The following is a 54,880-nucleotide window of genomic DNA, read 5'->3' on the forward strand; positions in this document are numbered from 1 at the left end:
ATCGCAGCCCAACAGACCAATTACGAGCCACAGAGCGATGGATGTCATCATGTTATCCAGTCGCGGACATGGCTGCATGTCATTGACAATGGATTTAATAGCTTCATGCATCTTGTTTGAGTCACAGCAATTCAAGATAAAAGATCAGGTAGCAGGCCATTAGGGTAAATGCTCTATGAACATCAGCATAGTAAGAGCTGCATGGTGCACATTTATTTATTTTACTTATTTATTTAATATCTTATTTAGGTGTAATTTACATGCACAGTGCAGATGCATTGTGAAGTGAACAAACGCACTGAATTAGTTGTACACTGCGTCTTTACCCAAGGCAAACAGCTCTGCATGGGAACCTTGTTTTCCCTCGCGTGCAACTCTCACTTAATATCACCCTTCACCCACCCATGGTTACCCTTTGTTTTTACCAGTCAGCATATCTGACAGTATTAATCAGCTAAGTTAACTGCAGCGAGATGCACTCGGCAATGACATTTTTCACATTAGTCATAAGAATGTAGATAACAGTAACAACTCCGGGTCCTGGGATGTTTATTTGTTTATTTATTTGGATCCCCATTAGCCTCGTCCATGGCAGTTTATCGTCTCTCTGGGGTCAACAATCCCAAAATACATCACAGAATCATATACGAACCCACATGAAAGCATCAAAACTGAACCGCAACCAAAGGTAAAACTAATAAAGGCATCGTCATTCTCAACACAATAGACCAAAAACAGGAGTAATCCGAGCTCCTTCAGATATGACCACTCATATAGTAAAGCTAAGATGTATTTTTATGTATCTCTTCAAGGTGGGAGCGCGACTTAATTCTCTCATTGTGTGTGTTCCATTTTGATGATGTTCTGGAAATAACAGAATCTACTGGGACCCAGAGCAGTCTGCTTTGCATTTCAGTAATGCTGGTATCTACATGCTATAACTATCCTGGTAGCTTTATTCTGGACTAGTTGATGTATATTAGGACCTTTTTTTTAGTAGCAGCAGACCACAGAACTGAAGAAAAGTCTAAATGAGATAACACTAATGAACTAATAATAGTTTTCATAACTAAAGGAGTGGCGAAAAGGAACATTTCCTGGCAACCTCATTTCTTTTTTTCCTTTCTTTCTGATATTATCAATATACTCAGACTACAAAAGATAGTGATCCAGTGTGATTCCCAGTAATTTGATTGACTTCCATCTTATTTGGGGCCCTGCACAGACAGATGCAGCTGGAGGATGTTTACTATCCGTAGTCTGCTCCAAATGATTATAAACTTTGACTTGGATGTATTTAAAGTCATGTTATTGTTATTCATTGGTGAATTTTCACCATAAGATGCAAAGCTAAACAAACAACAGAAGAAAAAAAAATACATGATTTTGTAACTTAATAGTTAGTGAGTAATGACTGTCCTCTGAAAGGTTCAACTGTGGCTGTGTTGTGAGCAATGGATATGAGCTGCACACTGGCTTAATGCAACAGTGATTCAATAAAATACAGCAGACAAAGCTCTGTGGCCTGGGGATGTCTCCATTTAAGGGTACAGGAGGAGAGACTGCAACATTATCTTGTATGCTACCTCTAAAGGAAAAAAAATCAAAAATTCCAAGCTGACTTTTTAAGCAAACTCTTTTCCCAGAGCAGTGCAAAACAACAGAACAGATCCAATCATCAAAGCGTTGGTCAATAAATCTGAATCTTGTGTTTTTACACCCTAATACACACACTTGCATCTCTACACAAGCTCCTAGGAAGTACAGGGGAAGGCTGCAAAATAACACACCAGTCAATGTTTACAAGCAAATAACTCCTGCGCCAAGTGGTTACTGATTAAATACATACAAATATGCACGTCATCTTGATATTGATGAAATATGAATGATTTCTGGATTTCGTGTTATGCACACTAATTCCCAGTTGGCCAGATGCTGGATGAGCTCAAGCTGAAACACTGGGACAGATGTTTCCAGAGTGGAAGTGCAGGTTTGCATTATGCATACATTCTAATTTTTTCGCCACCTGGAAGCACAGATTTAGCCAAAATTTGATGTCTCTGTTTTTCATGCACTCATTCATGGAAATCCCAGGGGGGAAGTGTTCATATATGTGTGTGTGTGTGAGACAGAGAGTATATGGGTTTTTCCTCAGTGCTGAGAGGATGGTACTGTAACTGCAGGACCATGGACAGCACCTCAGCCACCTCATGTTAATGAGAGCTTGACTTTTCTGGAAAGTTTTATGAACAGTATGTGTTCCTAAGTTATTAGAAACTTGCAAAACTACACAAACAATGCAGCTCATTAAATCAATAACTGTGACACAAATTCCCGGCATAAAAAGTGCACCAAGATAGTGAGAAACTACTGCAATCGGATGGAAGATACCGTGTTGTGAAATACGGTTGAATATACCAACATTGTACCTTTCATGCACTAGATTTTAAATGCCTTTTTCACAAGTCAGGAAGCAACCTAAAAACTTGCTTACCTGCACAGTAACCACATTTTGTAGCTTCTGGGTTTGCCTCTATGTGCATCCCACAGCACCTGCACATAAGTGTTTCCCCAGCTGTGCTGTGCTGCAGTCTCTAGTCTGAGAAGAAAAGTCTGTGCTTTTCCACTGCACTTTACACTAGGATTATGTCACACAGATAAAAAATCTATCTTTTTAGACTCTGGAATGCAAAAGTTTGCAATTGTGCAACCTCAATGGATTTAAAATCCATAATACAAAGAATAGTAATTTTCTTTTTTTGCAGAGGCATCATGTCAACAGTTTCACCAATGCCACTTTATACTGGACATATCTGGGGAATGTGCTTTTAGGAAACAGCAGATTTTTGTTACAGCAACACAAGTGAGCACTAAGATAAATTGGCAGCAAGGCTCAGTCGCAATGCTTTATTCAGCTCTCTAAATATATCCATGCTTCTCCTTTCACTTCAACAATTTTCATGTTAACCAGCAACAGTAAACACATCAGCCACACACAGTAGAGCTGGTGCATAATGAAGTAAACCCTACAACTTTCAGTAACTGTTGTGTAAACACATTTTTCACAAAAACAGCAGGTGTTTAAAGGTTTTCCCCTATGTGCCAAAACTACATCTAGTCTGGATTTCATGATCTGGATCACCTGAATTTACTTATCATCCTCTTCAGCACCAAGGACAGCAACAATAGCCCCAAAATCTCCCCAAAAAAGGTCACGTACCTCAACTAAACAAGACTTTAAACTACTCCAGCCAAACAAAACTCTTCTAAAATGAATTCACCAAAACATTGTGCATTAGGAATTTCTGAGGTGTAGTTTTGCAATTCCACCAAACTAACAGAGGGATCAGTAAACTGCAGGCTGTACAGAGCCACATAGTCTTGATAAAAGGTAAAATTAGCAGAAATGCTATATAAATCTATAAGTGCATATATATTTAGGGCATTTACCTGTGTTTCTAAAAGATGATATCATATAATAGTGGGAGTTTGACACAAGCAATGCTGCCTTCTGCACATTTCTGAACTTTTGTCACATCTGGCAGTTCTGTTACATAGCATGCATATCAACTATTCTGCAAATATTATTCATTCAGTGTATTCATTCCACCTGAGCTCGTGAGAAAATTGCTCTTTATTTTGAGAAATAAGTCTTACTTTCCTGCTAAGGGTTCATTCAATGCTAATCTATAGCAAGCTACACATTAGCTTAGCATTAGAGGGGCAAACAACTAGTGTGGCTCTGTTGGTAGTTGATCAAATTTGCCAATCAGCAGTGACAAACAAAGTCAAGCACATAACCTCAGCTGTAACCATAACTACAGTTGTCACACTTGCTTTATGAAATGTAATGAGAATTTCTGAGCTACCCAAGAATGGAAATAAGGATATTTTCCATACTTTTGTTCCACTAACTTACTAAAAAGCTTAAAATACATATTTAAATCAGTGGATGTATATAGAGTTATAGTAGTGTAATATCTCACACTGGTGACTCCCGGCTTCCAACCAGCTTTATTTTACATGCAATAACTTTCGGCACATTTGGAGACCTTTTCTGTGTGCTTAGTAATACTACAAGTAGTTGCTATTTTTAAAGGTTACCATGCAAAGGAAGGTTTTTTTTCCCCACGAGTGCAATGAAACAGCAAATATAGAATAAAGCTCGTATTGTGTAAAACTGCTGCACGTTTCGGTGTAACTCTCCACTAAAAGTGTGCATTCCGTATGGAGATGGAAAATGCCATTTTTTCACACGGGGCGGCATATTGTGCGCACATTCTGATGATGCTCAGTGGCGCTGCACAAGGCTGGGACTTATCCATACCCGAGGCAGAGGGAACTAAGCCCCCGGGGAGCAACGTCACTCCCCTTGGCATATTACCCACTGTCCACTGTATGCGCCCAACACACCGCGACAGAGGACGTCAGGATCGCAGCCATCCTCAACTCAACGCGAAATGCTCCGCGAAGTGACTCGAACTCCGGCAATCCTCCCCGATTCCGTGCGTCTCGGCGAGGAGGCATTCACATGTTCCGGCATACAAGCGGGATAAATAACTCCCCGGCGAAGTAGGAAGGTCATTTAAAGTGGAAAGAGTGCTCGCGTCGGGCACGGCGCGTTGGTAAATAGAAAAAAAGGAAAGGAGAGGAAACATCACAACGAAGCCAACATTTGTAACTTCGGGATTTACTTGTGAAAAAAAACAAAAAAATTTTAAAAAGCGCTTCTGTTGGAGATCGTGGAATATTTCTGAGTGTAAACATGCCTGTGAGAAGAGGTCACGTTGCGCCACAAAACACTTTCCTTGGAATAATTATTCGGAAATTCGAGGGTCAGAGTGAGTATCTTCTTATAGTATTAATTCTACTGCAAAAGAAAGTAAATGTTTTGACAAATTAACACTTGAGATAAAGATGATGAGTGAATAAATGTCATTTTATCTTATGATTAAGTTGTTCTTTCCCATAAAAGCAAACCTTTAGGATGACTGTCTTTCATAAAAGGACACATAAGACAAGCTGAAATGTTGTTAGCTCAAATAGATCAATATTTTTTATGCAATATGACTAAAAATGTTGTGAACTTAATCAACTAGATTGCTGGTGTTGCATCTGAGCCATCATGGTGTAACCTCTAGGATCAGCTGTGCCACACCAAGCAGTGCACATCAACCTCTACATATTTTCTCTGTCCATGCAGACCGGAAATTTGTGATAGCCAACGCCAGGGTGGAGAACTGTGCAATCATCTACTGCAATGATGGCTTCTGTGAGATGACAGGCTTCTCCAGACCGGACATCATGCAGAAGCCGTGCACCTGCGACTTCCTCCACGGCGACCTGACGGACAAAGAGGCCATCAGCCAGGTGGCACAGGCGGTGCTCGGCTCAGAGGAGCGCAAGGTGGAGATCACCTACTACCGCAAGGATGGTGAGTAACTGACCTGGCGCAGGAGTGCAGACTGTCACAGCAAGCCCCGTAAGCCGAGAGGCGTCTTTTGTGACGTGCTGCTCCTGAGAGATCACCCACTGCGGCTCCTCATTGTATCCACCTCATGATGTGGCCTGTCAGTTGGTTACGAACCAGCCAGAGTCAGTTACAAGATGTACAAGAGGGCAACAGCAAGGGCAGTCAGCTCTAAAATAACTCCGTCCTGTAACTTTATGCTGGAGTTATTCATGCGCCGCTGTGTAAAGGTAAACAGATAACTTTGATGCTCCGCAAGATCACAAGAACGGTCCACAAGAGTGTTCCTGTGAAGCAAGACAAAAACTCAGCCACACAGAATAGCTGCTTCGATAATACCCAAATTAAAATGATTAAACATTAGAACTATTGTCTTTTTGAGCTGCCTTTCTGCTTTTAGTGTTTGGGGGCACTGCAGAGTGAAAATAGTATTTCTCTTTGGGTGCATTCATGCAAGTATAATCGTCTATATGTGAGTAAAACAGTAGCTCTATGTGAGAACATATGGAATAAACAGTTGTAGAATTACAGCATGTGTAATTTTTGACATGTATATTATTCACAGCAAGTGCCTAAAATAGTCACTGTTTTGTATTTCACATGCATTGTGCAATAAGCTGCAGATGGAGGATGAAACAGGAGGTTCTATATCAGGTCATGGTGTGATACACAGTTTTTCTGCTTTGATGGGCTGAGAGAAACAATGTTGGAGACACGGCTCACCTGCTGCCCTATAACGTATGTTATGTTTTCTGACTCTACAATGCAATGAATGCTTGTTGTGTGTTACACATTTCAAATGCAAAACACTGGCTGTGGATTTGAGGCTCTGCAGTGTATTTAGTCTTTTTGCGTTTTTAGCACGGTTGCTTCGCAGACACTGGATCTAGTTGATGACCTGTATGAGTTGCTATACACGTGATAGGTTGCAGCTTAGCATGAAAGCGCTCCCCCTTCAATGGCAGACTGGTGTTTGTCATTCACTTTTCACCAATCCCAGTCCTGTTATGAATGGTGCACTGCAGAGACAGCAATCCTGAGTCAGAGAGAATTAATACGGTGTTACCACTCTGACATAAATCCGCAGATTGACCACCTCCTGCCATGCTCGCACATGAGCTTTTTATGGTCAGCATGATATAGCTGTCAGTGCAGTCTGAGAGCTGCAAGAACAGGCTTTTATTTTTGAAAATTTTGATCCAGCCAGAGACTTTTGTGTGTGTGTGATGCTGCTATTGTTTTGAACTCTTTACTTTGTGATAACTTCCGAGGCATGTACACACAGCAGTACTCTATATGAGAAATATAAGCTGGGGAAAAAAGAGGTGATATTTTATTTAATCATAAGGAGCAAGGACTTTAATTTTTAATTGTGAGTTTGATTAGATTCTAGGCCATGGATACATGTTTAATCTACCATCAGCAGCCATCAGCTTGCATTTCTTTTTTTTTTTCTGTGCTAATCATGTACATACCAAGAGCCAGCTGCTACGCTGCTAAAATAGATTGTTACAGAAACCTGCAAGACAATCACACAACACACTCCGGGGCCTGTTTTGCGGGAGCACAAACAGCAATGACAAGAAGGATTTTGAAGCAACTTCATTTACCATCCTCCCATTTTTACATACATGTTTTTTGTCCCCCATCTAAACCTCATGCGCCTGTAATATTCAAAGCGTGGCGGATGAAACCTTCCAACATAATCGTCGCTCCCAGTCTCCTCACAATCCTCCCTGGTGTGCATCACGGCTTCAAGACACAACTCTTAATACTCCTCAGAGGAATTTATAGTGAGCATGTGTGCTCATGAATAAAGATGTCAGGGCTGACAGTGCAGTGACTGGGAATGAGCAGCTTACAGAGTAAATGCATTAAACTGGTATGGAGGACAACTCACACGCTCCCACTGCTATGGGGAAATGAAAGATTCATGCCATCCTTGAGAGCAATAACCTTATTGATTCTAGATGCGCTACAAATTGAAGCTGATGGCTTGAAAGTGGTTGTATTCCATGTCTCCTCTCCTAACTGTATTTCAAGTTATCAGTCTTAATGCAAATCAGTTAATCCTTTGTATTAAAACCCTCTATTTTGCAAGCACCTACTGTATTCCACAAATCACAAAGTAAACCAGCCTCGGCTCAGACAGGTTACCAGGATTCTATTTCTACCTTGTTTTTTTCCACATTGGAGATTCAGTTACGTTAAATATATGCCTTAAATATCAGTGTTTAGATGAACTAAAATGTGACAGAGTGTGGGTTGTGGGAAATCTTTAAAAGTCAGATTTGGCTTTGAGAAAAGCCGTGCAACATTAGGAGCAACAAAGCTTTCACTCTTTTCACTGAAAAGGCAACAAAAAGTTAAGCTGTTTATGCGCACGCTTCAAAATTAAAAGTAGCGGAACAATGGCGACCGTGGGAGCACAGCAGCGGTCTTTGGCATGAGGTTATTTTCATTTAATTTTTGTGTTCCCTCTAATGTGAACAACCAAGACGGGTTGCGAGAGGAGATACCACACATGCAGTCTTCTTCCAGCTATGGTACATACTCAATGAGATAAATGCTTTCCCTTGATGGCTTTGTCAAGCTATCCTATTCCACGGGGTGTAATAATACTTTGTACCTGAATGAGTCTTAACAAAAGGAAGCTGACACCGTGGAGCAGAGAGAAGTTAAATGGATAATGGCTACATAACAGCGGCAGCTTAGCTAACCGTGCTGAATGATCTGAGACATGTGGTGTGCGTGGGTGCTGGGTTTCATAGGTGACTCCCCACCAAGGGGACTGAAGGGCCATCTACCCCTGCTGAGGGTTTAGTGGCAGGGGAGCGAGGGGACGCAGAGTGCCTACAGTACACAAGGTGTGCTGCAGAACACTTGGATGACTGCTCTCCAAAGAGCACATCCATTTTTCATGACACTCAGCCCTCTTTGGTGTCTCACAGTATGAGGTTAAAGTGAAATCAGATTGTCCAAGCAGATGTACCAAACTGTACTATGTATTAAGTACAATGAAAACTTGGTATTGCATGCTATAGCTTAGGATAACTTGAAACAGGTCAAATGAATATTTGCTCCACTGTTGGAAATATGGTGTCTTTGTTGAAATAGTGGATCATTTGCTAACATTTCTGCCTATATTTACAATGTGGAACCAGTTTATTGGTCACAAGGAGAAGCACGTTGAGCTCATTTATTGTTCAGTTACTGTATGTTCGCTTACAGTTTACCATCCAGCGCATTCAGTCCGTGAACATTTGTGCTAAATTAAACAGAATAAAAGATCGCCGAGCAAAATATCATGAATTGATAAACGTAAACACAAATAAAATGCACTTTGAGCTGGAGCTGCTAGTTATCCCTGATGGCTCTGAAGACACTGATTGAAGATGAAATTAGGCCAGGCTGCGTAGCTCACAGCACTCTCACTGAGGCGAGATATAGCCACAAGGCCCAAGGACTCTAAACAAAGGGTTAGCTTGCATGGCCTCTTCCTATGCCATAATCCTGACAGGCTATGCCCCAGTGATGTTGTGTATTGGCTTAAGCAGAATAGCCTTAAAAGAGAAACATGTCAGATTTCATTAGACAAGACGTACTATCAGGCAGTGGTCGCAGGGCTATGTTTAAGAGCTGCAGTTGTGGAAAGTACATTGGTAGGAAGATACAAAAGCAAAAATCAGCTTTCAACAATACTACTCGTCTTTCTTCCTAAACCAGATCAGCTTATGCAGATTAATATGGGGCCTTGATACATCAAAATCGAAAAGCACATGAGAAAAAGCTTCTCTTTTCTTTAATAAGATTTAAAAATGTATAGCGCTCCACTGTACAAATATAAACACAACTACGTGTTTATGTCTTTAAGGCATCTTACGGTTTCACTGCAACTCTGTTTGACCTGTGAGTCATCATGTAATAGTGCCCAAAGGATCTCTTGATTAAGCAGCAATGTTTTAAAAATTCATGATGGAAATAGAATCTTCAGTAATGAAATTTCCATCATGAAAAGGGAGCTAGTCTTAATACACTGTCCATTTATTCAAGCAGGTGTAAATAACATTTCTTGGCTCACAGGGAAACACTCTGTATAAAGGTCAGGGAATGAATGAACATTCACTCCCTCGGTGGTACAAACTGCTCTCTTGCAGCTATGGCCATGCTTGGATAGTACCTATTATGATGTGCTGAGTTGTGTGTTGGAGAAAAACAGGAAGGTCAAACTGCCGGAAACCTAAATAGTCAGCAGTCTTCAGTGGTTCACGTACTCCACACTATTGTTCACGTATATTTATATTTACCAGGGTCAGAAGTTAATCATGTCACATGTAAATATAAACATAAAGGAGAGAGCAGTTCAAAGCACTTGCTACAGGCAGAGACAGTTGAAAGCACTACAACTTAAGAAAACGCATGCAAATGGGAAATACTGAGGACAATAATGTGCAGTAAACATATAAAATGTATGCCAATTAAAAGATGCCTTCACCTCCTTCACCAGCATAAAAATAGAGCATTTTCCGACAGCACAAGCGGAAACGCTGTAAGTTGTAGCAGCTTCTGGAGACACTAAAAACAGACTACTCATACAGAACAATACAAAACTGAGCTGCAACACAAACTGAAATTCTTAAGGAAACTATTGAGCATGCTAGTAAATAGTAAAAGGCAAACACTACAGTATGCAGGTATACGCAGTATCTCTACTAACATCAAAACCACACAATCACATCACTGTCAAACTAAAGTATAGAACATTATGAGCTCAATATCCAAAATCACATCACATGTTCAGGCATATTATCTGTTTCACCTGATTCAAGTGTTATCAGGATTATTACATTATTCCCATACATATGGAGCAATAAGGACTTCCTAAACCTTCTTGTGTGCTCAGTGGGCGGATGACCATCCATTCTCATTACCGAACACAAAGTAAAGGTCAATCTGTGCTTTCCGCATGACTGGTGCTGGCTTTTAAAGTGGACAGTGGACCCCCATGTGGTTCTGTTCATACTGTACATATAGAATGCTATACAAAAACAGACAGGGCTCCCATGGACGTTTTTGAAAGGCTGGTTATGACTTTGCACTTTTTTACATCTAGCAGCAGCTATGTACAGATTGGGCTTTAAAACCGTGATTATTCGACACAGCACGGGATACCTTGAGAATTTAGAACATTCCACTGTGTTTAGGCACTGCCGATGGAAAGCATGTTTAAATCAAAGCATCTCCAAACTCCAGCAGCAACTACTTTAATTAGAACTCTTTTGGTGACCGAGAATCTTCTACTACAGCATCTCCTCATAACAAGCATTTGTTTTAAGCTCTACTTGTTGTCTGGGTTTAGGTCATAAATTTTGTGCTGCCACCAGCGCCCACAAATAAATTCATGCTGATTTGGCGGATGACGAAATTCGTGTCACATGTATCCCTGTGGACATGTAGAAATAAAAACCATGAACTGGCCTTAACCCTCATAACTTAATCAACCACTTGCTGTTGGTTAATTAAGTGGCATCGTTGCCCTGGACATGCACAAAATGGAGCTTTGTAATATGTTGCACAACAGGATGTGTGTGTGGTTTTTTTTTGTTTTTTTTTTTTTTTTTTAATGAAAAATATAATCCATATCCAAATCTAATCTATCATTTTGTGCTTTAACTTTACAAAACACCAACTGAAAGCACAAGAAACACCAAGTAAAAACAGAGATGGGACTCAAAGTTAATTCTTCTGGGTGAAAGTCTGTTGGCTTATAGCGATCAAATGTGAACTTTTTAAAGTTGATAACCTGTTTATGATAAGGCAGGGAGGATATGAAACATAAGAACAACAAGAGTGGTGTGGGAATGCAGATACCTTTTTGTTCTATGAATTGTGTACCTCATTAAGAAGCAAAATGAAAAAAACAACATTAAAAGTTAAAAATGCCCTGGCAGAGAAAACAGAGAAAAATGTTTTGACAAAATAAAACAGGCAGCGACGATAAGACTGTGAGTGTACTCCCTGTTAAGGGCTTAGGCCCACAGTACACATTGTTTTCAATGTCACATAAAGCTTCTTTCACAAGTGGAGTATAGGAATGAATTATATTTTTTTTTCAGAAAAAGTACTGTTATGTATTTCGCCAAAGCTTTCCCCATTCTGTGACTCTTTGCTCCTAATATAGAACACAGTGGTATCAAAATGGCTTACAAATAGGTCAAATTAGAAATCTAAAATCCTTCCTCAAAGATTCTGAAAAAAAAAACATCTCTTCTCATGAATCTGTCTGACAGTTTGTTTGTGGTGACACTTGGGGTGACAAGAGAATCTTATCATTTGAATTCAGTAAATATAAATATATAAATATATTCTATGGCTTGAGTTTAATTTAATGATTTTGATTTGATGTTTTCTTTTGTTATCTTGTAACATCAGATGAGGGCATTTTTACAAGGTCACACATTATCTATAAACAGTGTTTTTACACAAGTTTCATAGAATGCTTCTGGCAATATAAATTAGGGGATAACCCAAACATGCTTCTGTTGAAAGTATATTTAGAAAGAGCAACAAAATCAAGTGAGCTTTGTTTTTAAATTGCGTCACTGAAATTCCTTTATGTCTACCCTTTGCTGGAACTCAACAAGAAAGATGAATAACACAGTTGTTCTAAACCAGTGGCCATGACGCCTTTCTTCAGATCATGAGTGACTCTGCTGATCACATGGTACATTTCCAGTGAGTTAAGGTGAAGGAAAGAACAGCTCTCCTTGTTCTTCTTGCTGAAAGTTTTCGTTTACCAGATCCAGAGCACTGTACGTATATATTTAGGTTTACAAAATTTACGTGGTACTGATTAAAGTGTGGTATCAAATCAAATTTAGAGTCTCTGCAGTCTCTGCTGACTCAATTTACCAGTTAGAAGAAGCTTCCTTTTCATCCATTTTGGTAGAGGTGACATTCAGCAGGAGACCAGATGAGAAGGGACCCCCATGGCTTAGCCTTTAAGCATGACCATTGTTTCCCCTTCTGCTAAGGTAAACTCCTGGCCAGAAATATTTCTGCTGAATTTAACATCTTGGCTGCACACATCGCATTAGCTCTGTGTGATGTACATTAGATCTCCATTTTTATTAACAACTATTACTAATAAATATTCATATAAATCTTCGGTTTATTATTATTATTTTCTTATCATTATTATTATTTATGTTTTTCACAAACAGTACTGTCTATTGATAATGCAGTTACATCGGTCTTATTTGCATTGTGTGACATATTCCATAAAGAAAAACTTCCTTTAGAGCATGAAGACTGTATGTTTACATGTAAACACGCAAATATGTAGCAGGGAAACCCCGCTGTTGTGAAGACAGGCGTATTTTTAATTTATATGCTCACTGCTGCATTCAGCGAACTGAAGCAATTCATATTTAATGGACAGTTCATATTGCTACTCAGAAAGGCTTAGATAAGCGAGTGACCGGATGGCTGAGTGGTTAGGGCGCATACGACATGAGCGAAAATGCCCTGCACAGCTGAGTCCCTGGTTCGACTCGACCTTTGCTGCGTGTCATTCCCCTGCTCTCTGTCCACATGCTTCTTGTGGATCTGTACTGCAACTGCCTAATGAAGCCAAGACACAAAAAAACAAGACAACTCAACAACTAGCAAAATGTACATATGGGCATTCACGCCTGAACTATGGAGCAAAAGGGGTTTTGCATGTGTTTTCCCACTTAGAAAGAGCAATAGTGAGGAATGTTTTTCATTTCTACATATGAACAAAAAATCCAATACACAAGCCTGTCATTTCAAACACTTTTCAAACTAACATAGAAAATACCATCAATTTTCATAAAGTGTATTTTTTTCCAACAGCTCAATCCTAAAGTAGAGAATCAAGAATCTTGCATTCCTAGCAGTGCTTGGTCTTAGCTTTCTTTAATATATTCTGCACTCAGACCAAGATTTATGGAAAACAAAAGAAGCTATTTGCACATGTCCATCCCCATGCAGTGTATGTATGTGGTTAGAAATCTGATAATCTCACAAATATGTCATGCTGTTTTTAATAAATGTAGACATAAAACTGATAAAGCTTAACAACAAATAAGATTTTCTCCTAGTAAAGATACGTAACATATTCAGCAGCATGTTCACGGTGTTCCCGAGTTCATTCTGGCTAGAGAATGTTGTTGCACACGAGTCCTGTATTCTCTCCACTGTCTACTTTAGAATAAAGTCAACAAAATGCCTTAAAACATGAGTAAGAGTGCATTTTTTCTTTATAACTAAATATTTAAATTTATTCTGCATTTATCAGAAAAATACAGTCTGGATAACTCTTGTTCATTTGTCTGTCCCTTCTCTCTGAAAAATGTCCTTGGTGTTTAATCAAACAGATCAAAGTCTGTCCCAAAAATGTTCCCTTTTTACAGAAGGGACAATGTAGAATTAGGTGAAGGATTTCTGGGAAATGCAGGAAAGTGCTTTTTTTGAAAAGGGGATTTACTGCTTAGAGAGCAGTTTGCCTGCTCTCTAAGCACTGCTCTCCTACTTTGCAATGTAACACAACCAGGCACCCATGACACCAGAAAAGATGGGTGTGTAGTCCACACTTGCTGGTCTGATTATCCACATACTGCATGTGCATCTCTACGCAGCGCTATTTATTCCCATCAATTCACTTGATACCCTTGAAACTGAGAAAACTACCTATTCTCCAAAATCAGCTCGCATATTTTTGATGTTTTCCATTTTTATTAAAATCACATCATCATATTTTTACTGGTGACAATGCAATGTTACTTCGGGGAGTTTTGATGCAGAAATCCTTCCAACAGAACTCTGGCATGTTGAGGCACACCAAGCTTGTTATATTTAGTCAGACAGCAAGTCTACTGCTAATGAATGCTGCTGGCAGGGTGTCTGTGAGCCCTGAGGAGATTACAGTGAACACGGGTAATATATGTCCTCTGTGTGCAACACAACAAGCCACACAGAATGACGGACAGACCTACATGGAGAGACAATACGACAGCTTCACTACTTGACATTTTGATTTTATCGTTCATTTCCAAATGGTGCCACCTTTATTATAGTGTCTGTGTGTAATGTTATTCGTTACGTGCTGAAAACTGTAGTTTCAGAAGTAACAGTCAAGATAGCTTTTCCCCTAGCAGAGCTGTCATTGATAGTGTATGTCATCTTAGCTGTAAAGTAGCTATTGTGTTATTGTGCAGAGTCCAGTGGGTAGAGCGTTTTATTGGTGGGCAGTTATGCCTGCAGGCTTCAATAGCTTTTGCTAACACAGCTATTGTGATATTCCTGGGTTTCAGCTCCACTGCCTCACACCATGCTTATTTTTAGTGATTATTCCTATGCGCACATGGCAATCCCTTTAAATTGGCTGTAATCTGTCCTGCCTGTGTGGTCTGTTCTTCTAAACCATGCTGTCTAAACTATACTGCAGCGTCACTTTATGTTGACCCAGCGTCTGCCGGCTTACTCACTGCTATGCTGTTTATTTCTCATTAAAACACGCATGCAACATGGCAGAAGGAGGCATGCAACACACATGAAGACCCACATACATAAATTTTAACCTCTGGGCGTGCTTATTTCAAATTAATTTTTGTATTTGTTCTGACATGCAGGCATTGACCTTTAAATTGATTTAGCTTCTCCTCGGTTTGCCCAACAATCACATTGAAAGAGCCTGGTCGCGCTCCCAACTCGTCACATACTGACGCTTTGTCAGGACCCCGTTGGCGTTGCATTTGAACGCACTGGGTAACCTTTAGCGTCATTTTTCAAAGCGCACGGTAGTCTGATAGACTTTAAAAATATGAGAACTTCAGAAACAGATGCCATGGGTCCGCAGATAGACGTTCTCTGGTGGTACGGAACAGGGAATCTGCCTTGTTAAAGTTGTAAAAGGGTGCATTTTAACCCAAAGCACAATATTTTCCTTAACCTAACCAAGTAGTTTTGGTGCTTAAACCACAGTCGACAAAACGTAACCAAACAGCAAGTTAAAATGAGACATAGGTCACAAAAAACAACAAGAGTAAGTAAAAGTCCTGTGACTTTGAGGTTAAACTCTTAACTTCCATTGCCTCGACTCCTCCAGCATCTTTATGAAGCTATTTTAAACTGCAAAACTCCTATACATCTATCAGCATTAAATATCGTGCATATCTCTCAGACACCCTGGGAGTAACAACAGATTAGGTGACCCCAGAGGAAGGTGTTCATTCTTTTCACATTCCCTTTTAATTAACATTCTAAATAATGGCCACTGCAGTATCTTATCTGATTGTGATGGCTCTCGTTGATGAGCCTCCTTCATACAGACTATTAACCCTTCGAGAGATGATAAGCGGAAGGGCAATTTATGAGTCAGCTATTTTCCCACTGACTCTGTTTTCTCTTCCAGGGACCGACTTTCAGTGTAACATTCACGTGATCCCGGTGAAGAATGAAGAGGGCGTGGTGATGATGTTTATCTTAAATTTTGATTACGTGGTGGATGAGGGAAGTGACAACTCCACAGAGAAGATAAGCCCCACGTCCCCTACAAAGTCAGATCAAAGTAAGTATTAAATATGCCATTATATCATTGAGATATATGCCATTATGCACTTTCCTTATTGTAACAGTACCTTAAAAGCACTGCTTTTCTTTGAATATATTTGTCTTTTTAGTCTTAGCATTTTGTATTAGTTGAAATTTAATTTTCTTAATTTTCCTATTGAGTCAATCCACAACAGAATTTTAAAAAATAATTAAAAATCATGATATATTTATATATTTTTACGGTTTTCAAAAAAATACCTGTACGCACTGATACTATTCCCAATACAAAGACTCCCTCACTTCTTTACCAAAAGGCAGCATCATAAGTAGATGGCTGAAATTGAGATAACAGCCCTCTACATCTAGTAGACACTCATTAAGCCCTGGAGATTGTGTGGGCTCTCATGCACACTGTAACTTCCAAACATGCTGCCAGCTTCTGTTATTCTAAAAATGGTGCATTATTTAGCTTGCCTGTACAGTAGGGTTTACATGTACAGCAATACAATGCAGCATGTGCATCCAGAGAGGACATGGTCTGCTCACGTAACCCTATTTTCTTGAAAATATTTAATTATTTATGTCTGCTTTATGTCTTTTGGGAGAGCAGCATATAGCACATTTCTCATTCTTTCATTTGGATGTGTGTCAGGAGGTGTAAATGTCAGTGAGACATTCCTGCTTCTCTCTGATTGGAGGCACTCAGCATCTCTGCTCTGACCGGAGCTCAGCTATCCACTTCACTCAGTATGAATTCCTCTAAGGCACTGACATTCGGCTCGTGCTGTACTCTGTGTGTGTGTGTGTATGTGTGAGTGTGTTTGTGTGAATTTAACAGTGCGTATGCATGCATTTGTGTGTGCGTGTGCATTGCATGTGTGCCCCCTGTGTTTGTTGCTAACATTGCTAATCAGAGTTGATTGCTTGTGACGGTGCTACAGCGAGGGAACCTGTGGGTAAATGAGACAGATAAACACATGATGTGACTTTAGCTTAGAAGAGTCAAAGAGACAAAGAGTCTTGACAACACACACGCATCACGCTTAAGCATAACCTTACCATGCCTTTGTTTTTGGCTTAAGTAACAGCAGGGCATTAAAGTGACATTTGATGCTATACTTGGTTTGAATGAGGTGTAAAGATTGGTGCTAACCATTTTGTCCTAAACCAGCATGCTGTTGGACTTGATTATGTGCAGATCTTGGAAGAGAGAGAACTGTTGCAGATTTTTTTTTTTTTTAAAAAGGGAGCTGGCGCTTTTGCGAATAAAATCTCTTTCAGGTTATCACATTTTTAAAGCAAAATGACAGAACTATTACATTGCCAGAGCAAGAATTTTGACACGTCTCTGCTTTAAGACGAAATATTGTTTTTTGAAATGATCGAAGTCTAACATAGGGGGGCTAATTATGATCCGGTGTTGACAGCAGGTTATGTGCTGGCAGGCGTTAAATAGCACAATACTGAGCCTGGCAGAGTAATCCCTCTTTCCCCGAGCTGCCATCTTGAACATACCATAAACTAAAATTCAACATGCCTTTAAGGCCCAAAACCAGAGACGGAAATTACAGTTACAGCAGAGACACACTGCACACAGAGGCATCTTTGTACAGTTCAGTCTACAGCTGAATGTGTATCACACATTGGACAACACAATAATTTAGAAATTTATCCATCACTATGGTTACTCTTGTTGAACTCTTTTACCGATTACACGGTGAGTTACTCCAATTAATTATGTTTTAGTCAGTAACTGCACCATAGCAATAAGGAGGCAGATTCTAATAATGTACAAATAGATTTAAGCTGCAGAGCACATATAGTAATCTGAATGGTTTCCTGAAACTCACAATCTATGAAACTCCAAATAAAAGCCCATTCCAGCTGGCGCCTTCACTACAAAGGCGTAGCAGCTCCACTGCTCTCTCTAAATATTCAGACTCCCAGTCGTATCCATGCACCATGTAAATGAAACTGATGTTGGCTGCTTGTAACCACAATCTCATGTTCTGGAATATTTTCCACAGCTTGTGAGTATCGCTGAGAGCCGAAAACTCAGACATAAAAATCCCAGCTCAGCCCAACTTTTTCAACAGTTCAGTACATTGCCCACATCACTGCCACTGTTACACCGATCCTCCCGTCGATCTCACGCTCTATATCTTAATCTCACTTGTAAAGAAGACCTTGAGATGCTCCTTCACTTGAAGCATCGACTCACTCACAGCTCAAAGGGCACAATACAGTGTTTTCCAACCAAGTGCAATAGACTTGGTGGTGCTGTTTTTCATCCTATTGTCCATTCACATTCAGCATCAAAGCATCCCACTAACACAATTTGACATGCATTTTGGGGAGGACACATCAACACATTTCCCTCAGTATTTAAGAAATCCGCCTCACTTGTGAGACTTTCTCTGAATATTAGGATAATGGGTCATTTAGACTGACTGAATTGGAGGCAACTGGAGCTTCTGTTTTGGTTCTTAAAGACATTTTATCACTTAAGCAAAAGATTAAATCAGTCTTCTCACTAGTGTGAGGAGTCATGGGTAAGTAAAACTCTGTGGTCCATTCACACTTAAACGTCATATGAGAATCATTAAGGCCAAATATGAGTCATTTAAAATCATATGACAGTTATGCGTGAGTCAGAAAGTCCAACAGATTCAGGTGTGAAATGGTTTGAAATCACCTCTCAAGAGATTACATGACAGCACTGTGGGCTGAGCTTTTTCAGATAAGCTTTGAGACCCAATATAGCAGTAAGATCGAGTAAAAACTCCAGAGAAACACACCAAGAAGGAAAATAGAGTGGGTTTAATAACACATACAATCTATAAAAGAATAGAGTGTCCAAGAAAACAAGAGGTAGGTTTTATAAATACACTATCCCTAATGTACTTAAAACTCGACAACACACGTACAGATACTTATGAGGATAAAACCGAAAGCAAAAGCACAAGAATAATAACCTGCAATCTGATTCAAGCAAGGACTAAAGATGCATTAGCAAGACAGTAAACAATCCTAATACGGCTAAGAATGCTGAAGTCACGTTCTCAAAAATAATAAGGGATGTATTTTGGCAAAGTTTGAAAGGGAGACTATCTCTAAGCAAAAGAAGGTGCATGACCTCTTGTTCATAGTTTACAATGTTGTGACAATCGTTTCTGGGCTATGCTAGACTGCTTACTAGATGTAACTCTTATTATCATCTTTTAAGACTGTCATGTGGCCTTACTCACTCTCATGTGCTATCATGGTGTGAAAACAGCAGGTTTAAAAGCCTGGCAGGAGCCATAAATCAATAGAACCGATGAAGTCCACTGAATGAGTAGTGACATGTCTTTGCAACTGCTTCATGTCTAGTTTTAACTTCATCTAACATTCAGGAGGAAGAGTTTTGAGGGCACAGGGAAAGGGTTGACCATTTCTCTGGTGGTAGGCAGCAAGATGGTCCAAAGGTTCAGTAGCAGCAATGTGCCATGGGTGGATGAGATTCACAGAGATGTTCCAAGCTTTGGACATTTTAAGGCGGTCTTGGCTGGCACACCTTTCTGATGCTGCATTGAAGTCAGTGGTTCCCATATTCAACCAGGACCAGAGAGTATGTTCTAATTGTTGGGGGAATCACACCGCTCAGCCTCACTTAGAAGGTCTATTCCAGGGTGCTGGAACAGACAGTCCAGCCAATTGCCAGACGTACAGGCCAGTAGTGCTGTGGGAATCTGAGGTGTTGTTCCACTGCTTTGTGCCATTCACTCTCAGTCTGAGGAAAGCCATATTTGCATTTGATTAAGTGGACATGTACATGACAGCAGAAGTTGTGAATTCAACAAAGTGTTATGGTCAGAAAGTTTGCTTTATGGTTCAATTTAAAAATACTATTTGAATCAACGTTTTTGCAAAGGTTGTAGCTAACATTTAATCAGTGTTTAATTGATGTGCTCATTGCCAACTTCCCTGCCCAAATATTTTGAAATAAATAAGTACTGTGGAATGTTTAGGACAATGTGTGCCATAAAGAAAGTTCTTCTTTGCTGTAATAAATTCAACTTGTTTGATGTTACGTGGTTAGATGGCAAATAAATAAATTGTAAAACATTTTGGAGTCTTTATAGAAGAAATTCCATATTCATTTGCCACGACTTCATCAAATTCCTGAAGTTCTCGTCGTGTCTCACCAATGTGGAAATGGAGGTAAGTCAGATTTTTTTTTTTTTTTTTTAACTAAGAAAAACATGAGTTTAACTCACAGGTGCATTATTGTCTTGGTGAACTGGAATTAGGCAAATGTTAGCTAGTAATAGGTTTTCACATAACTACGCCCGACTGATGTAATGTTTAACAAGGCCCCATTTATACAAGAAATGCAGTATAAACATATGAGGGTTGATCAGAAAGTTACAAAATTGCACCTATAAAAACCTAATTTGGTGGCTATGCCCATCGAAGCAGACGCCTTGTGTGCTCCCAGCTGCTGCAATGCTTGAAATGCAGTGAACGCTGACCTCTTAAATTGTGTCCACCCTTCAACTTGAATTTCATTTTGGGGAAAACCAAGGAGTCACTGGGAGCCAAATCTTGCGAGTAACACGGATGGGTAATGACCAATGTGCTGTTGTGGCTGCAAAACCTAGGTTTAGTTGTGTGATGGGGTGCGTAACCCATTGGAGCAGCATTGCACCACAGTTCATTTGCACTGAACGGTCTCTCTCAGAAACCTTATGACATTACAGCAGAATTCTGCCTTGACAGCTGCACCTTGATGGAGTAATTCCCTGTGCACAACCACATGAATGTTGAAGAAAACAACAAACATGTTCCTCCTGACGTGATGCACCTTGTCCAGTTAGCTACAGACCAACTTCTCATCAAAAGTGATGATCTGTGATATAAAGATAAGTTTGTGTCAGGCTTTAATATGTCACAGAATGTGATGCTTTCTTCTGTGCTCAAGTCCACTAGCAAATATTTGGCCACAAAAACATCACTGAACTTTTTGATCATCCCTCATATGTTTTATAAATTAGCAGCATACTAAACCGTATTAAATTAAACTGCACTATTATTAAGCTAATGCAAGTTTTATTCACCTTTGTAGAAACTACAGATTATTCAGAAGTGTAAAAATTAAAAATAATTTTAAAAAATAGGACTCAAAGCACAATTACTGTTCAGTGCATGATATGAATAAGTAGTTCCAAAATAAAGTGCAGTGGAAAACAGAAAAGTCATGATTTAACAAAGCTGACGTTTAGGGCAAACCTCAAGTTTTTTGACAGTTTGTTCCAGGCATGTGGAGCATAAAAACTGAATGTTGCTCGTCCATGTTCAGTTCTGACTCTGGGGATGGTAGGCAGAGCTGTTCAGTCAATGAGAGATGTCTGGACAGTTTATAGCGGCATAACTAGTCGTAGAATTCCAGAAGAACGGGACCGAACACTTTCTCGTTCTTAATGAAAACGCAGTGGTTGCATTTGAATCAGCTTCAGCTGTCTGATTGACTAGTTAGACGTGTTAGAACTGCTTTACGTCTTGCTGAGGCAGACACACACATAATTCTTGGTATATTTTTGAGGTAATGGTAGGTTGATATTGTGATTGTCTTCTTGTCAGTGTTGAACTATAGACCCGAGCCTATGACTAGACCAAAATTTCCACTTGCTTTGTGGTCAAACACATGTGACTGAAGCAGAACACTGACTTGCAGTTGTTCTTATATCACCTCAATCTTTGCTTAATTGAAGAAAACTAAGCAGTAAACTTTCACAACTAATCATGAATTCGTGCCACCTCATAAATATGGTAAGATATTTTGTGGTTTTCTATGATCAGAGTCAGTTGGAGCTAATGTCAATTCAGCTTTTTTTTCTTCAACATCAGCTTTGGTTTTACATCAGTAATACTTTTATACATGCTCAGCAAGATACAAACGCACGATTGCCTGCCAAAAGAACATGAAAGGTTTATTTAGGTTGTTTGATTCAAAGTCCCTTTAAAGCAATAAAGTTATAAAAACATCATTTTACAGTCAACTTTTCAGTTTTAGGAAAACTTTCTGTGTACTCCTTACAAGATATATGCAACAGTATTTACAATTCAAGGATGCTGATGGTTTCTTTTCAACTGCTGAGTGCTTCCTGCATAATGTGCACCTTATTTAGGTCATAATGATACTGTGAAATGAGTTTGAATTGAAAATACATATTTCAGAGCTGCTAAAAATACTAGTTACTGTTACAATATTAGCTCTATGGTTGGTTTCATTCAGCTTAATGCAAAAACTGCAGTTTAACCACATCACTTATTAGACACAAGTTAGTTTCTGTTCAGCAGCTTTAGCTACTCCTACCAACCACTCTCCTTCTTTCCAGTTTGTCAAGGTTGAAATTCCAACATGTAAGCTGTCTTCTGCTGGTACAAGCCCGGTTTGGCTCGTGAAGATGACAGCAACGTAAAACTGCATGTTGTGAGTATGAACAACACAACAAAACACTGTAGACTGTGGATAACACGGATTCCTTGCCTCTTTCAGCAACATCCTTTCAATAAAGTATGTGGTAGTTATATTTTGTCTGATCCAACTTGTGTTGGCAAGAAAAGCCTGTTCTAATTTAGTGATGTAAGTAGATAGAATCACTCTATTCAATAATCTGAATGATGAGCCATTTCTTGTTTTGAATATTGGCTAAACTCTCTAAGTTTTTAAGGCTCATAATATTTAATAAACAAGGATGACAATGCATGAGGTAATCGCAATAATTGTTGTTTTTCACTCACTATTTAATTATACAAGATGTTCTAGTGTTATATATTTGATTTGCAAGTATAGTAATTTTAAGGTACTTTTAATAACTACATTTTACATATTCCTTAAATTGGCCTTGGTGTAAGATACTTAGTGGAAATATCTATGAGTTAATTTTTTTTATCTATATAATTTGTTTACATTTTATTTACGTGTTGAGAATAACATCATGTTGTAAAAATGTTGAATAAATAAAGATTCTTTTTGAAAAAGGTTTGGTTTTCTGTAGTTATTTTGTATGTCTCTGTTTCAAATTCAAGAGCATCAAAATCAATAGGCTGCATCCTCTGGGGACCATGAAGTCATTAAGAGCTGTTCAAATACCATGGTCTAGACCTTTCAGCTGACATACCAACAGAAGGACGTTACCATCTCTGGAGCCCTTCTGCTAGTGTGGCTAAAAATAAATGTCCTATCTCGGTTATTCCCTGTAAATGCTCTAAAAACTGAAATTGGCAAAGCAAAATATGGGTAATGTAAGTTTGTATACTACAGTATGATGTCAAATTCATTTATTCTGGTTCATTCCTTTCTGAAACAATAATATATTTAAAGGGACTATGATTTTGTATAAATATATTTATGGGACTGGTGTCTTTATACAACGCCAGACTTAAATTTAAATGACCTTTTCATGACTAAAACATGTAGGTGTTATATAAGCATTCAGCCATAGCAATAGTTGAGAGTACTTTACAGAACAGATGACAGAGGTTCCCTGCAGAGAAGAGACGGTAAGGTTGTCCATATCTCCTCGCTCACGTTGTCATTAGGTTCCTCTCCAGGAACCTTGTTGAGTGTCATGCCTCTATTGTAAGCGGCTGTAGTTGTAACATCAGCACATTTGGCCAGGGAATGGAAACAGATGGCAATGATGTTATGTGAGGAGGGCGCTGAGGGATGGGTGCTTCATGACTGAGACCGGGTTCACTTTCACCCTCCTTCCATTGTTAATGAGTCAAAACTTTCATTCTGTCCTAATGGGTCGTTAACATTTGTTACTGTGACCGATTCTGAAAATGTGTCTCAAATCAATGAGGCACAATAAGGCAATATTTCTGTCACATTTTCTCATTTGTAGGGCCACTGAAAGGAAATATGTTGCAATATGGTCCAACCGAATCTCTTCCGCTTGGTCTTCATTTGCAGAGATTAGTGCAATAAAAATATATTACTGAAATTACAAAAAGTCTATGCCGTGCTTCTCACTCGACAAATACAGCTGGAAATTCTGTATGGAAAAATCGTACAACCCTTTAATTTTTAAAAAGTACACAGAGCACCACACATCTAAGAAACCAAGCCTAAATCCATTATTTTCATTATTAATTAGCAGATATGTTTCAGCACCTGCTCCTCTCAATGCTAGAATTGCATGTACTTGTTACTGGCACTCTTGTATTATCACTGTTGGTGCCAATGGGGGGGGGGTGACGACACATTAAAAGAACTGTAACAAAGCACGAGATATAAATTACCACTCCACTACACAGAAACAGAATTTATCATGGCTGGTCTGTCATGACTTTTGGATTTCTGGAAAGGGGGTATGATTTGCATATTTTATTTCTTCTCACTGGCAGGCCTATAGCTGTTTTATGTCATTTTTTTTATTCCGCCTCATATGTTTTTAGGGAAGAAGAAGGCTGCTATCCAGCCATGAATATAATTGTTCACTGTGTAAGAGACTTATTAGATGCTTTTTTTGGAGAACTGTCCATTCAGTGCTCTATATTAAAAACTTAACAGGGCTTCCCTTAATTCCCTCTCAATTTTTTAGGGAGAAGTAGATTCTTCCGCTTCCGCCAGGCTGCTTTGAGCCTAATGAACACCAACAAGCAATCTCTTCCACAAGAGGACCCAGACGCTGTGATGGTGGACTCGCCCAAAGAGGACGAGGACTCGGTGGCCCTGGAGAGTTTTCCATCACCCACCAAGAGCATCTGCAGTCCCATCGAGGCCAACGACACGCACGCCCTCATAGGCTCGAGCCATCACTCCTCCCAGGGTAGCATCGGTCCCGAACCCGTTGACCATTCATCCCCTAAACTCCCCTGGGAGAAGCTGTACCACGCAGAGCCACACCAGTCCTCTACCTCCCTGTCAAACACCTTCCCCAGAGGCAGCATCAGTAGCATGAGGAGAGCCTCATCCGTCCATGAAATTGAGGGCTATAGCTCCAATTCCAAAAGCTTATTCAGGGATCGGCATACAAGTGAAGGTATGTACTACAGTATGTGCTACACCTTAGAATACCAATCCAATGATTAGTGCATGTCGTAGTACATGAAATAATGATTACAACTAGATGTTTAAGAGACACCTTTTTGTCGTACATACGCCTTGGAACAAATACATTTCTTTCCTCTATCTTTTCTTAAAAGGGTTAATGAAAATGTCTCTTCTTTATTTGCTCTGCCCACTAAATGCTGCCTTTAGACAATGGTAGCCATGTGAGAGGTAATCAAATATTTCTGCCCATGATTTTACTGCTCAGTGCTGTTTTGGAGCATGACTGTCAAGCACGCAATCAGCATTAATGCTCTTCACGGAGCCACTTTTGTTGGATAGGTTGAGTGAGCTTACTGCTCTTAATTATGTGAAATGAGTGTATACTTGGACCAGTGCAGTCATTTTGTCACATCAGGAGGCTATAAAATCATACAATGCAATCACATGAGCATCATATCCGCTCTCGTTAAGTGCTAATCAAAGTGTTGTCCTTAAATAAACGTGCATGGGAATAAGATTGTAATTTTTAATAGCTCTGCTGAATACCTTTTGCTCAAAATGTACAGTCTGTGTATATTGCCAGCATGGTTTTAGGTTACAGAAACAAGATGATTTTAGTAAGAGATGTACTTTCTCTAGTCCATTCTTCTGTCAATCCTTTCATTGTCCCTGATATCTCCCATGCTGATGTTTCCATGTTTCCATGTTCTATTGATGCATGTCTAAGTGTGATGAAAACAGTTAGAAAAGGTCAAAACTTTGCTTTTAAGAATGTGAAATACAAAAGAAAAGAGTTTCCTTTAAATGTCTAACTGGTTCTAATTCACAGCCTACAGCAGCTCCCAACAGCACAGACTAGTTGTGTTGTGGTGCATTTCCATTTGCAGAAAAAAGAAGCTAAAATTCCCTGTAGTTGCTCCACTATCCACGGATGCCAGAGTACATTAGTCAGTGGTACAGTAAACATAGGAGGCTGCTGCTGGTGGTGGTTATAAATAGATTTACAGTATACAGCGCTTGATGTATCACCGTTATGTCACACTAATGCCCAAAACGTAGAAGTAAGGTTTAAAATCAGTTGCTTTAATCTTAGTTAAGTCCATACTTGCAAAACTGATTCATCGCTTTTTCACTCAAATGTTATAAATTTTAAGCTCTGCTCTCCAAGTCACATTTTCAGATGCATTTAATCTGCGTGTGAATATTTTTATATTTAATGATTGCAGTCTCAAAAAAAATAACTCCTCAGTACAGTTGGGTGAAACAAGAAAAGTTCACCAAAGGTAATAATGTGAGTGCCGTTTGTTCTCAACCACCAGGCCCTTTCAACCATGTGAAGTCCAGCCTGCTCGGCTCTACCTCTGATTCCAATATCAACAAGTATAGCACAATCAACAAGATCCCTCTGATTGCACTCAACTTCTCAGAGGGGACGGATAAGAAGACTCATTCTCCGCCAACATCTGAGAAACCCATCATAGCACCGAAAGTTAAAGAAAGGACTCATAATGTCACAGAAAAAGTCACACAGGTGAGTAAGAAAGTCACATTTTGTTTAAATCACATGGGCCTTACTGTGGCAACAAATTTCAAAGCCACCTTCATGAGACCTGAACTTAGATCCTGATACTTTGTTATGTGTTTCAAAGAACACAGTTGGCAGCAATGGTCAAGCTTGCAAAGGGATAATGTGCTGGTCACTAACAATCTGTAATGTAATTATTGGATTGGGTGCCTCTGAGGAGGGTTGTGGAATAGCGTGATAAAACTCATATGCAGCACATGCTGCACTAGGCCGGTGATTTTTTTTTTCTGGCAGATGAAAAAAGCAGCTGGTGATCCCACGTGTTACAGAAGTAACATATGGCCTGTCTGCTGCTCATTCACATCAACAGTGGAGCGGTGAGATGAAGAAGAAGGCATTCTTCTTGCAGTGGCTACAATGTGGAGGGGGAATAAAGCTAAAATTTCTATCAGCATCAGCTGGAGGTAAATTGTTTCAGAAAGGGGGAAAGAAAATTCCTATGAGGTAGTAACAAAGCACAGGTGCAGGTTCATAACACTTCAGCAGACAGCAGGGATTCAGTTCCTTGCCAGGGACAATGCAGCAGGTCCAGCGTTTCCTGTCATATGCTAAACAGGGGATATATTGTGCTGTCTTTTGATGAGAGGAGCTGCGCAGCCGATGCCAACATGCAAGAGGTAGCTGGGTGCGCCAATATTCATCATAATTTCAACTCTCAACTAATAAATACCCATGTTTAGTCAATGTAAGGAAAGCCAAAACTGAATATGTGTAATTATTCAGAAAAATAAAGTGCTGGTCACACTAGTACAGCAAGCGTACGACCAGGCGATGTTAGGAACAAACCAAGCAAAAGAGAAGCTCAGAAACCTTATATTTCAACTTCTTTCAACACAGCTTTCTCATTCATAAATGAAGAAGTACCATGATCATGATTAACTGCTCTCCCTCCCTGCTGACTTTAGTTTGGAGTTTGGAGACACTGCTGAGATGTGAACGCTGCATCTACTTCCTGACTGCTAGCATGGGGAAATCTATAATTCATGTGTTGAAGATAGGGGAATGTGCTGAAAAGAATAGAAAGAACTGTTGCCCCCATCCTCACTCCTACACTATTTTCTGCCATAAGCCAGCCCTCTGTCTTTGTCTGCCACAGGTTATTAAGCCAAAAAAAAAACATGGGAGGGCTTGGCCTTCATGAGCACACTGAATAATTCACCGCCCAGCCAAAGTTCCTTCATATGGGAAAATTAAAACAAGTGTTTGCTGACCAAAATGTGAAAAAAATAGCATGTCTCAGTACAAATCTTCACAGCTTTTCTCCATTTTATTATCTGTAGAGCAAAGCCCCTATGGATTTTTCTAAGAGCACTAAAATGTACCTCTTGCCAGTGCAGAACAAGTCGGGGGCAGTCACATTATTCACGGTGCCAAGACATCTACTTGTCATACTAGAATGGCTGCCTTTACCTAACAGAGTCTGACTGTAGAGGACAAACTGGGCGTCACAATTGCTGTCAATTCAAGCCTTGAAGTCTCTGAGGTGTGTTAAATTGTGTTCTGGACTTGAAACTGTCTCTAACCAAACTGTCAGAAGAAGTCATCGGTTAAAATACGTGACAGCAAATAAAGCTTTAATATTATCCTCATCGAGTCACTGCAACTCAGGTGCACCCAAAATGAAATGAAACGGCATTCGCTGGCATACGATCAAAGTTCTGGTTTTCCGAGCTGTTGTGACCCTCTCCTACCACTCCCCCAGGTCCTGTCACTCGGAGCTGACGTGCTGCCAGAGTACAAACTCCAGACAGCTCGCATTGACAAGTTCACCATCCTCCACTACAGCCCCTTCAAAGCGGTGTGGGACTGGCTGATCCTGCTGCTGGTCATCTACACGGCTATCCTCACTCCGTACTCTGCAGCTTTCCTTCTCAATGACCAGGAGGAGCAGAGGAGGCTTGAATGCGGATACTCCTGCAGCCCTCTTAATGTAGTGGATTTAATGGTGGACATCATGTTCATCATTGACATCCTCATAAACTTCAGGACCACTTATGTAAACCTGAATGAGGAAGTGGTGAGCCATCCTGCAAAGATAGCGATCCACTATTTTAAAGGCTGGTTCCTCATAGACATGGTGGCAGCGATCCCTTTTGACCTTCTTATCTTCGGCTCAGGATCAGATGAGGTATGTTATCTTTAATGCACATATTTTTTTTTTTTAGCTTTTTTTTTTTTTCTCCCAGGGGGCTTTACTGCACATCGGCATGCTTGCACTGTTATCCAAGTCCAGACTTGTGCCCCTGGGCCACTACTTAAAGCCTGAATCTTTCTGTCTCGGCTCTGAAAGGATTACTTTAAATTGCATGTTTTTTTTTCTTTTTTTCTTTCTTTCATTTTTTTTTTTTTTTTTTGAATGGTCCTCATTCTAGAATCCATTTACACGGATTAATGGCTTACCAAATGGCAATCAATGGTGCATTTATGTGAGGAGCAGGCCAACAGGGCTGTGTGCACAGCTTACATGCAGATGTGAGATGTCCATTGGTAGGCTGGCTGCCAGGCCTGCTGGCTTGTTTGTTGGTAGGATATGTCCCCTAAGGCTCTGGATCCACTTCAGGGCTTTATCGTGCTTTGTAGGCACTCCATTACACCAGAAAAGCTCCTGATTATAAACCATAATCATCTTTTCCATCACTGCTGCTGCTACTGCTGCTGCTGTTGCTGCTACTGCTGAGTCAATTCGGTGAATGACAACAAATCTAAAAGAAAATGGACATGTGTTTTTCCATACAAGACAGTGACGAACAAAACAGTCCTGGAAAATTTGCAGGATAATTTGTTAGTTAAACATTTGCCTCCACATCACTAATGGACAATGTTAACTTCATTTTCACTAGAAATATTAACCAAAGACGTAAATTTAGTCTTCTCACATCCAGGTCTATAAATAGGTGGCTATATACTGTGATGGCATGGTGCTACATGATTTCTATTTATAGCTTTCCAGCTTGGGGTTTATAATTTTCAGACTGAACACACAGAGTCCCACCCAACAGCAGTCTCATTCAGAAAATAAAAGGGACTGAGACCGTGGCAGATGGTTTTCACAAGGCTCATTTAATTTAGCAGCTTAATAAGACGGTTTTAACCTACAAGCGCTTAAGTAAACCTTTTGATTAGAGTAGGGAATATATGGGAAATAGACTTTAGTGTCTCACTGCATTGACAACAACTTAGTCCTGCCATAGGACTGAACATATTGTAAAAGGTATTATTGAAAACTGGCATTATTCAGTGTTTTGTGAATGATAATTACGGAAACAGAGAACATACAATATTTATTTCAAGCTGTTATGGTGCAAAAGGAGATGAGTGCTTTGTCCCAACTCGATTCCAAATGCTGTTCCCATTAGAGATAAAGTACAGGGAGTTGTTGTGCTTTGCGGCTGTGTTATGTAATTGCCTGTGTAGGTACATTTAAGAGTTTAATTCCATTCAGTTTATCTCTCATTAGATTGCAGATTTTTAAATTTAGGATGTCGATTTTGTTTTTCTCTGGTTTTAATACCTGTCAGTAAAACATGCCATTGGTGTAGTCAATTGGGAAGCACACAAATGCTGATTTACCATCAAATTTAGCAATTCTGTAAAGTTCATGTCAGTTTAGGCCTTTAAATATAAACTGAACAGGTGACATGCCAACAAGAAAAAGCACTCGCAAGGTGATTATTTGGAACTCTGGATTATCTGAATACTATTTTAGTTAGTGACACTATGTAAAATGGTGAGGGAACTAAATTTGGATGAGATCAACATTAACAAGCCAAACTGAAGCCAGATAAAGTTAACCATAACAAAGAATAGCAAAGAATTTGGTGTTCTCGAAACAACCGCTAGAGAGCAGAGCTTTAGAAAACACAATAAGGTGAGGTTTAATTATAACAAAAGTCACCAAAACACAGTCTGCCTAACTTTGAGACCTAACAAATGTGTTGAGTCCATTCATACTTTTGTTACAAAGCCAGTTTATGTTAATATTCTAAATCCTACACTATGTATTGAAAATGGGTGAAAAGCATAAAGTTCAAAGCGAGGTCAGATATCTTGTGTTGTGCTATCAAATGGTCAGAAACCACACATCGGCTGTAATGACTTGCACAGACTCATGCTAATAGCCAAGCATTTAAGGTCAGTAATGGTGAATTAAAAGAATGGTTGGTGGCTTGACACTTTTTCTTCCTGCTGTAGAGTTACTATATCCAGATTTTGAGGGGCTAATTTATTTTTTTAAACCTTGTCAGGTCACTTTGTGGTTTTGCTGTGACTGCAAATGGTTGAACAATGGATTCAATAATTGTGAAACGATCTTTTAACCCCTTTACACTTACAGGCCCAAATACATGCTGAGCACAGATTCTGCTATTGTATCTTGAATACTGTCTGTCCTTTCAGATTAAAATAGTATGTTAAGATTTTCTTTACAACTTTAACTTTATTCAGTGAAGAATCAGAAAAATATCAGATTTTACTTATTTGCCCCGAAAACTAATTTTATTTACAGAAGTAAATATGAAAATATGATCATGATTTTCAAAGGACACTCTGTTATTGTCCAGTGAATAATTTATTAATGGGAATGGCAGTTAGAGTTGCTAAAACCTTCGATATTGACCCAAAAGCTGCTACACAACTTCCACAGACCCATTAAGTGAGTGCCACTCCTGATTTCGAGTTAAATAAATTAGGATTTTTCTGTGGGCTGCTGTGGTCTTCACCTCTCTGTTAATTTGCCTTTGACCAAGAAACATATCAGGAGTTGTTACAACAGAGTCTTTGCCTCTTGTCTCTGTTAAGTAAACTTAATGCTTTAGCTTGTAAAGTGACTCTCCTGATTCGCCACAACTTTCGATTTGTTGGTGATTGATTTGTAACTTAGTTTTTAAAAAATCACCAAGAGAAGTCAGCATTCGGAGGGCAGCAGGATTTATTTGTCGACAAAAATCCAGGAGTAATTCTTAGCAGTGATAACACCCCAACAAGAACTGAAGATACTGAGGTGTGCACCGTCTTTTATGCTGTGAGCGTTGGTCATTTTTCCATGCCTATAGGACGTATGATAGGAGTGACAGTCTTGACACCATTATATTTTTCTCAATCTATTGGTCAGATCATGATGTCAGGTTATCACATTTCACCCCTAGATCTCACTTTACAGAAGACATGTGCATTACATTATCATTAGGTCATCTTTTACAGAGAACATGCCCAGACATGTTCAGATTTTTTGCTCCACATCTTACCATTATTATTTTGTGATAGATTTCATGCATATTAAAATATTGCACTTCATGATCAAATGAGCAGAGCATTTGTAGAGCACTATTGCTGTTACTAATGCATTTCTTTGCTGTGCATTCTGTTCAGACTACCACTCTGATTGGCCTGTTGAAGACGGCGAGGCTTCTGCGATTGGTGCGTGTAGCCAGGAAGCTGGACCGCTACTCTGAATATGGAGCTGCAGTCCTCATGCTGCTCATGTGCATCTTTGCCCTAATTGCCCACTGGTTAGCCTGTATATGGTACGCCATTGGCAATGTAGAGCAGCGCTACTTGGAGCACAAGATTGGCTGGCTGGACAATCTGGGCGTGTCCATAGGAAAGAGATACAACTACAGCAATCCCAGCAATCCCAGCTCTGGTCCCTCCATCAAGGACAAGTATGTCACAGCACTTTACTTCACCTTCAGCAGTCTGACCAGTGTGGGCTTTGGAAATGTTTCCCCAAACACCAACTCAGAGAAGATCTTTTCCATATGTGTCATGCTGATTGGCTGTGAGTATGTTAGTCTTTCCACAGAATGTAGTTTCATTGAGCTTAACTTTATTCTGCTAAAATATCTTGCATGTCTATGTGTGCACAGCTGTCTGCAGTATATAACTTACTTTCACTGTCGTTATTATAGCTCTCATGTATGCCAGTATCTTTGGAAATGTCTCGGCCATCATCCAGAGGTTGTATTCAGGCACGGCCCGCTATCACGCTCAAATGTTACGGGTCAAAGAGTTCATCCGCTTTCACCAGATTCCCAACCCACTGAGGCAACGGCTGGAAGAGTACTTCCAGCACTCATGGACCTACACCAACGGCATCGATATGAACACGGTAAATAACAAAAATCAGCACATCTGCTTCTCAGTGTAGCCGGAAAAGATGATCAGCTATATAATTGACTGCACTGAATGATCATGGAAATACTGATTCGCACAATTCTAAAAAGTGCTTTCTTTCTCTTGTCTGCTTTTCATCTGGATTAACATCTCTTCATTGGTAAGAGCAGGAGGTACATATTTTTATTTCTTGAAATTTTCATGGCTAAATGGGGTCTCTGTTTTAGCACCGTTTAAAGTAAGAACCTCATTATCCAGACAGTGTCACTACTAGAGTTATGCATGATTTCTGTGTGAATTCATTGTAGATCAAAGAAAGCCTCAAAGAGCAAAATATGTAACTAAAACTACTATGTGTGCTTTGAAACAACATATATATTAGCTTTAATTGTAATAATATTACTACTGAGATAGCCTGCAGCTCCCCCACAGCCCTCCAGAGGGTGCGTAGACAATAGATGGATGGATCCTTACTTACATTGTTAGCAGGAAAATTCATTTTTATTCCAAATTGATAGGAAAATACAGGGTGAAATCTGACTAGCTTGTACTACACACTGTATTTAATAGAAATTACCATTGTGTATTAAAGTTCCACATATTCATTACTTAGATGTTTCAGCAAATTAAGTTATGTTTGAGATGGCAACAGAAATTAATTACCAGAATTTTGACAAATTTCCTTTTCAGTTTCCTGTCAGTTCAAAACACTTTCCAACAAAATAGCTACTTTTCTGTATAGTTACCATGTATCTACTTGTAATACCCCAGACATTATAGTCGGAGAAGTGATCCAACCGCATAATGTATGATATACGGTACTAAGGAGTGGCAACGTAGAACATTATGATTAAAATGTGTAATTACTGAACAATGTGCTCAGTTGTTCTACTTTAGCAAGCAAAAGTAACACTATAATATTGATGCAGTACATTTTTTTTTCTCACTCCTATGTGTTGGAAGTTCGATGTAAAACAGAGACAAAGCCAAAACTGAGAGCACATTGTGCTGTGTATTTAGCTCAGGGGGGTGGTTACATAAATCCTGCTGGCCGTTATTTTTAAATGATTTACACTGGGGTCCAAAAGTGTGAGACCACCAGCGAGTATACTTCTGTACTGCATTAATTTCAAATTTATAACAACATTTTTCATTACAAATTATGTCAGCTTAAGTTTTCAAACAAAAAGGTAATCTCTGAAAAAAACCTATATAATATGCTAGTATTTATCACGGCCCTCTTTTGCTTTAATGAGGATGCACCAGTAAATAGTATCTTTTTATCGTCATCCATTGTGAATTGCTGGTATGTGTGAGCCCACCCTGAGCATCTGGCTTTGTTTCCCCTCCAGAGAAGTGGTTGAGAGACTGCGAGTTGTCCACTGAGGCTCCTACTAGACAACTTTGTTTTGACACTACCTACGCTTTAGCAAATTTTCTACCTCTCATGAAATCTCAGTGAACAAAGTTTAACCCTTTTATGCGCAACATGGGTCAAAAGTGACCCAAATCCAATGGAAAATGGATATCTCTTGAGCCAAACTGTGCATCAAAGGGTTAATACACTGATCTTCTGATGGTGTGGTCACTTTCAGTCTGCCAGATCCAGTTTCCATAAGCCATACCATGCCCCACCTCCTTAGAAACCTTGAATAACAATTTGACTTCTGACACTTTCAAGCATTCAATGTTCCCTCTCATCACAATGCTATTTAGTGTGCAGTGCTCTGCAGAAAACTTGAGGCACAGCTGTATTTATAGCAGATGAACAATGGCTGCAAGTTGATTTACTTGAACAGGCTTCTAATGAGCCCATCAAATCTGAACATTGGAGAAGGAAATCGGATCTTTTGCACAAAGAGGTTAATTTGGCCAATGCTACTAATTTGCTTCGGTTTGATTGCGGACCTAGAAATAGTGTAAAATCTGAAATATGGCATCTTACATATTTAGCATTAGTCTCTCTCGCTCTGTCTCTCTCTCTCTCTCTCATATATGTATATAACTTTCTGACTATTAACAATTTACATGAAAAATTACAGTTTTTCAGTTTGTCTTCAGACCTTTGGCCCAAATTGTTTGTGAAAACTCCCACCATTGTTCAATATTAATATGATTTATGACTGTATCAGCCATTAATCAAGAAACATATTATCTACAATTGATCTCTCATCTTCTCGTATGATGCATTTAAATAGTGATGTCTTTGCCCCTGACTGTGTTCAGTGGATCTATTATTCCATAGCATGTTTGTTTTCATCACGTCCAGATCTCTGTGCTATTTGAAGGCCTAACTTTAGCTTATCTTAGTAAAAGTATGTTGGCTTTCACACCTTTGCTGCATCCAGCTTCCACGGGGGAGCATGATTATTAAATGCGTCTTTTTTAAGGACATCAAACTAACATTTTGAGCCTTTTACTCACATATTTTCTCTGCATCACAGGTGTTAAAAGGTTTCCCTGACTGCCTGCAGGCAGATATCTGCCTTCACCTCAACAGGAATCTTCTGCACAACTGCAAAGCTTTTCAAGGAGCCACCAAAGGCTGCTTGAGGGCTTTGGCCATGCGCTTCAAAACCACTCACGCGCCTCCTGGAGACACTCTGGTCCATGGCGGCGATGTGCTCACTGCCCTCTACTTTCTGTCCCGTGGCTCGATCGAGATCTTGAAAGATGATATTGTGGTTGCCATCCTGGGTAAATACAATCCCTTTGTTGATTACGTTGCTGCTGTGTCGCAACAACCAGGGGTTAATTCTTTAGTTAATCTGACAGGTTGTCTCAACTGCATTAAGTAACCTGTGTGGCAGGTGCTAGATTAATTGACAGACTGTGATGCAGTCGTATATGAAAACTGAAATTGTTGCAGGCAGAGTAAAGTCCTCTGAGTCAAGACAGATTGTTTTTGTAGTGGCAGTCTCTGTTGCACATAAAACTTCCATCTCCACCAAGATAAGCGATCAGCTGTAAAAGTCAGCGTCACCTCCCTATTGTACAGAAGATCTCTCAGCTTATTGTGTGCTGAATGTCAGCATCAGACAAGCTAAAAAAGCCTTTTTCCACAATTTTTGGTCAAGTCTCATTTTGAAAAAGTAAAAGGTGATTCAAGGCCATATCATGTCAATTTATTCATTGAAAATTTACCTTCTTATTTATATAGTCAAGAAGTGAGGGCTTTTGAAAGCCATGCTGATATCCACATTTACATTCAAGGCACATGGTTGGTTTTTTTTCTGGCCATAAAGGGGATTTAATGTGCGAGTCTGTGTTAAAAATAAATAAATAAATTGTTAGAAAACACAGAATGTGCCTCCATGCGGGTTTCCACCTTTCTGTGGGGGTATTGGGGTGTTTCTGTGACAGGTTTGAGACTGTGACATTAAGTGGCTCCATGAAAGGTTGCCTGGCACTTTCAAAGTGCACAGTGAAATATCTGCCATATTTGACAGCACTGGTAAATGAGTTAAAGCTGCAAAATGGGGATTATTTAAAAAAAAAAAAAACAGGTCTGTAAAAGGCAGCTAAAGGCAAAAACACCTGCCACCTCCAAATTTGAAATTGTTCTTTGCTGGTAATACAATGACAATAAATACTTGTAATTTCTTATTAGAATAATGAGTATTTATCTTTTTTCTTCATGGGTGAACTACTACCAGGTGCTACAGGCCAAAGCCCTGGATTAAATTTACCATTATTCATGAGACGAATGCTCACCGAAGCTGCACCTGACAGAATGAGGTTTAAGCTTAGCAAAAGTTGCTGCATCACACGAAACCCATTATTAACAAACACACGGGAAAAGTCGCTCATCTCATAGATCCGGCCCTTTATTATGTGATGCAAACACAATGCTCCATCAGCACCATTTCGCTCCACTTTGTTTGTGCAACCTTGTATGTTTCCTAGTCTTTTCTCACCTACACGGCCGTGGTCAGCCCCTTAGTGCTAAAGCATTTGTCTCTTGTAATGATATTGACTCCAACGACGCTGGTAGCATTGTTCGGCGGGTGAAGAATTAGTCTCTTACACTAATGACCATCTAAATCCTTGTGGTGAGAGCTGCATGTGGGGGAGAGATACACCACTCTGTGTGAGGCTTTCCTCTGTGGTAGAAAGGTGTCCGGTGCATGCTGTGAAAGGAACACTGGCAGCCAACGTATCATATCTCTTCCTCCTGAACCCCTGCTTACAGTGCTGGCATTTAGTGAACCCCCACACCAACAAAGGGATTTTTCATGATGGCCTTTAAACCAGCCCTCTAGTCCCTTTGCAAAATGGACCCTTATTTCAGCAGAGGAATCTCTCTTTTTTTTTGTATTCCCCCCAGTTTGAAAAAAGCCGATTTTATGACTTTAAGGAAGTTTGCCGAAGAACTGGCTTCGTTACGTGGTAGCCATTATCAACACAAATATCTTGCTTTGAGGCGCACAGCAAGTAAAGTGTGTCAATCACAATCAAACGCTGCTCTTCCCCCCCATCACATCAAAGTAGCTTTGAGTTACTAGTTATTCCTCAGCATAAATAATGGATCAAAGATTGAAAGACAACTGACGCACAGGCCTTGGGAGAACATCTACACAGAGAGGAAAGGCTGTTTGATTTTCATTATCCACAAAAACAAACATGTCTGCTGCCCTTTAGTGGAAGCCGAGGAGTAGTTAGATAAGTCCCCGTAGACAGCACAACACAAATTCTTCTCAATAATACGCTTGGCTACTTTTAGAAGCCACTGCAGGTAAAATCAATACTTTCCCCTCTATTGCTAATTAAGCTGTTGAGATGATGCATTGTCTTTGCGTGTGTGTGTCACCAGGAAAAAATGACATATTTGGAGAGATGATCCATCTGTTTGCCAAGCCTGGAAAGTCCAATGCTGATGTGCGAGCTTTAAGTTACTGTGACTTGAGCACCATTCAGAGAGAAGATCTGCTGGAGGTGCTGGACATGTACCCAGAGTTTGCTGACTGCTTCTTTAACAACCTGGAGCTTACATTTAACCTCAGAGATGAGCCTGTCAAGGTAGATAATATTAAAATGGTCTTATGGGACCCACCGGTATCCACATTATCATTCGTCAAAATTCCATTAGATTCTATTTAATTTTGAGCAATACAGAATTAATTAACATTCTACCACTTTTTCATTAACTAACTTGATTCTAATTTTCGCAGCCCTCCAGTGTCCAGGGCTGTGATTCAGATGGCGAGGGCAATAAAAGTATAAAAAGGAGAATTTCTTTCACTTCAGATCTATCTAAAGGTCAGTAGAAACGAATCAGCAGTGCATCAGTACAGCTTTATTCAGCTCGCTTTGTAGCTGCAAATGTATTCTTTGTTATTGTTCATTGAGTAGTGCCGACCGAGAACACCTATTCTCCAAGGAATACAGTGTTATTCCACTGACTCCTGTTGATTGTCATTCTGCAGGGGAAAACAAGGAAGCGGTAAAAGATGTTCAAAGGGAGAGAGAGTCGAACTCGTGCCTAAAGAGAAGCTCTGTAGTCCTGGGTCCCTCTTCGCTCAATGTTCCGGTTCTAGACCCAGATCTTATTGTCAGAGAGAGCTTGGACAGAAGATCATCTTTTGAAGGTAACAGATCATGTTTAACACACGGGCTGTAAGCATTATGTGAACACAATGGTTATAATTGAGAGGAAGTATTGTAAATAGTTACTGGGTGGTACAGGATAAAAGGGTAATGACAGTGATGGGAAGTCAGTGAGGGACCATGTCTGTGGTCCTTGGAAAAAAAATGCATGGAGGTTGTCGTTTCCTTACCAGCATTTGAAGGCTGGTTTATCAGTTTAAATACTTATATTTTTACCACAATACCACACAGCATATTATAATACTGAGACAGAATGCCACATCTTTGGAAAGTTATGTTCTGGCCAGCCATCTCCACATTCACACAGTCAATACTTATCCCATTACCAAGTAATATGTTTGATGTGCCAATGTGGTAGTCTCATTGAAATGAATGAGGAGGCTGCGTTCTCTTATAGTGCTAATGTTATCCTGAGCACATTAGTAGGAATGAAAGGGATGCAAGTGCAGACGCATAAGCCCTTCCAAATTAGTGAGAAAAACGGGAAAATGCCACGGTTGACTTGAATCAGATAAAGATACCTTAATATAATCACCAACCAATTATTGTACACAGTTTGCAATAGTTGAATATTAAAACTTTCACTATGTTTTATTGCAGCTGATGGCATCACATTTTCCAATGTTCTTGTGCCCATCAGGTACATTTCAACACTAGCCAATCATCTGACCTATTTTTCAACAGCAGAGACGTGACTAAGACGCAGGGAAACATTTAGGAGAGATGAGGTTTAAAATGTGGCATTTTCAAGTGTGCAACCCTGTATAAAAGGGCCGAGTTTTAGACATGCATCTGCAAACATAAAGAGCATATACTATGCAGTATGTCTTGTAGTGTTATGCTGGATATTGATCCGCGGCCTTAGTTGGTCCAATAAAAGAGATTCTAGAAAGTGCTGATTCCAATTTCAGGTCTCTGTGGAGACTGGTTCAAAGATCCAACATACACTACAATAATTTACCATCCATGTACGATCAGCTGGGCATGGCACTTAATTTGGAAATCATAGGGTTTTCTAAGAACATAGCATATTTCTTTGATAAAACTTACTATCCAACAAGTACAAAACCACACAACACAGTTGAGATTTTTAAAAAAAAAAGCTAAGTGAGAGGCTGGATCTATCTATATGACTCAACATGCTCAAACAAAGTCCTTCTGCACAGACAGCTCCATGAGATAGTTTAATCACAGAACTAACCATCTCTCTGTAAACACAACAAAAGCGGATCGGTACATATCACTGGACAGCAGGCTGAATACTACCATGTGCCCAGCAGAGATAACAGCGGGGTTAGTTTGCAGCAAAACACTGCAATAATAATTCTCCTGCTACTGATGGTTGATAAATTACAACAAAGAGCCTACACACGGCTTTCTTGTAAAGATTAATTACAGTCTATTTTCGTTGGGAGCTTTTTTGTGTAGTGATGACGTTGTACTGGCCCACATTGTAGGATGTAAAGCATGCGTGTTGGTTTGCTTCTCCAGATCTGTGCTGTGATAAATGGGCCTGTAAGAAGCCTACAGACTACCTGGATGAGTCAGCACAGTTCCAGGACCTGAGAGAGGATGATAATTCTGCCAGCGAACTCACATACGGGGAGGTGGAACAACGCTTAGGTCAGCTTCAAGAGCATTTAAACAGGTACATGTTTCTAAAGTCCGCATACAGACTGTTTATTTTCATTTTACTGCCTTAAACTGTGAATTAGCTCAGAATGTGAACTTTGGCAGTTTTTGCATCTGCATGGTTTAGAGTGTTGTTTTTTTCTAAGTCTCAGAGATGCTGTTTTTGTTTCTCTCTGTCAGAGTGTTACAAGCATGCTATTAGGACACAGTGGAACAGTTTGACAGACTTACCTGCAGGCTGTGTCAAATAATGGTTGATATCATCTGGCTGCTCTCCAGCTACTTGCAGGACAGTTGTAACTGAAATTAATTATGAAAAAGCACACTTTAATAATAAAGTAAATAATAGAACATTTAAAAACACATGAAGCACTTTTCTGCACGAGTACTTTAGACAAAGTTTGCACACCTTTCCAGGATTTTCAGTGCAGCATTTACAGTATTTTTATATTTTTTACATCATTAGTGCATTTCTGCATTTACTTAATCATCTAAATACTTTCTCTCAAACAAGTCAAGTTTGAGGCTTAATGATCAGGTTACTGCAGTAGGTGGTGCAGCTGTTACCTCTAACTGAATGACTTTAGCATGCACTAGTAGATGCAACAGTGATGTGTATTTATGTCTTGTAAATTCCATCAACTGCAATAGAAAAGCCGAGAGGCAGAGTTAACTACATAAAACCGGAAACATGCATTTCTACTGTGCTGTAAATGACTATATGCACGTTGTTTGCTTTTCAAACTAACTGGAGTTTATTTCAAATTCTTGGGAAGTTGCTAAAGTTACCAAATGAGAGGTTGAAATTTGGAGTAATGTTCATAAAATGATGCGCAAGACATCTCAGACATTTAAGGTAGAATGAACAATCTAGCCATAAAAAGTGAATGGTGTCCTATGATTGAAACACTTTACTTATTGTATTAATAGTGGATCACCTTACTGAAGACTTGGAACAAGCAAATATAGAACATGTGAATGTGACGCTGTCAGGCAGAGTAGAATATAATATTTCCAGTCTAAATAGTAAGGTAAAGCTGTATGTTAGTAGGTTAAAATAAATATAATATTCAGGCCTCTCTTTTGTTTACCCATTTTCTTTAAAACAGCAATCCCTCATCTATATCTCAAATGTAGATCACATCTACTGCTGATCTGACATGACAACAACTGGATGTGCCCCAGTCAAATTTTCACGTGACAAAGAGAATTTTTGGACCAGTTTCAATGAATTGCTTCAATTATTGACACAGTTAAACAAGGCTTATCCAAATTAAGTTAATAAGTATTTGTAATTAAGTTAGATGTAGTTCAGCTGAGCATAGCTGCAACTTTACTTTAAGGACGGTCACCTTGAAGTTTCCAATTTTTCAAACTTAACTATTTACTTGATCCAAAAAATGAAATGCAAAACACAGTTCTTTCTTCTGTTTTTTTTACTCTGTAATCATACTCGAAGAAAATAGTGGCTAAGTTACAGCAGAAAATTTTGAAGAAAAGTGGACTCCATGACATTGGACACACAATGCTAAAACGGCACTAAACTGGAATTTAAATACCAGTTTAAAGGGGCAAAATGTCATTTTAAGCTGATAGAACGTACAAAAGTAGACTGCCATCACCAGCGCAGGAAGATAGGAGAGATTTCTTTGAAACGGTGCCTTACCTCAACTGCAGCTCAAATACACCTTTTCATACATAATTGAGTGAACCAGGAAATCTATGTTGCCAGAATGAGTCTGACTGACCTGGTTAGTTGGGCAGAGGAAAACTCAATATTTCAAGTTCTGCCGACGTTTCACCTGAATTGACTGAAGAAAATGGCCTAGTAAAAGCCCCACATCCTTGTTTTAGACACTATTTTTTGAAAATTCTGTAAGTTTTCATTTAAATAACCTTCTATTGGTAACGGAAGTTGCAATATTAGATTTTCTTTTGATAAAATACAGAATCATTGTGGATTTATGTGTCTATTAACTTGTGTGCATAGTGAAAGGAGCAGGCATTTATGGTGAGCTCAAAAATCATGAGAAAATCAGTGTAAAATACTCAAGATGTCTTGTGCAAATAGACTGCCAGGCATTTTTGGTCATATTCTGAGAAAGTAATGCAGTTCAATATGTGATTATTCATATTTTTCTATCAACACATTCCCACTTAATTGTTCTTAATACTGAAATTTAATGATCATGGAATGCTTTATTTTTTTAATTGTCACCTCCCACACTGCTGAAAAGTAAGATACACAGAATGTGCATGAGTAGGTGGAGGAAGGCAACTAACTAGCTGGCAGAAGCTGCAGTAGGACTCGGAGTGGGAGGGGGAGTCTACTAGAAGCAAGATTCCACTGTAGAACTGAAGCGTATCAAACTTGAATTGGTGCAAAAGTCTGTACTGTATTTCAAAGTAGCGCTCAAAAAACTCATGACTGAAAACAAAGTATGCCTAGTATTATAATGAGAAAAGTAACACATCATGAGCCACTTTCTAACGTCCGACTTATTCTGATTTAAATAATAAATATGCAAGTACACTACCTTCCCAAAATTTCCACATTTCAGTCTCATTATTTTCTGTGATGGAAAAACTCATTGGCCGTCGTTTCGGCAACACATCTGCAGCCAGCAGCCACCTGAAACAGACACACAAATGAACAGCAGGTGGTATTTTTAGCTGGAATTATCACAGAGAAAGAGAGATGGCATCAGCGTGCCTGAAATACCGGGCAAGCTCATTTTATTAAGCACAAATAAGACATTTTATCCACTGTACCTTATCTGACCTTGTTTTTTTCCCCCCTAATGCTGCCTGGCTGCAGGATGAGCAGCACTTCTGTCATTTTTGTGTTTTTGTGTTTTGACTGGTCTTAAAAGATATGACGGGAAAATATGTTTGTAGCGTTTTGGCCGAGAAAAATAAAGCTTGCTGCTCTGAAAATGAACGTGCTTTTACTTTATTTCTCATCATATATAACTTAAGAAATCAGGAACATAAAAAAGTGAGTGTCCTTATACAATACATGGGATGGAGGTAATTAAAAGGTTATTCAGCATTACAAATTTTGCCCTAAATATAGAGCTTGGATGAAAACTCGCCATAATTAGACTGGCCAAACGAGTCTAATGCAGTCATTTCCACAATAAACGCTGAACTCACACCTCCCACACAAAGCTCATTATCACTCCTAGCAGGAGTAGTGTCTTTTGTCTACTACTCTGGCAGAATGTGTTTCCACACCTTCACCATCTCTTCATTTGTCCACTGCTGAGGAGCAGAAGCTCCATCTAGTGCTCAGCGAAGTACAGCTGAGTGCGTCTTCAGCCATTATCACACTCAGCCAGTATCACACTTGTCAGAATTAAGGATTCATCTCATTTTACAGCATGCCTGCGTGTTTGTCCTTCTCACTCACTTTTTTTTTTCTGGTTCTTTTTTTAGGCTGGAGTCTCAGCTGATATCAGATATTCAGACCATCCTGCAGCTGCTGCAGAGACAGCCGACTCTGGGACCTCCTGCCTACAGCACTGTGACTGCCAGTCCTGACTACCACAGACCTGCTGTGAAGGTTCAGCCAGCTGCTCTGACTGCTAGCCATTTTTTCAGCCATACAGGAGCTCAAGTAAGGATGTTTATTCGGTTGACTGTGTGTTACATACTGAGTCTGACTATTTGTCACATATGGCCTTGGAGAATTGCGTTGCATCATGTTTATTTAGTTTTTCATTATTACAGTTACAGTTTCCAAAACATATAATGTCACACTTAATACTAAAAATGTGTAAACAGATTGAAACTAAACAGTTTATGGATAGGAATGTGGGATAAATAAACTTGATTCACTTTTAGAGTATACTGTAAAATAAAACTAAAAAACTAATATTCTGGCAGCTCGGGTGCTAAAAAAATGTAAAATATCAGAAAATAATCATCTAAATAAAATTGTTAATGAATAAATAGGATACATTTTCAAGCCTTTGTTTTATCGTGTGTATTTCAGGGCTTTCTTAAGCTTAATTCATGGATATTTATATGTGTAAAAACAATTAAATTATCCATCTCTCATTGAACAAATAAATTTGTGTGAAATATAGTTTCACCAATTGCATCTAATTTTAGAAATGTATTTACAGTGCTTACACTTGAATGTAACAGTTGCATCTATAAAATACAAGGGAAACTGCATTAAGTTTGCAATGTATGTACTAGCTTTTTGTGCACAAAAAAATTCATTAAAAATGACAATTAAAAAAACATTTTGTGGCTATTCAGACTTTTTAATGTTATTTTACATACAACAGACATGTAAATTCAGTCTTATTCAGTAATTACACTGATATTTTTGTGTATTTCAGTATTACGAGATACACAACAATTCTGCAAAATGACATATTTTTAACAGTGTGCGTACAAGTCAATTTACCGCGGTGCAACTAACTTTTTATACTGTGAAACTCTTCTTTCAGGGCCCTAACAATAAAGTGGACAGCACCGTTCAGGAACCCAAAGACTCTCTTTCGAGCTTGGGAAATGTGAATGCACCCATCAAGGACAGCCTTACAGCGCTGCTTGGACACAGACACACTGAGTCACAACATCAGCAACAACAGATCACAGGGCAGCAACAGTCAGCATTGATCCTTCTTCCAGCTGAAACTCCTTGCCCCTCTTCCTCTTCCTTGCTGTCACCTTCTGACTCCAACATCAACACCACGGGATTCCACAGACCTCTCTCAGACCCAGAGTTTCCAAGGCCATAAACCTTTCAGCAACACTGTATTCCAATATCTGGGTTGTAATGCTGTAATTACTAAGTAGCAGTTTTTATTTTTTATCAGCATGCTGGCACAGACATCTGTATTGTTAATTTGCAGTGGCTTGGTAATAGAAATAAGGTGTTCTTTCATTGTGCATGTGGATAAAACACTGTCCTTTGCAGGTAACAGGGAAATAAGAAAGTGTTTCCTGCAGTTGCCAGTGTAATAACAATGGTGACATATTTTAACAGTAGCTCTGTCAAAACAGCATCAAATCTATAATCATCACCATTCATTTTCGCTCTATTAATGCATATGCAGATGCCCAGCGATGAATCTGCTCAACCTGGTGAAGATTACTGCCCCTATATGAGGACAGCACTTCCTCAGCCACTAAGTCTGCAGCTTCTAACTAAATTCTACTTAATCTGCAGGGATGCTGGTTAAAGTACTCCACTTGGTTGCAATAGAACAGCATTACAACATCCAACCAACTTTTTATTTCACCAAGGCTTTGCACTCTAATGGGCTCTGCATTTATTCCTGTGACTCGGATGCAGTTTTCTATGTTCCCACACAGTTTGTGGCACCGGACTGGGCCGCCAGACCGGGGTCAGCAAGAGTGAACTCCACATGACCCGCCGTCATGAAATCTGCCACCGTCAGAGACGAGCACCAGAGTACAACTCGACAGTACATTCACAGCTTCACTCATGAACGGCAAACAAAGGCCCGGTGATGCTGAAAGTCAGAGACAGAAAGGTGTGTCCCATCCGCCACCATCACTCACTCTGCAAGAAGAGCTGACTGACCTACCTCACACCAGACAGGTTCAATGACCAGCACTCTAGACATCAGTGCATCACATCCAATAGCTTTCTTCCTAGTGTCAGCTGCAGAGCTGGGGACAGACTGGCTCCCCGACTACCAGGCCATGGCCACCAGAACTCGCCAGTCCGAGCAAAAACCCACCATATGGCTCTAGTCAGCTGCTCCTCAGAGCTCCCTGTTAAAGGATATGGAAGAGATGAGCAGGCTTGATAAGCATCCAGGTGGATACCAACAACACAGGTACTTAGAGCAAGTCCAGGCCAAAAACCCATCCTTTCTGTTCTGGCAAAAGGAGAAGTGAAGATGACATCAGCACCACATAAGCAGTCTCACAAACTCTTATAGGTACAAAACATGGGTCAGAAAAAAGCTGAATAAAGGTTAGCTGATAGACAGCTACTAAACCTCCACTACCAGTACTTCTGTGCAGAAAACAAGAGAGAGGGGTGATATAAGGCCACAGATACAGGTCACCTTCCCACATACAGCCAGGACAAATGTACTGCCAAGAAAATTCATGTCCACCAACTGATAGGATCTTGAAATGTTTATAGACAAGAATTTGCCAGCAACTCTGTCAAGCCTTTTCTAACTCTCATGCTTGTAGTGCGAAGAGGGAAAGGTTGTCTCTCCAAACGCTGAGTGTCAGCACAGAGCAGCTCCTGTATTACTCACTGCCAAAGTGCAACGCAATTGATCGCTCTCGCTACACTCCAGAGTAACAGGCGAGAAGAGATGGAAGTTTCGACTAAAGATTGTAAATGCTGGATGGCCGCGGCACATCGCTGTTACTAAGGCTGGCTGGCAGCTGGTGAGCAGAGACATGTTTGTTCAAGCAGCTGACTGGTGCAGCCTGAGACTAGGAAACAAGAATGCAAGCCAAAAGCAGGGCAAAAGCTTTGCGTCCTCTTTGGCATTGTACAAGTGCGAGCACCTGAAGTATGAAGCAAGCAGCTTTGACACGACATGAAAATGACGACACAGCCAGTCGCTGAAACTGCTGTATAGCACTTGCCACTGAGGCACTGACAAGGAAGTGGAAATATATACTGTGAATTTCCTCTGCTGGGACTGAAGATCTTGCATGAAACTGCCCACATGGATACAGTCACTGATGAACCTGGTCATTAATGCTAGAGCCTGTTAGGAGCCTAAAGCCTAGTGGGATACATATATACATTCTTGCATTTAGAGGGCCCAACCTGCATATGAACAGACTATATGATTTTTTTCTGCAGCTATTAGTGTAATACAGCATTATTACAAAGGTGTGACAAGTTTTCTTACTTGTAGTTGTCTGCCTGTCTTCTCTGAAGTGTGACTCAGGGGTTATGGACAATTGCACTGCAATATACAGTACAGTATCAAACATACTCTAGTTTTCTTCTTTCAACAATGTGCATTATTTAAGCAGTCACTGATGTGCACCTACTGTACCACTGAAGCCAACAGACATACCACACATGCTTGTTGGGGCAAATATCTTAACATGCAGATTTGAGAATTTAGAGCTTGACCTCTGACGAGCAAGTTATGGTGTCGGCGTTTCTACAAAGCAGTGCATGTTTTTTTTTTATACCTACATATTTACTGTTATGCACTGCTTATCAGCCCAAAGTAGCACATTACAATGTAAAAATGATGTCAACATACTGGTCTCTTTTAAGATGTATTTCGAGGGTGGGCTGGGGGGAGAGAGAAGGGGGACAAGGAAAGCTAGAACTTGCGCCCCCAGAGGGCGTCTTGTGCCTATACAACCAATCCAAACGCTAAGTCAGCATCTTTATATATAACTAACCATCCATCAGTTCATTACATTGTTTCCCTATGCTGTTTTTGGCAATATACATTAAAGATGAAGTGTTGTTAGAGACTTGTAGAAAATACATTACATTGCCAGTAATGAAATATATATATATTTGTTTTTTTAAACTTAAATTATATGAAATTCTATAGAATAACAGACAGTACAGTGCATATGCGTGTTTTGAAGCTGTGGGAGCAATAAATGAAAACACACAGTTACAGTTGTGTCAACGGCTTTTCCTTTTATGAAGTCCATATAAGTGTATTCATTATTTCTGTGCACAGCACAGAAAGAGGATCATCTGAATTATTCACAGGTTATGGAATGAATCTGAGTCCTTCAGGAAGGCCACGGATCAACACAGTGTTGCATATAGTTTGTTGGGGATGAGCTAATATCAGAAGGTCTTATAACTCTGAGCATGTGCTAAAATCACAAGATTATTGACTTCATTATTATCAAATTCAGAAAGAATCTCTGCTGCTAGAGGTCAGTTTAACAAAAGGCATTGTTTCATGACAACTTGAAGTAGTTTAGGATCATTGGAGTTATTGCTTTCACCACCACTGCCAATTAAAATCTATCAATAGATTTCATTCTAATAAAAAATCCATGTAGCTGATGTAATAGCAGTTGCTACCTCAAAATTTGATGACCCAACTATTCATGCAGCTACTGTACCTTATGTGGTCATTTCTATCATGGGATAACTCTGCTATCTTTGGACAAAACAATCATACTATAATAATCCAGATCCCTCCCCAAGTGAGCAAAATGAACAATAGAATGAAAGAAACAACAGAGTTGCTACTTCACTAACATCTTCCTCGTCTTTCTGCACCTCTAATATATCAATCAGTATTTTCCCATATTCTCCTGAGAACTGAGAAAATAAAGTATTTTTCAATTTAACTTTTTGGGGATTTACTGCCTTTTTGGAGCTAAAGCAACAACTCACACTTGAGATTTTTATGAAAAGGTTTTTATTTTAGATTTTACGGCATGTCCACTGTAGTGGACAACAGAACAATTTTATTGAAAAAAAAACAACAACAAAAAAACAGCGACACTTCAAAATCAAAATAGGCTGACAAGAAAACAAGAATGCCAATCCATTTCCTAATGAAGCTTTAAGGAACTAAATTAAATTGAATATAAATTAAACTGTCCATTTTGTCTCAGCATGAAAACCAAGAACCCGTCATCCCACCCAATCACATGAGATATCATTGGAAAGGCCAGGATGTTCTCTATGCTCATCAGAATTTAGTACGGTAGCTATATGGCTCAAAAACAAATGTCAGCTACAGAGGACATGAATGAACTGGCTGGGTCTCAGGAGGATTTAGGGGGTATGACGCCATTTATAGAAAGCCAAATTGAGGAAAAGAAGCAGGACTCTGATTTTTGTAGCTAATTTGATAAAAGCGGTGTTTTTTATCATAAACTGATAATGCTTCTTTTCATTCTTCTTGTATATTTTGATGACTGAAATGCACCATTACATTAAAAACCTTTATAGGTGGGTTTGAACACTGTTGCAAGCATTTGGGGTCATCTAAGTCTGTAAATCAACAAAAGATAAAAGTTTGGATCCTTTTCAAAGTCTATATTGTTCAAATCAAGTTTTTCATAGCTTTGAGACATAACTATGTCTTCCTAATGTGTCTAGAGACTCATAAAGTATTGGAATACATTGGAACAGTCCTACAACCAGGAGTAATAGAGGCATGGAAGAATATATGATCTCTGCAGTATCTGGAGATGAAATGTGAAATACGCATTCTGGGGATGTGAGATGTATATTAACTTGTTAAAAAGGTAATAATATGGGATTTTTAATGCCCCAATGTTGCATTCAAGATCAAGATTAAAGAGTCAGGAGTGGTTATTTGTCACATTCTTGTACAGTATGTGCAGTGAAATGAAAAGTGACTGTTCTTGCTTATATTGTTTCACTCTTTACTATGAATTCAGAGTCTACTGTGGAGTTCTTATGTGGGGAAAATAGCATTTTTTTTAAGTTCAAACGAATAACAAATGTTTTAAATTAGCTTTAACATTAAATATTGGATATCCATTTGACCCTTTGAACCCCGATGGTGGGTTTGACAGTATCATCTTAAAAATTACACAATTTATGAGAAAATAAAACTTTCTGACGTTCTTTCTGACCAGATCTCAGCCAAAAATCATGACATTTTATCAAAATCACTTTATCTCACACGTTACTTTGTGCAATAGTGGAGCTAGTTCAGACAGGCCTGGAGTCAGTGAGTTGTGTCCAATCATTTACTTCTTAAGTCCAGCAGCTTTCATTCATTCTGCTCCACCCACAGTCTACAGATACGGAAATCATCGCTGCTGTTCATTTCCTCTTCAGAGATCTCTCATGCAGGTTATAAAAAAAATCATTGTTTGGAGATTTGTGCTTACCCTCTGACCGTGATCATTTCCAGGTGCGCCAATCCGTCTTTATCGTTCTTGTCCACAAAGCATGCCAGTCTTTACGCGGGAAAATCCCTGTCATCCTCTTCAAGCGGTTTTAAAATCCAGTAAGAGCTTCTAGCAGTCAAATCCACCCTCCGCAAGTCATCAGGAACTTTTGGTTTGTTTTGGCTACTTCAGTTTCATAACTTCGAATCCATATCTGAAAACTTGGGGTGCTCCAGCCCCTCCATTAATATCCAACCTCTAACCAGCTCCGGAAGTGCTCGCACCCAACCTCCCCTCGTTATAGCCGCGATTCCACAAGCACCTACTCGGCGCGGTGCTGCTCGGCTCGTCTGTGTTTGCGAGCGTTTCCATATGGATTAGTGCATGGTATCAGGTACGATTTTCCGTACCTCCTCGGCTGAGGTTCCAACCGAGGTGAAGTGAGCCGAGATGTGACGTCTACATAGTGCAGGCCACTGATTGGACAGGAGTGCAGCCCACTGATTGGACAGGGAGTGACGACACACGAGAGCGACTCCAGCACGAAAACAAAACCGGCATTTAAAAAAAACTAAACAGCGACGGTGCGCATTGCTCTTCACAGTACTCTCTATCTTCATAATTTTAATATGACAGCCAGACCTGTACCGTGGGTGAATGAAGAGGTCGAGACTTTTCTGTCTTTGGTGGCGGACCAAAGAATACAGAGGGAGCTGGACATAGAAAGTTTATCAGGAGGTCGCTGAGCGGATGGCTGCTCACATATACAGTAGACTGTATATAAAGAGGACAATGAAGCAGTGTAGGGAGAAGCTGAAAAAGCTCAAAAATTACTATTGGTCCACCAAGGACCACAGCGGTCGGCGTGGGTCAACCATGAGGTGTGGAAGAGGTTTAATGGAAGCTTTTTACTGGCACCGCACCGACGAGCAACAGGAGGGAGACTCAGCTGCTGCATTATTGGAGACGTTCAAGAATGGTGAGTGTTTTGTGACTTCAAGAAACTTTTACATCATTTATCCCATTGGTGGCAAGCTTCTTTTAAGCAAACAAGTATATTTAGAAAGTAACGTTGTTGTCTCCTGTAGCAGACAATAAGCTAGCTAGTTAGCCATCGGCGCTAGCTAGTTAGCCATCAGCGCTAACTCCGTGCTCTGCTTGTATTTCGTCCTGATGTTTCTAACGTTTAGCTCTCAGAAGCTAATACATCAGTCTGCATGACGAACTCAGCTAGTGGTCGTACAGGTTTATTTTTTTCACAAGTTACAATGTCGTGTTTTTCGTGTGCTTAGGGTGAGTGTTTATTTCTGTTCAAGAATCCCTTTCGACGTGCGAAGCCTCCTCCATCTCCGTCATGGAGCCCCCAGCTCCCCTGCCTCCTCTCCAGCACCAGCTTCGACACCAGTACCAGCTCGGACACCGACCCTGTCAACATCAACGTAACAGCAACGTCTTATTACCGGTAAGACACGGTAAACAGAGACCATGGTTGATTTTTGCATTATTATTATTGCAGGTGTAAATGCCTGCAAGCATGATCAGAACAGCGAGACCAACGACCAAGAATTCAGGCAGGTGTAAATGCAAACTGTGCAGCAGCCAGCTCAGGAACCCCTGATGAAAGCTACATGTAGCTACAGTGACACATAAACAGAACACATGCAGCTCCATTTTTTTCCTATTGACTTAACAAGCAAGTCACTCTAATTTACTTTCTCGTGCAACGTAGTATTGCAACCATTCTTCTTATAGTCACTAGGTAACTGTGAAACTGAATGAAAAATATACATAGAAAGAAGAAAACACAGCTGTTCTTAGGAACTCCAAAATGTGCACAAGATGAAATGAAGTTCACACCACGTTGTTTTTAGTTGTGGTGGAGGAGATACTATTTGTGCTTCAGTTAAAGTAAAGAGTGCCAAAAATTTATTAAAGTAAAACAATCAAAGACATGATCATGATTGAAAATCAATGGACGGGTGGCTAAACACATCACATCATAGCTGTGGAGTCCTTCTAGCTCCTGGGGACTACAATCTCTCAGGACCTGCAGTGGGAGACGAACATCCACTCCATCCTGAAAAAGGCTCAGCAGAGGATGTATTTCCTACAACAGCTGAGGAGACATGGCCTGCTGCAGGAGCTGTTGATCCAGTTCTACACTGCAGTCATCCGATCTGTCCTGTGCACCTCTGGATCAGCCACACAGCAGGACAGAAACAGACTACAGCCTATAGTACGGACTGCAGAAAACATCATCAGAGACCCCACTCACCCTGGACATTAAACTGTCTCCCCCCTCCCCTCTGGCAGGCGCTGCAGATCCCTGTACACAGAAATCACCAGACACAAAAACAGTTTCTTCCCCACTGCCATCACTGTAATAAACAGCTGAGCCATTCCTAAACACCTGTACAATAGTCAGTCTTCCAATGGACATGTACAGCATTTTTTTTCACCATGAACAGCATTCTCTGCTTTTGCACTACTGTTTATAGCAATTATCATTTTGCTAATGTGTTTATTCCAGTCTAGCTGTAAATTTCTGTATATATTGTTTTATTTAATTTTGCGATTTCATTTTTCTTCCTGTTCCTCTTTCTATAGTTTCTCTATTTTTTATTATTCTCTTCCATATTCCTAGTGTGACACCAACAGCCGAAAACAAATTCCTTGTATATTGTGTACTTACTAAAGCTGATTCTGATCACTTTTCTGTCTTTGCTCTAGGCAAGAGGAAAAGGTGCAACAGAAAATTGGACCTTCCTAGCATACTTGTGGAGATGCAGGCTGAGGAGGAGTGGAGTCATGCCCAGCATGATGAGAACATCTGGTTGCTCCTCAGTGAGGCAAGAGAGAATGAAGCGGCCTTGCAGCGGGAGGAGATGGCCCAGAATGCTGCCTTCAACCAGTCATTCCTGGGTGTGCTGGGGCAGCTGGGGTAGCTGGGTAGGCAGTGGGCAGCCAGCGAGTCCACCTCCCAGAGACTTGAGATTTAGTTGTATATAGTTTTACTTTTAGCCCTCCACTGTAGGAGAGGCCCACCACAGTTTGTACTTTGCACATTGTAAATAGTTTTGATTTTGCTGCTGACTAATAAACTATTTTGTGACTTATGTGATTGCATCATAACTTTTCATTTTGTCTGTTAAGACACTGGTAGGAAAAGAGTCAACAGTCTGAACCAAACAATTCTGTATTCCCTAATAATGCATTTATGTTTAATGGGATTTAACATGTTTTAACACAAACTCCTTTATGGTTCATAATTCCGTTGACTGAATTACACCAAAGCAATACTGATTTATCAAACTGGAATATTCTTAACAGCTGTTTTAATGTCTTGGTGTTTAATTTGTCATGTAATCTTGCTAACCTTCACAAATAAAACAATAGCACAGACACATCTGCAAAAGGTACAAAAGTTTGTCAGAATTGCATTAAAGAAAACAATAGCAGTCCGGGTACAGAAAAACAGAAGTATAGCAAGAAGAATAACTTTGCATGACACGTAGTGCATCAGTGCATCCTGTACATCTCTGTCCTCCTCCTCTACACCTTGTGCCACTGCAGGCTCATGTGCTGCTGCTTCAGGTAAATCCCATGAAGTCTCATCAGAGAACCATCTGAAACACATACACAGCATACATATTTTAATACCTAATAGCGATAAACTGCAGCCATTACAGGGTCGTTCACAGGACTGATACACGATAGCTAGCGAACTAGCATTAGCTTACCCTCATATGTCGTCTCGTTCATATCCTCTTGTCTTCAGCTTGATACTGCTGCATCGCCTCCCAAACTCTCCTGAGTGTCTCCTGAGTGTTTCGACTCGCCGCTCTCAGCTTTCTCCGACTCTTCTATTACTTTGAATCTGACAGAAAGCCACAGACCGAGCAGCAGGTGTACCATCGTCTCCGTTATGTTGCGTTTGTGTCGCACGCAAATGACGTTAAGAGACTTTCGGCTCGCTGCGCTATGACGACTCCACCCACGATGAGGCTATATGGAAAAACAACTAAACCGAGACGAGCCGAGTCAGATACAATAGTGGCGAACCGTACCGCGCCGAGTAGATGCTTGTGGAATCGCAGCTCAAGTTTCCTCAGCGCCTGTTACCTGCCGTACAGCTTCCGGGTTCAAGCCCGCTGTCTCCGCCCACAGAGTGACATCATAGCTGAGCTCTAGGTGAACTAGCGCCCTCTACCGGTGAGGCCCTTTTCCTCCAGCCGCAGCCATGGGACCTCACCTCTGTAGCCTCATACTGGCATTGATATTAACCAAATTAAATTATGTTTAGTTCATCAAAACCAGGTTGTGGAGCAAAAGTCTTGGTGGTTGAGTTGAAAAACTAGTTATTCTGAGGGTCATGGTTCAAAGCAGTCACAAAATATTACAATGACTGCGTCTAAGGTAGCTTTTGAAGCATTATAGATAAAATTAGTATTAGTGTGGTACAGTAAAGTTGATCATTGGCTTATCAGTTCCTCATGATCAAGAGTCCTACCGAGTGTTTACAGAGCTTACAGAGTGTGCGAGTTAAAATTTCAGGTGGTCGCTACTGAATTAGATTTATTGGTGAAAAATAGTCTCTTTGTCCCTGACTGGGGCATAAATTAAGCTGTTTAGCTGATGTATGTTCCAAAGATAAAGATGGCCTTGGTCTTGAACGTCCTTCTGCTCCTTCAATGTATCAATCAGTGTTTTCCCATATAGGTGGTATGGCGCTATCAACAGACGACTGAAATGAAATGCACTTATACACTGAAAACATTCACAGGTGGGTTTGAACACTGTTGCAACACTTGGGGTCATGTAAGTACGTAAGCTAACAAAAGTTAGAATTTTATTTCTCTGTGGTTTTATATGTTTTAAAAGTCTATATCGTTGAAAATCAAGTTTGTCATAGCTTTTAGACATAATTGCGCATCCCAAGTGTGACTAGAGACTCATAATGTATTGGAATATATTGGAATAGGAATGCAACCAAGAGTAATAGAGGCATGGCAGAATGAATGTT

General features: G+C 39.8%; 1 protein-coding gene across 2 annotated transcripts; it reads left to right on the forward strand.

Moving 5' to 3' along the window:
• The first annotated feature begins 4,304 nt into the window (after positions 1-4,304).
• Positions 4,305-46,987, forward strand: LOC111575739 (potassium channel, voltage gated eag related subfamily H, member 7). 2 transcript variants are annotated; one of them, XM_035953220.2, is made up of 15 exons: positions 4,310-4,841; positions 5,204-5,434; positions 15,909-16,064; positions 24,643-25,083; positions 26,414-26,625; positions 28,382-28,807; positions 32,047-32,455; positions 32,586-32,785; positions 35,235-35,487; positions 37,604-37,809; positions 37,962-38,049; positions 38,217-38,378; positions 39,889-40,045; positions 43,468-43,648; positions 44,493-46,987. In XM_035953220.2, the coding sequence occupies exons 1-15, from the start codon at positions 4,766-4,768 to the stop codon at positions 44,784-44,786; spliced, it is 3,492 nt and encodes a 1,163-aa protein (XP_035809113.2). In that variant the 5' UTR covers positions 4,310-4,765; the 3' UTR covers positions 44,787-46,987. The 2 variants fall into 2 exon arrangements, with proteins under 2 accessions (XP_054871453.1, XP_035809113.2); XM_055015478.1 differs by lacking the exons at positions 35,235-35,487; positions 37,604-37,809; positions 37,962-38,049; ... (2 more) ...; positions 43,468-43,648; positions 44,493-46,987 and adding an exon at positions 32,961-35,224 and having other exon boundaries at positions 4,305-4,841.
• The last annotated feature ends 7,893 nt before the right edge of the window (positions 46,988-54,880 follow it).

The sequence above is a fragment of the Amphiprion ocellaris genome, chromosome 11 (assembly GCF_022539595.1).
Source record: "Amphiprion ocellaris isolate individual 3 ecotype Okinawa chromosome 11, ASM2253959v1, whole genome shotgun sequence".
Taxonomy (NCBI): Eukaryota; Metazoa; Chordata; class Actinopteri; family Pomacentridae; genus Amphiprion; species Amphiprion ocellaris.

Coding starts and splice junctions, on each gene's coding strand:
- LOC111575739 (XM_035953220.2), top strand. CDS start 4,766: ATGCCTGTGAGAAGAGGTCACGTTGCGCCACAAAACACTTTCCTTGGA. Junction 4,842..5,203: donor TCGGAAATTCGAGGGTCAGA/GTGAGTATCTTC, acceptor CTGTCCATGCAG/ACCGGAAATTTGTGATAGCC. Junction 32,456..32,585: donor ATGTGTCATGCTGATTGGCT/GTGAGTATGTTA, acceptor TCGTTATTATAG/CTCTCATGTATGCCAGTATC.